The sequence below is a fragment of the Amblyomma maculatum genome, chromosome 3 (assembly GCF_055883805.1).
Source record: "Amblyomma maculatum isolate TAMU_Amacu chromosome 3, ASM5588380v1, whole genome shotgun sequence".
NCBI classification, from domain to species: Eukaryota; Metazoa; Arthropoda; class Arachnida; order Ixodida; family Ixodidae; genus Amblyomma; species Amblyomma maculatum.
In genome coordinates, this window is record NC_139346.1 from 110,989,081 (window position 1) to 111,061,169 (window position 72,089).

Here is a 72,089-nt window from a genome sequence, read left to right on the forward strand (position 1 = left end):
GGTAGGCCGCAGTTGTGCGATGAGTGATATTACATTGCTGCAAGAGAAATGAAACCACTTCAAATTAAAATACACGCCCATGGTCGCGTAGGAGTACCCGCGGTGTTCCATCACGAATTTTGAAGTGGTGTAGGATGAAGGCGGCAACATCGTGTGCCGTAGCAGCAGGCAGGGCGACGGTTTCCTTGTACCGGGTCATCATCATCAGCCTGATTATACCCATTGCAGGGCGAAGGCCTCTCCCATATTTCTCCGGTTCTGTGCTAGCTGCATCCACTTGACCCCTGCGAACTTCTTAATCTCATCCGAACACCTAACTTTCTGCCGCCCCCTGCTACGCTTTTCTTCCCTTGGAATCAAGTTTGTTACCCTCAGCGACCATCGGTTATCCTCTCTTCGCACTACATGTCCTGCCCATGTCCATTTCTTCTTCTTAATTTTTACTAGAATGTCGGTAACTTGAGTTATTTCTCTGACCCACTCTGCACGCTTTCTATCTCTTAATGTTACCCCTACCATTTTTCGTTCCATAGCCCTCTGGGTTGTCCTCAACTTAAGTAGAACTCTCTTGGTTAGCCTCCACGTTTCAGCCCCATAGGTGAGTACAGGCAAGATGCAACTGTTGTATACTTTCCTCTTGAGCGATACCGGTAAGCTGCTAGTCATAATCTGCGAGTGCTTGCCAAATGCGCTCCATCCCAATCGTATTCTCCTTGTTATTTCCTTTTCGTGGTCCGGATCTGCGGTTACTACCTGTTCTAAGTAGACATATTCGCCTACTACTTCCAGTATTTCGCTACCTAATGTAAACTGCTGTTCCTTCCCGAGGCTGTTGAACATTACCTTAGTCTTCTGCATATTGATTTTGAAGCCTACCTTTTTACTTTTCCTGTCTAGGTCATCAATCATTATTTGCAGTTCATCCCCCGAGTTGCTTAGCAAGGCAATGTCATCAGCAAATCGAAGATTACTGAGGTGTTCTCCATCTACCCTTATCCCTAACTGCTCCCATTCCAAATCTCTGAATACTTCCTCTAAACAAGCTGTGAATAGTACTGGGGAGATTGTGTCTCCTTGCCTAACACCTTTCTTTATGGGAATTTTGTTACTTTCTTTATGCAGAACTATGGTTGCTATGCAGCCACTATATATATCTTCCAGCACTTTCACGTACGGCTGGTCTACCCCCTGATTTCGCAATGCCTGCATGACCGCCGAGGTTTCAACTGAGTCGAATGCTTTTTCGTAATCAATGAATGCTATGTATAAGGACTGGTTATATTCCGAGCATTTTTCTATCACCTGATTGATGGTATGGATATGATCGATAGTAGAGTACCGTTTCCGAAACCCTGCTTGATCCTTTGCTTGATTGCAGTCTAAGGTTGTCCTGATTCTATTAGCGATTACCTTAGTAAATACCTTATACGTAACAGACAGTAAGCTGATTGGTCTGTAATTTTTAAGGTCCTTAGAGTCCCCTTTCTTGTGAATGAGGATAATGTTTGCATTCTTCCATGGTTCCGGTACCGTCGATGACACCAGGCACTGCGTATACAGGGTTGCCAGTTTTTCTAGCACGATGTACCGGGTAATATTATCCAAAGCTATGATGACCCATTTGTTTCCGATTGCAGTTTAGGGAAGCGGGCTGTAGAGGCCAATGCTTGCCCGATCGAAAGACCTGGATGGTCAAGGGAGAGGCTGCATGGCGACAGCCTAATGGCAATGGCAGGGCTTGAGGCGTTGATAACCGGGGCAGGAGTAGACGAACTTAGCAAAAGTAGGTGTACATTTCGCGCCAGTAGTAAAACAATCGAAGCCATGCATAAGTCTTGCATGCTCCATCGAGAGTAGCTTGCGAGTCAGTTTGAAATGAAGTCCAGATTTTCGATCGTATGCGTCGAAGAATGCCAGCAGCGATTTGCGGCTTGAAAGATAGAAGAAAGATAATTTCGGCGGTATAGGAGCCCAACACGAATTGTGAAGTAAGGAGCCTGGTTTTGGATTGCGCGAGGCGAAATGGCCGAAGGGTGCGAACGAAATCCGAGAAGAGACACGATCTAAGTATCTTTGGGCTGCTTGACTGCCATATTGGGAGGACAAGGAACTGCAGTTGGTTGGGGAATCGCAACCACTTTCATGGGGTAGACCGGAGCGAGATAGTACGCCGGCGTCGTTATGCTTTATTTCAGAGCGATACACCGCACAAATATCGTATTATTGAAGCCGTAGGGCCCTGCGGTCGAAGCGGCTAGTGAGATCTTTAAGAGAAGACAGCCAAGAAAGAGAATGGTGGTACGTAACAACTTCGAATATTCAGCCGTAGAAGTAAGGTCGAAATTTCCCTATCTCCCAAACTATGGCTAAGCACTCCTTCTCAGTAAATGATTTGTTCAGCTCCAGTTTCTTGAAGGTGCGGCTCGCGTATGCTGCAACGAAGTCAACACACCTGCGCTTACGTGGCGTTAGAACAGCACCGATACCTGTGCCGCTGGCATCAGTGTGAATCTCAGTGAGAGCATCGGGGTCAAAATGCCGTAATATGGGCGGAAAGTTACGCAGTCAGAGCAGTGCTCTAAATGTTTCGTCTTATGCAGCACACCAATCGGAAAGGTAGTTGTTTCAACGAAGGAGGGTTGTTAAAGGTGAGATGATGGAAGCAAAATTGCGCTTGAAGCGTAGGAAGTAAGAGCAGAGGCCGATGAAACTCCGAAATTGTGTCATTGTGGATGGATTTGGGAATGCAGTGACAGCATGAAGCTTAGCTGTCTCGGAAGGTCCACCGTCCTTAGAGACAAAATGGACTAAAACTGTGAATTGGTGGCAGGCGAAGGGAAATCTCTTTAAGTTCATGGTGACGTGGACAAGGCGGTACAAGCGCCAACTTTCAACACAGCGTTTATTGCTGAACAAGAACGCGCGCACACACACACACACACACACACACACACACACACACACACACACACACACACACACACACACACACACACACACACACACACACACACACACACACACACACACACACACACACACACACACACACACACACACACACACACACACACACACACACACACACACACACACACAATATATATATATATATATATATATATATATATATTGTTACGGTGAAATAAGCAAGGAGTGTCAATTCAGTGTTGACGGAAGCGGGACAAGGTGAGGTCTAATAGCCCCAGCCACCAAAGTCTTTTTCTCCTCTTCTACCACCCAATATGTCGCCGTCGTCGGCCCTACCTTTACATTTCCCCCTAGTCAGCCGAAGCCAAAAGAGTGCGAGGCTGATACTGCTTCAAATTGGCAATGTTTCACAGTTCGGTTTTCGCAGACCGACGTCCCGATGCGGTCAGGCGTGTTATTTGATAAGTTAAATCACTGATTCATTTGGCGCCACATATGAGCCGTCATAGTGGGTCAAGAGTTTTTTATATCAACCGCTGTGCCGAATCAGATGCCACCGTCAGCCTAAGTCACTTGTTAGGCGTCACTTGTCAGAAGACGTGTCACTAAGTGACACCCCGGTGTTTGGCATCATATCGCGCTTTGGAGCGTTTCTGTGAAGCACTAGACCGTAAGTGGGCGATTCTCCGAGATTCTTCGGCGAGGAAGAGCGTCGCGGCTAGGCGGCCACCTTCACAACTTGAGAAGGGCAGGATGGTATCCAGGGAGTAGCTTGGTGGTCTGGCATACAGCAGGAAGAATGGGCTGCACCAAGCCGTCTCGTGCGTGGTGGTATAAATCGTGTATGTAATGAGGGGTATTATGGTGTCCCAGCTCTTATGTGCTGCATCCAGATACATGGCTAGTATGTTGGTTAGCGTCCTGTTAACGCGCTCAGTCAGCCGTTTGTCTGGTGATGATATGGCATCGAGTGTCGGGAAATAAAGCGCACAAACGCGTGAGATCTTCAAAAACATGAGCGGTCAATTGATGGCCTGGATCAGTGATGACAGTTAGTAGCGGCCCGTGTCATAAGTTTACTGAGTTGAGCAGGAAACACGGCACTTTATGCAGATGGAAAAGCGGTTATTTCGCAGTAATGTGTGAGGTCCACAAAGACTACAATCCAGTGATTTCCATCCAAGTGCTTCGGAAATGGTCGTACGAGCTTGCTTGCGTCAATGCTTGCTTGATCGAACGGAGCTGTCGGAGTCCTTTCAAGGTATAGCAAGCCAGGTGGAGCTGCGGTGGGAAGGTTGTGGCATTGACATTGCTTGCAACTGGCAACGTATTGTTGAATCGTCGAGCGCATTCTGAGCTGGTGAAATCTTTCTTGAGCACGGTAGAGTGTTCGAACCGATCCCAGGCCCAGAAGTTGGATTATCGTGCTTGACACGAATAAGTCAGCGCAAATCATCTTGGGAACCAGTGGTAGGTATCGCTCCCCAGCAGGGGAGTAACTCTTTGTCCTTAGGAGGCCATCACCTACACAGAAATGGCTTGTAGCTTCGGTAACTTGGACGGCGGCAAACAGAGGGTCCAGACTCTTGTCCCTTTGCTGTTCCGTTTCGAAAACTTTCAGGTCGGGGAATACTGGGTCAAGGGCCAATATATAATTTTTCAAATCGTCGCTGTCAGATCCGATCGTGGCCACTGCATCCTAGAGTGACTATCTGCGTCTGCTTGACGTCTCCCTCTTTTATAAACCACAACGAAGTCATATTTCTGTAACCAGAAGGCCCAGCGTCACTTTATCTTTCTAGGTCCTGCGTTGGTCCGCTCTCTCCAACTCTAGTCTATGGCATGTTTACCGAGGCTTCCAAGCTAACTTTAGCCAAGGATTAAAAATTAAAACCATTGAGATTGGCACGAGAACCACTTGCATACAACTGCCAGCCATTTGGCCCACCACAGACAATTTTTTACCTTGTAAGTTATTGATTAGTATTTAAGACAATTTTTCTAATTTAGTAAGTATTGCCTTTGACAGTAAATGTGATTTGCAAAGTTGGAGGGCACCTGCTGAACCCCCCTTCCATTCATTTCCGATAAAGAAAGCGTGTATCGCTTTTTCCAAGGTATAAAGAAAGCCGGCGAAATAAAAAAATCACGTGACTGCCACATTTTGAGCAACGATTGTGGGGCTCTCAATCGTGGTTTGAGTGCACGATATTAACTGCGGCCGTGACTCGACAGTCCAGTCCCTGCGGTAGCCTGGTATGTCGGCGATGGTTGCAGTCAGCGCGGTGATTTCGCTGCGACTTGCATCGTTACGGAATTGAACGGCGGTGCAACACGGAAACGGACACAGACAAGTAGGGGACTCCACATGCGCATGTGGTGCGCATTTGGTGTCCCCTTCTTGTCTGTGTCCGTTTCCGTGCTGCGCGCCGTTCAATGCCATCACGCACCGACTCGCCCCCCAGACCGTTATTCTGTTGCATCGTAACATGCGCCGACTGCCTGCCGCTGCAGCGGGGTTGTGGAGCCAAGGCAGCAGCTTATTTCGTTCACTAAAAGCAAGGTTGAGAGCAGCCCAATCATGGCGTACGAATGCTTCAGTCACGTGATATTTTTTGTATTCGCGGGATTTCTTTAGAGCTTGGAAAAACGATACATGTGAGCCTTTCTCAAAAATAAATGAATCGGGGTTTTAGAATGCGCTCTGTAACTCTACAAATATATTTATTGTCTAAAGGCCATAGTTAGTAACTTAGAAAAGTTATCCTATTGCTATTTAGTTAGTTGCAAAAAAAATTTCCTGTGGCGCGCCAAATTGCTGGCAGCTATATACAAGTGGTTTCTGTGGCGTTCCTCAAATATTTCATTTTTTAACTTTTAGCTAAAGTTAGCCTGGACACCCTGTATTTAAATTTATTGTGCATGCGTGTGATTATCTTTTTACTTGCCGATGGTTGAAAAGTGGAACATACGAAACCTGTTTTTTATTTTCTTCCCCATCTATCGCAGATTTTTCTTTTTCTTTTCGCATACTCACTGATACTTGTAGAAAACATAGCAATTTTAGTTTTTATTATCAAGGTATTCAGAACTATTGTATAAATGCTGACAAAAAGGCATATTTTGTGTTTTTTCAGCGCCATACGTTTGTTGAAATATTTCGCAGGAAAAAATGTAACGTTATAATGAGCAAGGCAGGACTAAAATATCGACATATGATTAGTTATTACTTGCCAAAAAAAGTAATAAAGGCAATCTAGTATTCAGTTTTGGAGTTTTATGCGAGTGTTCCATTTTTAGAAACTTCGTGTTTTATGGTGTCAAAAGTAGCGTAGACTGGCGCATGCATTTCTTGCAAGGGTGGAAGAACGGGCTAGTTGGTAAATCATCTTGGAAAGCAAACTAGCGCACTTCAAAACACAGACACAGGAAGGGAACGACAACACAGCGCTGACTTCAACTTGTTTTTTATTAGAGAGTAACACAATATATATGTACGAAAAGTGGGCGTGAAAGAATTGATAACAACTGCTGGGTTTGCACGTGGCGTAAAACACCGAACGCAAAGTTAAAAGGCGCACGATAACAATATAGGTCAAAGCAAGGCAGAACGGCAGGGCTATGAAAAATAAAAAAGCGAAAAAGGGGGAGGCCTATAGGTAAAAACAGTTAAAGATGGCACGATCCGAATATGCATAAACTAAAATCGAAAAAAGGCCAAAAGGGGCATTAAGAGCGATAAAAGCCAAAGGGGGCATAAGAGCGATAAAAAACACAAAAGGGGCATTAAGAGCGATAAAAGAATCAAAAGGACAATTAAGAGCATTACAAGACCAAAAGGGCAATAAAAACAGAGTACCTAAAACAACCAAGGTCAGGCCGCTAGAGGCTGGGGAGTGTACCCGCGGGGAGTGTACCCGCGAGGTATTTTCATAGAGTCCAGGCTATTCTTTGTTACGGCTAGCCCGAGTCTGTGAGAACCGAGGAACAGAGCTAGATCGTTTGAATGCGGCAGCAGTTTTGCCACTGCAAGACCTATATTGGGCTTAACGCTGTAAATGCCAATAAACGAGGGGATGCTATGCGAATTATGCCTTTGGGTGCGAAAGAGGATGTCGCTGTCGTACTATGACTAGTCGGCGCTTGCTTTTCCCGGCTCATTTATGTGTAACGAGGGCATTCAACTATTTCTAGCGCAGAGGGAGCGAAACGTTGGAATAATGGATGGGGCTGAAATGATGGGCTTTTCCCTGTGGTTACCGCCTCGGTTTCCTCGATCAGATTGTTTTGGACGTTTACTCAAGCAAGGAAATCAGCGTGTGCGGGAGGACCGCATGCCTTGACCGCATAAGCAAAGACTGTATAATACCAACCATAGGCATAGCCAGTCAGAATAAGCTTTATAAGATACGCAAGTAAAAATTAAAATTTTGGACGGGTTAGTTTTCCGTGGTTACAAAACAAAGCGAGTCACTATATGCGCAGAGACTGAGCGGACACACAAGGCGCTGACTTCGATCGGTAATTTTTCGCGGGAATGAATACATTAATGTGAAATACCTTAATATTGTCACATTCGCATATAACTATTCGCGCCATGAGACTGCTGGGTACTCTCCATTCTATCTCCTCTTTGGAAGAGACCCCTTACTGCCCTTCGACACTTTGCTTCCCACCGCTGGCCCCGTCACAACTTATGCCCGCGATACCATCGCCCGAGCCGATGCCGCCCGTCAAATTGCTCGTCACAAGCTCTCTGCCTCCCAAGAAGCACGAAAACGTTGCTACAACACTCAACACCGGGATGTTCATTATCCTCCCGGGCCTATAGTATTGCTCTGGCTCCCGTGCCGCCGTGTGAGGTTTGCGAAAAACGTCTGCCCTACGCCGGTCCTTATGTATTATGCCCAATGACTGACGTAACATATGAAATTACGCCACTTTGCACAAAAGTCATCGTCCTCTACACATACTTCCGAAATACTGCATCTGGCCCGCCTCAAGCCATATTATTCCCCCTCTACATCGCGGGCCTATGACGCACCGGGACGTTGCCTTTTGCCGAGGGGGAAAGTGTTACCGGGAAACGCGTTACTGAGAAGTGGTTTGCTCGCAGACGACGACGACGACCGAGGAACGCGTGGACGACGAAGTTTGCTAGAAGACGGCGACGCTGACAGAGTGTATGCTGCACGGCCCCTGAAGACTTTGCGCCGAGTTCCGCCCATTGTAGCGCAAGTTACACTAAATATATCCCCGTAACATTTTGGTTGGAGGTGCAGGTCATCCCCAACCTTGCATTGGAGCATAGATGTTATCTGTAGGCCGGGACCGTCGGCCGAAAACCCGTGGAGATCGCAGCACAGCTCCGCCCCAGGCCTTTCTGCTCAGACCCGACCAGCCGCTCTTCCTAGCCCCGTCCCCAGCCCTGACCACAACACACGATGACACGGAAGAGCCCAAAGCTGACCCGACCGAACCCACAACGAAGCGACTTCATGACCACTCGAGCGAAGATAGCACCCCTGCCCAAGCTGTTCGGCGTGTCCAGGGGCCTTGGCCTTCGGCAAACGGTGAACATTGGACCAGATTTTCCGAGGCAAGCATTCATCCCATCTCGCATTTATTGCGGTGGCAAGCATTTCATCTCCAAGTCCTCCACCTGGGCTAATTTGTCACACCATGCATGCATTGGAGTACAAGTAATCAATCGGGACGATCGATCGGTGGACCCGGGTCATGCTACGAAGGCGACGAAGCAGGCAGTGACGCGGGGTGGAGTGCTCGTGCTAGGCCCGCTGGTCATTGACGCATATTTCATTGCCATGTTATCACGTCATCCTGTTTCTGTTGTGTCGCCATGTTCCATCGCTTGTCATGCCAGCACGTAACAATATTATCCTTATTGATGCTTTCGTAGACCTTGCAGTTTTGTCTTTTGTGTAGGGTTTTTTTTAGCGCCAACAAAGACAAGGACAAGGTGAGACATACACACACAAACGATAACGATCAACTGACTTTATTCGTGGAAGTCCAGCTACCGTGTATACATTGTCTTTCTTTGTCCTCGTCCCTTGGCTGGTTATTATTCTTTAAGACAATGTACCAACTGACCCAGATTTCAACCCTCCTATTTTACGTTCTTATTGTGATCCCTTTTCGAGTGAATGTGACACATTTCCGAATGTCTGCAGGGATTTCAACTTGTCCCAGCTTGTAATGCAGGCAACTCGAATTTCGCTTACTACTTAGTACTCACCACATCTCCTGATCTTTTCCAGCCCATATCATATTTGCCAGGGTTAAGTGATCAACTACTGCTTCATTTTTCTTTGACCAGCACTGTTCAACATCAACGTAACCACAAAAGCAGGTCCGTAATTACAATAAGGTTGACTTTGATGCCATTAACGGTGAACTCTGTTTTTCTAGATGATTACTAACAAAGTTTTTATGATCGCTGCCTGAATACAAACTGGAGCCTGTGTAAAGAACAGGTTGCTGCGTTCACTGACAAATATGTTCCATGAGTCATTACCTCTAATCGACAATCACAATGGTTCACTTAATCGTTAAAACGCCTTAAAAGCTAACCGGTTCCTATGAACGTCGAACTGCTTATCAGGCCGAGGCCCTTGAATATAAAACTGAAAAGAAGTACACCAAAGATGTATTTTTTATTGAAACATTACGTTCCCTCTTAATAAATAACGCTAGACAATTTTGGAGCTTAGTTAACGAAAACGGCACTTCATCCATCACCCTTAAAGACTCTAGTGACGAGCTAATCCAACCAAATGAGTGTGCAAATGTCCTTACCAGTGTATTCGTTTCAACGTTTTCTAAATATGCGTGCTCTGAAACCCCTGCATATACCAGTGCTGGCGTTTTACGATCAATTCTATGGTCTTTGATTTTGCTGGCATGGAAAAAACAATGGAAAAACAAAAGATTTCTTTATCATGTGCTGTTGATAATATTAATTCCAAGTCCTTGATTAAAACCAAAGCGTACAGCACAATAATACTATTTACCTATTTCAGCAATCGCTTAAAACAGCCTGCATACCGAATGAATGGAAGGTCGGTAAGGTGATTCCGTTGAATAAGTCCGGAGATAAACATTCCTTACATAGTTATCGACCAATTTCACTAACAAGAATTCCATGTAAAATCATGGAGCATGTTATTTACTCTCACCTTGCATTATTTCTTGATTCTAATGCTCCTTTTACTGACAGTCAACATGGGTTTCGGAAGTTGTTATCTTGTAAAATGCAGAGTTTAACTTTCTCACATAATCTAAATTCATTCCTTGACAGGGGTTTCGTTGTCGATTGCATACTCCTCGATTTTTCGAAGGCTTTTGAAGAGGTTTCTCATCAACTGCTTTTTCCGAAGCTAAGTAAACTTCACCTTGCCCTAACGTTCTTAGGTGGCTGCATTCTTTTTTTACAGATCATTCACAGTTCGTCACTGCTAATACCACTTCATCCTTCACTTCTCCAGATGGATATGGCGTGCCACAAGGCTCTATGCTAGGGTCACTGCTTTTTCTTATATATTGTTACATATATGCCGTCGCAGAAGGAAGAAGAGAAAGATCACCAACAGAGACAGAAGACGAAGTGATAGCAACGGTTGTTGCTAGGAGAAGTCTGGCGCTGCTATGTTTCTCTGTTGTGTGTTGTGTCATCAGCTGCTGTACGTCTCGGAGAAAACTTGCCACATATCATCTTGGTGGAGGTGACTAAAGATCCCCGTGTGCAGCCAGAAGCTGGATTTGCACAGTGGCCGCCACCTACCTGGGATCACAACATCAACTGCGGCAACTATGACTTCAGAGGCAGCCCCTGCCACCGCAGCAACATCGGTGCAGCCACTTGCCCTGACGCAAACCCGCCACAATCTCATCTTTAATGGCGAAGACAAGACAGATGTTGACGATTGGTTGGATGGATACGAGCGCTGCAGCAAGAACAATAACTGGGACGCGACCATCATAATAGCTAATCCCATTTTCTATTTGGCGGGAACCGCTCGCACATGGTTCTAAAACCACGAACAAGAACTTGTCACCTGGAAAATCTGCAAGAAAAAACTTCAGGACTTGTTCGCCAGGCCCACTGGACGGGCTCTCACAGCCAAACCGAACTTTCGTCTCACGCACGATCCCCCACATTGTCCTACCTATCCTACATTCAAAACGTGCTCGCACTGTGTCGCAAGGCGAACAGCTCCATGCTGGAAAGGGAAAACGTAGGGCCCATCCTCAAGGGCATCGCAGATGACGCGTTCAACATCCTCTTCTGCATGGATGGCGCTACCGTCGACTCGGTGCTACAAGTCTGCCGAAAATTCGAGCAAGCTAAGCAACGACGTCTCGTACATCGCTTTGAGCGCCTTCCAAACACGGCGGCTGCATCATCTTGCGATGACCTAGCATCTTTGCAACAGCCTTCTCATCCGACAAATCTGTCTAGGATCGTCAGGCGAGAACTCGAGGCTTACTCCCGCACCACTCAGGTCTCCACTGCCCGACACCGTGGCCATGATACAGGCTATTGTCCGCCAGGAACTTGCTAACGTTGGCCTCTCCTCCAGCCCCGTGCCGCCCCCGTCGCCATCGCATCCTGTTCCTCTAGTGGCTGCTGCAAATACCCCCCAAGCCCCCGAAGTCGCTATCTTTGTTGCAATCCTGCAGAGTGGCACACCTCAGAAGACAGGCCAATTTGTTTTATTTGCTGTCGAGCCGGCCACACGTCATGTTATTGCCTTAGCCGTACGTTCCCCAACCATCGCACCTATTCAACGCGGACCGTCGATAATACTATGGACATCGATGCTTGCGTGCCCAACCTGAGAGGCTCCGCCCGGCATATGATGGACCTCATCTAGATGAGCCTCATGCCGAAGCCGGACAAATTGTTCGTCGCACCAGCCGATCTCCATCTACACGGCCTAGCCGCTCCAGTTCACCGATACCTCGTCGCAACTCTTCCCTATAATACGCCGGCACCTACTAGGAAAACTAGCGAGTGCAGCGCCCGGGAGTGACGCTGCATTATCGATCCGGACTGCCAACTCAGTACTGACCCACGCACTCAGACGTAATCTAATTGATATGCATTTTGACGGCCTCTCAATTTCTGCACTTATTGACACTGGCGCCCACATTTCTGTTCTCAGTTTCACGCTCCGTCGACGCCTCAAGGAAGTTCTCATAAGAGCTACCTCATTTACCGTTCACGTTGCTGATGGCAACACAGCTGCTGGAATGGTATGTGTACTGCGAGAATCATCGTAGCCGATTACATCCCTGTATTATTTACAGTCCTCACCAGTTGGCCTCAAGACGTTATATTAGGCCTTGACGTTTTAACTTCCCACTTCGCTCTAAATGGCTGTTCTTCTGGACTGCTTCATCTAGATCTGCCGCTTTGTCCCGACGAACAAGCTCCTCCGCTACATTTACTCGCCTCCCGCCAGAAGCCGCTGTGTACATAGCCATGTCGTCTTTTCCCTCCGTTCCTGATAGCGACTACGTTGCTTGCCCCATAACCGAAGTTACTCTGCAGCATAAATTCGCTCTCTCTTACAATATCGTCCACGTAGCGAACAACCACACTTATATTCCTGTCTTGAACTTTAGCTTTTTTCTGCAAGTGCTTCCTGAGGGCATTTTTCTCGCTAAGTGGACCCCATTGTCTAACTTTAATGTATCTGCTCTTTTACGTGACCCTAATGCTGAAGAGCCGCCACGACTTGCACTGTCCTCACCTCTAGAGGCCTGCATATTAGGAATGGTTGCTTCTGACTTGAGTCATGATTGGGCTAAAGCACTTACTAGCCTTCTTACTTCGTACAGTGATATTTTAGATTTTGGTGACCACCCCTTGGGTCAAGCACCCCCTAATTACTCATTGCATTGACACTGGAGACGCCAGCTCAAATCAAAAGAAACTTTACCGAGTCGCCATTTCTAAGCGCCGCGTCATACAAGCTGAAGAACACAGGATGTTGGCAAGAGACATTTAGAGCCTTAGAGAAGCCCCTGGGCTTCCCCTGTCGTGCTTGTTAAAAAGGACAGTACCTGGAGGTTCCGCGTTGATTACCGACACCTTGATAAGGTTACAAAGAAGGACGTTTACCCACTGCGCAGGATAGATGATGCCCTCGACTGCTTGCACGGTGCCAGCTATTTCTCTTCGATTGATCTTCGTTCCGGTTCTTGGCAGATCGCAGTCGATGAACGGGACTGAGAGAAGACCGCCTTCGTAACTCTCGATGGCCTCTACCAATTCAAGGTTATGCCTTTTGGCCTGTGTAATGCGCCCGCAAGATTTGAGCGCATGATGGGCTCTCATTTACGCGGCTTCAAATGAACGACATGCTTATGTGACCTTCATGACGTCATTGTATTTTCTTCGACCTTTGAGAGCCATCTTCATCGCCTTTATGCCATTCTTGGAGTCTTCCGAAAAGCTGGCGTTCAGCTGATTCGAAGAAGTGTAGCTTCGGCCGACGTGAGCTCAAGGTGCTCGGACACTTGGTCAATGCCCGTGGCATTCAACCCGACGCCGACAAAATTCGTGCTGTGAGTGTTTTTCTTACACCCCGTTGTACCAAGGACGTGCGTAGTTTTCTTGGCCTCTGTCCCTATTTTCGGAGGTTTGTCCCCAACTTGGCAGATACGGCTCGTCCACTCACTATTCATCTGAAGAACGACGTTTCATTTTGCCGGGGCCCAGACCAAGCTCAAGCCTTTTCTGCGCTCATTGCAGCCCTCACCAACCCGCCCGTCTTGGCACACTTCAACCCCTCAGCCCCAACGGAGGTACGCACTGATGCCAGTGGTCATGGTATTGGTGCCATTTTCGCCCAACAGCATACGGGTCGCACTCGCGTCATTGCTTATGCCAGTCGCCTCCTTTCTACTGCTGAGCGGAATTATTCTACCACAGAGCGTGAGTGTTTAGCCCTCGTGTGGGCCATTACCAATTTTCTCCCTTATTTGTTCGGCCGCCCGTTCTCTGTCATTACCGACCACCACGCCTTATATTGGCTTTCTACGCTGAAGGACCCTATACTGGTCATCTGGGGCGTTGGGCCTTGCGCCTTCAGGAATACACTTTTTCTGTTGTCCACGAGTCCGGCCGGTTGCACACTGATGCCGATTGCCTGTCCCGCAACCCAGTAGATCCGCCGCCTTAAAGCGAGTGTGACGATAACACCTGTGTGTTGTCCATCTCTGGCCTTTTAAACATTTGACATGAGCAGCGCTTAGATCCTAAGCTTTACACTATGATCAACCGCCTTAGCACTGACCACACTGACGCTTCCCCTGCTTTGTTTGTGCTCCACAACGGCATCTTATATCGGCGCAATATGCGGCCAGATGGCGCCGAGCTTCTGCTCGTAGTCCCTGAACACCTGCGTGCCACCGTTCTTCAGCAGCTGCACGACGCGCCCACTGCGGGCCACCTTAGTGTATCTCGTACTTACGACAGCGTCAGCCGGCGCTTCTTTTGGCCAGGGCTGTACAGCTCTGTTTGTCGTTACGTGGCTTCTTGTGACCGGTGTCAGCGACGGAAGAAACCCTCGGTTGTGCCTGCTGGATCCCTGCAGCCCATCGACATCCCGATATATTCGTTTTCCCAAGTTGGCCTTAATCTCCTCGGGCATTTCCTTATGTCTGGTTCAGGAAATAGATGGATTGCGGTGACCACAGACTATACTACGCGCTACGCTGTCACACACTGCTCCATTAAGTACTATTTCACCACCGTTTACCGTCCACAAACGAACGGCCTCACCGAACGCCTCAAAAGCACGCTCACGGACATGCTGTCAATGTATGTATCGGATGACCACCTTGATTGGTATATTACTTTGCCATTTGTAACGTTCGCGTATAATTCGTCCCGTCACGATACAATGGGCTACTCACTCTTCTATCTTCTATTCGGCCGCGACCCTTCACTTCCGTTTGACAGCGTACTGCCACCCACCGCTAAGGCCGGTTCCTACGTTCGTGACGCCATCTCCCGAGCTGATGCCGCTCATGTTATTGCTCGCCGCCGACTGGATTCCTCTCAAAACGCACACAAACGACGCCGTGATACTCGTCATCGTGATTTCCACTACTCCCCGGGCTCTCTCGTCTTGCTTTTGACCCCCGCTCGTCGCGTTGGGCTGTGTGAGAAGCTCTTGCCGCGCTACACAGGCCCCTACCGTGTTTTACGACCAGTGACTTCCGTGACATACGAGATCGCCCCTGTGCATCCGTCACAACAGTACGCTTTGCCGCGTACCGATATCGTTCATGTCGCCCGCATGAAGCGTTACTACTCCAAGTGCAGTTCTGCGACATAGTGCGCACCGGGACTGTGATTTTCGCGGCGGGGGATGTGTTACTTATATGCCGTAGCAGAAAGAAGAAGAGGAAGATCAGCAAAAGAGACAGAAGACGAAGTGATAGCAACGGTTGGTGCTAGGAGAAGGTTAGCGCTGCTGTGTCTCTGTGCGTTGTGTGTTGTGTCATCCGCTGCTGTACTTCTCGGCCAAAACTTGCCACGTATCGATGTGTCAATTACTTACCTAATAACTTATGTTCAACAATAAATCTTTTCGCAGATGACTGCATCATATACCGTGAAATTAACAGTGATTCTGATGTAGCTCGCCTTCAATCCGATATCAATCATGCCCTTGAAAGGACTAACAAGTGGAACATGGAAATAAACATTAATATATGCAAGTACATGAGTGTTTCTCAGCGTAAGACGGCATTACCCTGATACCTTCTTAATAATAGTAGCCTTGAGTCTGTGCTCTGTTATAAACATTTAGGTGTATTTATTTTCTGTAATTTAATTGGGATGCTTATATAGATCACGTAACCAACGACGGTAATCGCATGCTGGGCTACATACGCCGTAACATTAGTCTTTTCTCCTGCATCGCAAAATTAATCCTTTACAGATTGTTGGTTTGTACTAAACTGCAATATGCTTCATTCATATTGGACCCCTACCAAGAGACACAAGTCTATCACCTGTTAAAATAGTACATTGAATTCTTCCACACTGCCATTTGTTTATTGTTTTCAGTACACCTGCTGTTTTTAATAAACTTTTTTTTCTTCCCTTCCCCTTCCCCCAAATTGTGCTACTGATTAGGTGTAAGATGGTATATTTCAGCAACTGTTTTCTTTTTGCCTGCTCAAAAAATTGTTTTTCTTTTGTTTACATGGTATATTTGTGATTAAATATTTTTATCATTATCTGTGCTAGTAGCTAATAATTTGCATTATTATATTGTCGTAACTTGCTTATTTGTGTCAGCCATACTATTGCTCACATTTGTATTAATACTGACTACTGTTCTTCTTTTTTATTGTACCCCACTCCCCTCTATAATGCCCTCGGGCACTGAGGGTACTGAAATAAATAAATAAATAACAAGGCTGTAGTCAAGTGATTTGTGACCTTCCGAATATCTTTTGGAAAACAACTATAATAATGCTCCTAAATGGCATTGGTTTATACCAGAGTTTTGTAGCCAAATTGCTATGACGGTCAACGTGGTGTTGTTGACACCCTCTTTTGTCGCGAGAATTTCAAGCGTAAGTGCACCGCTCGAGTGGCAACACAATCAACGGGCTCTCTAAGAACGAAAAAGCAAATTTATGAAATGCCTTTTCTGTTCTAGAATGCATCGATGTATCTAGGTGCCTGAAATCGCCGCAGACCAAGGATTTTACTCCAGTGCGCAGTGAGCGCGTCAGGTGAGGATCGTAGGCAATGTTCTTGTAATGCATGCGGTGTAGGTGGCTATGTGGTACTGAGAAATAATTGTAGTGAATTACGCGAAGGCATGTAGAACTCGTTCGGTTGAAAAGCAAGCGTCGGCGAACTCCGATTCGGGCTCGGGTTTTGTCGGAACTTTTCGAAAGTGCTTGGGACGCGGTAGAAAACATGTTGGTAAGGTTCTGTGTCTCCCCTTACTATGTGGGTGGTTCAGGTGTCCTCCGAAAACTGTGAAATAAACTGCATCTTCAGTTTCCTATAAACAATTTACAAATAAATGACATGTCCACCGAAAAGCTGACACAGATAACGCACCAACCCTCTCCTGTAAACCAATGCACAAAGGAAATGTAGGTGTCCACGGAAACGCCAGAAAGATACAACGCCATCCCCTTTGAAAAACCCAATTTAAATGAAGAATACAAAATTTTCGCGGAATGAAATGACGACGGTAAATGTGCTAGCGCGCCTATTCTTGAGGCAAACATTGAGCGTCCGGATGATTTTTAATTGTATTTCAATGACAATATTTAGATATTATGTTTTCTTCGGAATTGCACATTTTAGACAGATGTGAAATTTTAACTAGGGTCAGTTGCTAGTATTGAGTGTAAATTAACAGCCTACGTCATAAAGCGCATGCTCACCACATGCTGTACTGCAGCCTTGATGCTATTTAACTAATTGATGCTGTTATACTAATTAAGATCATAACATACAAGAAATCAACACATTACCTCTAATAAAGTTAGTTACACTGGAGGGCCGCAAATCAATGTTTTTTTTTCTTGCACTGAACCACTGTCGCCCAGCTTGAGATCCGGTTGAGAAGGAAGGAAGTTGACCTAATTACCTGCCACCAATACAAGAGCGCTGCATTTCTGTTGTGAGAAATGCGCCCAATTTAAAGATGTCATATTTAGGAGCACACATGGCAAAGGCTACATTTTAGGCGATATCTCATATAGCTCGTCGCGGCAAAAAGCCGTAGGCGTCGGTGTCTTTGTTGAATAGCAGTAGTTAAAGTCGGCATAGCGTTTTGGAAATAAGGGGGCTCCGTAAAAAGTGATATCATAGTCATTTGTGGTTCTAGCGATTGATGATTGATTGATGTGTGATAAGCGATGGCGAAATAAGAAATCATTTTTATATAATAGAATAATTTATAAAGTAAAGATATAAAGAAAGTGAAAAATGGCTTCCAAGGTGTCAGAATGCGCAGAATGAAAAGCGAATACTTCATGTACGCTAATAAAAATATTTTGCATAAATGATGAGGTATTTTCCATAAAATTATTTTGCAAGATGTCAAACAACTCGGAATAGAACGCCAGCTTTTGATGCTAAGTGTTGGTGTACAAAAAATAAAGAATAAAAAAATAAAATATAAAAACATAAAAAAAAAAAATATAACGTCCGTGTGTGCGACAACACTATAGTGTCATACGCTTAAAGAGGTGATGATATGGTAGTTAGATGTATTACAGCTTTATACTTCTGTGAAAATATACAAGTCTATGATTCTATTCACAAAGTTCGCAATAAAACGCGATATAAATCAGAATCGGAAAGATCCTCCCACCAAGAGCGACCGCCATATTGAAATGCTTGTGTTACGTCACGAGAGCATACGCGGTGGAGTAAAGGACGTGGCTCTTTCTTTCGTGGACGATTGATACAGTGGGCGTTCCTCAGGCAGAAGTGCTTGATGAACATGTTACTACACGGAAACGACATAAAGTAAGCTATGTTTTTTTCGGCGTAGTTAAGGCACTGTCACAATCAGTGGGCTGCTTGATTAGGTTCCTTAGCTTATCGACGCACAGATCGGTCGCATATTACACGGGCGACGACGCCAGCACGAGCAACGGTCGCCTATCATCGTGGTGGGAGGTTTTCGACCCCGCGACGCCGACGGAACTGGGTCCGTATTCTGGGTTTGCGTCACTATCTCACGTGACCTCGAGTCATATGATTGGTGAAAGCGCCGAAACTGGAAGAGGTAGCAATCACACTGACATCCGATTCCGGCGTTTTCACGAATCAGATGACTCAAAGTCGGAGACATAGCGACACTTTCGATAACGACGCAAACTCGGAATACGGGCCCTGATCAGCGGACGGTCGCCCAATCTTTTTTGGTCAAATCGGAGGCCGAGCGAGAACTTGACGCCCGATGATAGCCTAACAACTGCGCTTGTATGTAGCTTAACCCCGTTAGAAAAAGGTTAACAAGCAGCAACACTTTATATGTTCCCGCTTCTTATCAGCAATGACCTTGGGCAGAAATGTCAGCTGGGGCCGAAGTGCCGGCGCGTTCTATGACGAGTAGGCCTAGCGCGAGTACGCGGGTTTCAGGTTTGCCATTTCAGTGATTACGGAGTCCGCATTCACAAGCCTTAGCGGTTGCATGGGCCATCGAGGGAACTTCTGGCAGTAGTGACCCCGCTTTACGATGCAAGCAGGCTTTGACGCCTGCTTGCATCGTAAAGCGCGTGCACTTAGAGCGAGAAGCGTCAATCTGACCCTGTCTGGCTAGCAGTACGGAGCACATCCGGCAGCTGTCGGCGGCGCTTGTGCGTACCGGCGCAGACAGGGGACGTAGCATCCTCGAAGCCTTTTACAGCGCTGTTATAGTTTGCAAACAAATAAAGGTGGAAGTGATGTGAAAAGAGAAAATTTTTGATATTGCTTGCTCAGCTTTCATTTTATGCCGGGCTAACGAACAGTATATACAAAAGCTATGGAAAGAATACGAGGGGGGCGCAGTCGTAATACCCGAACTGGCGCATTCCTACCGGAGTTTAGGGCTCGCCCACTAAATACTAAATGGTGTATGTTTACGTTGAAGCACTTACAATGTTTGCTGCACAAGCACCAGAAATATGCAAGGCTATAGGCTCGGGAACCGATCGCAGTCACGTGGGAGGCTACGGGTAAGGCGAGACCGCAGAGACGGTGGCCGCTGGGAGGCTCTTGTTCGGTGCGGGGAGTGGAAGCGCATTCAGAGCGCATTGGGTTTCGCGATGATTGAACTGAAGCGACGGCGGCGGTGCATGCTTTCGTGGGCTGGCTGTGGCCATACTGAATACTGAACAGAGTTTTGGAAAAATGCTTCACCAGCTGAAATTAACTAACTTTGACTAACACGCTCTATAACAGCATCTCGAGAGGTGCCGCTTCGTTCAAAAGTTTTCTCTGCTCCTAATGTCACAAGATATACGTTCGCTTTAATTTATGCTTATTTGCATTCTCCTTTTAATTTTTGGACTGGAAGAGCAGCAGGAGATAGCTCAGCTATGAGCAACAAAACGATTACCCCTCCCCCCTTTAGCGGTAGACAACGGGGAAGAAAACTTTGGAAGTCTCTGTTTTCATAAGCGGGAGCGCTTGGTTGTTAAGAGAAGGTAACTATTATAACATACGAATAATATGCTTCTGATTGTATACTCAAATAACACCACTTGAAGCCATCGATTTCGGCCTGCTCGACAATCTCTAGACGGAAGCCCGAAATAACTCCAGTTCTCCTAGGATCACTAAGGTCGCGCGTCTCACAGAAAAAAAAAGAGAACACGCCATTAAAATGTTTTCGCGGAAGAAAGAGAAACTCAGAGACACCACAGTCCACGGCGTGCATGCAAACACCTGAACAGAGCAGACACCGTGAACAGCACGTGACATGCGGAGGATATTCCGTTGTGGCATCAGAGAAGAATGGTTGCTAGACTAGTGAACTGCGTTCAAAATAATAACAAAAGTGACTTTAAAAATATTTACTGCATCAAGCGAGCTCAAATTTTGAGGGCTTATAATTTTGCGTGCGTGGAGTGGAATGTGATAACCACTTTATATTGAATTGTTACCATCATCACCCCTTGATCGGCGGGGCTTAAGTGTCCCAGTGTCCCTCTTATTTTTGCTTTCTTGATTCGCGAAAGGTAATAGCGCTTTATAGCATCGGAAACTGCGTAATGAAGCCCCAGAGTTTGGCAGCTAACGCATGCGCCCGAAGGACGAAAAAGATAGTCAATAAATGAAGGGTGTTCTTTCCCTTTATGAATATTAAAGTTTCTATAGAAAACAAAAAACAAAAAACGATTGCGGCACTTTTTACATTCCAAAAGCCTCAGGGCATATGAGGCTATAACCTCTTCCCTCTGTTCCAGTTGGCATTCCCTGAATTGTCCCCACCCAGATGTCCATAAAACCAATCCTTCAAGTCGACCATGTTCACGTTACTAAATGAAGTTTACGGCAGTCGTCCAGGTACTATTTGTTATTCCGTTACTGTAGAGCCCAATCTGTTGATGATCGCATGAAAGCATGCATTTCGCAGCCATGTTGACAGCGGAATTCTAGCGTCATCGCAGAATTATTCCCCAGTCACGTTGTGCGTGTGCTGTGTAACTGCCCGCTAAAACAATGCATACTTCGCACGCAGAATAGCGACAACGCATCATCAAGTTTGAAAGTGAAAACGGCTACATATACGTCCTCATTATGCACGTGGTTTTGGTTGCCCCCCACATCTGTTCGTTCTCTCTAGGTGGCTTTCTTCGTAGCGTAGCAGCAGTGTAAAGAATGAAGAAAGTCTCAAGCAACACGAGTCAAACAGCAACCGAAGTGCAACCAGAGATGGCAGCATTCCTTCCGTCATATACCGATATCAATCAGAGACAACGTGATACATTTTCTACTTTACATAGCCAGAAACAGATTGAAACGCGTTTTCGCGAGAAAAATTGGACGTTTGCGTTGTTGGCATCGGTTTTGTGAGAAATCTTCGACATGCCTTTGGCGAGTGATAGTGGGCAGGTTACAAGGGTGGGCAGTCGTCGGTGTGTGCTGTCACGAGGCATGACCTTGTCAAGTTGTTTGAAGCTGCTAACCTTGGTAGTTCCTTTTAGACAAGAGGTTGAGATTTAAGAACGCTACTCTAGTACCCTTGCATCTCAAATGAGGAATACTGCCCTTAGGCTACTGAGGTATGGCCGTACACTTTGGTTAAATCAGGGATGTATGTCAATGTCACGATTTTTTCACTAATTATTTTACTTAGTATGCATTACATTTCACTGCAGCTTATGAGGTGCTTTCAACCCAAAATGTTTTTTTGAAGTACTTCAAGACGAGCCGAGAGATGCGTCCACATGATGAGGTATTCAGCTGTTCAGAAGAACAAACTAGCTACTGCACTTATTTGCGTCTGGGCAGATAATTCTTAAGAACACGAGGTACAAAAATCTTTCGCTGGATGAAACTGGGATATTTGCAAACTTAATAAATAATATACGAATAATACAAATAATTGGAATGCTGAGGATGCCATCGCAAAGGGGCACCAGTAGGCAACAACGCTCTATCATTTATCTGCCTGTAGACAATAGACACAGTTGAAAGGAAAAACCGGACTTGGCAATCCCACGGGTCATAGAAAATCGTCCTAGTCCTAAAGCTAGCGGCTGCACGCCGGCTGTAGTCGTCGCGTGAAATTCCGCGAGACGCCGGCACGAGGCTTTAAACTCAAGCTTTAAGTCTAACTGCGACATCGCAGCTGTTCGCGTAATGTATTTATCGCGACATACGCAGCGCTAGAAGCCTGGCGCCCAAGCCTCCCTTCTTGATCATCGTCGATCTTCCTCGAATCTATTGCTGTGGACATCTGACCGCCGTCTGCATTCACCAGAGCCGGTGCTCACATCGCGATCATGCGCGACATCATAAGAGGCTTGCCACAGCTATTTTATATCTGCATCAGCAGGCGTTTGAAGGCTTTTTTTAAAGGTAGGCTGCGAAAGGTTTGTGTAGGCTGCTGAGACCCACGCGGTGACCCCACAAGACTGCATCAGGAACGCATTGCTAGAAGTATATCGGACTAGATTGCGGCTGCCTGTGATAACCTTCCAAAGTGCTTGATGACACACTCTATCCGAAATTGTTTCTTTCAAATGCACTTCATGTAACAAAAGACCATGCCTTGTTTGAAAAAAAATAGCGAAAAAGAGACTAGCTACGACGGCGAGTTTGTGGGGGAAATTTATGGCAAAGGTATGCTGAAAAGTTTTGTTGTCGTTCTCAATTTTCCTAATGTAGCGCCGGCTTCCACGAAGGAAATTTTATTTTTATAGAACTTCAACTTTACAATGTTCGTTTAGCATTGAGGCCGGTCTAGATTCGAGTAGACACGGTATTCAATTAACGAAAACCTTCATTTCCGTTATGGTTATATAGAACAGATTCGATGCTTTGGTGGGTTAGACAGAATACTGAGAAAGCAGATCGCAGTTGCACGATCATGGACAAGAGAGACAAGTGCCTCTAGGTGATGAAAAATAAGTGGGCGGAAATTGGAGAGTGTGGCCCAGTACTCTTAGGTACATTGGCACCTTTCTTATTGGCATACGGCGGACTCTTACATCAGTATGTCCTTCACAAAGATATCGCCGCAGTAAACCAGACTGCAGGCACTACTTCTGAATTTAAGGCACTTGCAGGGCGCCAAGCTGAGCTGTACGCCAACAACTTCCTGACACTATGAAGTGGAGCGCACTGTTAGACCGTTGAGCCAGACTGCGAAAGGGGTAGAAAAAGTAATGGCCAGTCGCTGAGTGTGTGGGGGCTGTGAGTTACTAGACCGCTGAGCCTCAGCAGAAAGCGTCAATAAGCTGAGCCTAGTCTTGTCTTTTTTAATGAATAAATGTAATTCAAATGGAAATGGCATGAATATGTAACCTTAAAATCGTCATTGCGCAATATTTCTGAAGCACGTACCTTTTCCAAATTCTAATTCTAAAGTTTTCAGAGAGGCGATTGCAGCGGGGCGTCATTAAACTCTTTGTATACGTCGTATAGACCTTATTTGTTAAGGCTTGTTTCAGTGTTTCATTTTTCTCTACTGAAAAAAAAAACTCGGTTAAATGATCTCTAACATTGAAAGCCAGGACACCTTCTTTAACTTCACGCCAAAGGAAGTATTGTATAAACAATCACATTCGGTGCCCACAGTTTTATTGCACGAGTGTCATTCTGATGTCACACCACATCAGAATTAAACCACCGCGTATTTCTTTATTGAGGTCCTTGCTTGCCTAACTTAGAACAACATGAACCTGAGTAAAAATGGAGCGAAAGGGTCCATCAGAACGGTGATACGCAACGGCTCTTTAATATTTGAAATGAAGGAGTAAATGCTCATTACCATGTCAATGAGTAAGCACTCCTGTATCGGAAATCTGCTTCACCCTGGGGGATTCCACGAAAATATTCGATCTCTAATTTTTCTGGTTTGTCGAATCTGAATATTTTCCACAATTTGTAATATTAGAAAATTAATGATGCAGATCGCAATCTCTATTTTTTGTGAGATGCAACAAGAGGCTAGTCTATATCGGTTTTACGTTCACATTACATATTTTTAACGAATAATTTATAAGGATTTTATCGCTTTAAAGCGAGAATCGGATTTTTACATATGACAGCTAACTGCTGTTATATGGAAAGTGTGCAATTTTGCCACCGAGCGGCACTCTGAAAGCCATCAAGAAGTGGTCGCGTCGGTCTCCGAGCGTACACTTCTCGCTGACTTGACCACCGTGAGCTGCGTCCAAGCTTCGCCAGGTGGCGTTAGTTAAACCGAACGCCGCAGCCAGATGCTTTGTAACGTCGTGGCGAGGTTTTCGAATAGTAGCAGCCGGTGTTTTAAGAGATAGCAAGGCCTAGACGAACTCTGCAAACAGGTGCGGTGCACAGCGTTAAGCGGAGACTATGCCGCAGTAAACGAATTGCTGGAGAGTTTATGTAAAGCATGCCGAGCACTGGATGCAGGGCGTGTAAAGTGCGTGGCTTGGAGTTAGCTGTGGCAAAGGATGCCGGTGCCCATTGGTTCGTCCCCGACTGGCAGCGATTCTCGGCGGCCCGCCATCGCCACGGATCGCTGCTGGACGTTGCCCTTCGTTGCGGCTTGCAGCAACTTCTTGTTCACCATGCCAGAGACAAACAGCGGCCTCTTCTACGTTCTCTTCATGGAAAAGTTCGAAGTCAACTGGGAAGCGGTGTCGTGGCCCAGGACAATAGGCATTGTGATGAGCAACCTCATAGGTGATGTTCCTTGATTTCACTCCATCATATCTTCGTTGTCTCTCTTGTTTTCTGTCATTACACTAGGGCAAAAAGAGATACATTGTTACAGCCAATGAATATCATGTTGCCGTATAGTTTCGTAACGTACAGCACAGAATATACTTTGACGTCGCTATGACAGCGGCAGTATTAGAGTGCAGCAGATCAATTTCTACCACCTGGATTTATTCAATGGGTGCAGTCGCTGCGCTGAACATGGGGACGTTTGAAATGGGCTACCTGAGTATTTGAAAGTGATTAGCAGGAGAAGCTATTTTAATGTGTGCAACGCGGCATTCAGAATGTATGGGGTAAAATCAAATTGCAGCCAATTACTTGAACAAGCAAATATGAGCTCTGCAGCAAAAAAAAAGAAGAAAAGCAAAAACACTAGTGTAGAACTTATTTTGTTAGCGAACAAAACAGGTACTGGAGATAGACGACCACTCGTGCCGCTTTGCTGTCGTCTCTGCTAGCGCCAGCAGTACTGGTAGTGTACAACTTTGAAGGCCTTTGACGCGACAGCGGGAGCGGTAAGGGGCCCTTCAGAAGTCTCACGCTGCCGTTCACTAAACCATTGGAGGAATAATTGCTCCACATGACAGCCGAATAACAATGCAACTGGATCACTCAGATTTCATTTTTTTCTTCTGGGATTACGCATAAGATGCGATTAGATAGGTCGTGCAGATATGGGCTTTCTACTTGCCCTTCTGCTAATCCCGCTCTGGTTTATGGACTGGTTGGGAGAATAAACATTTGGAAACTTTTCCGCGATGTCAACTTTAATTCAGTGTGCCCAGAATATTTTATGCTTGTTAATAATGGCTATTCAACGTCGCCAGTGAGACTGCGAGGCTCATTTCAACTGTCTTATGCAATGTAAACGTGAACAGTAACAATAAGGTACACGAAAGCGCTGCTCAGGGAATATTTCACTGCTCGTTTTATTCAACATTTGTTTTGTCTATTCTGCATATTTTCACAGGGTTCGTAATCGGGGCCTTTCAACACAGGATCTCCATCTACAGTATGATCTTGGCTGGAGCGTTGCTGTTTCCTGCTGCTCTCATAGCGTCCGCGTTTGTTCCGAGCATTCATTGGATGATGTTAACATTTGGAGTTTTCTACGTTTAGTATTTGTGAGCCCCATAAGAACTCACGAATAAGAATTGTTAAGTTTAGGTGATTCAAGGACTTCAGCGACGTACTAACGAAACGTGTAGGCTGAAAGAAAGGTGTAATTTCAGTTTCTGATTTACGGGGTTTAACATCCCAAACCGACTCAGACTCTGACAGGCGCCGTAGTGGAGTGCTCCGGAAATTTTGAGCACCCGGAGCCCCCGGTGCCAGTCGGCGTTAAACCTGTACTGGCATCGCACAGAAGACTGTCGCCTTGCTTTCGCCTCCATCACAAAATTAGCTGACGGTTTAACTTATGTTGACTTCATGTACATGGCTGCTCATTGCCAAGCTTGGATTAAACACATTGTGCGTGCCTCTAAACGTCAAGCCCGTTCTTCATCGCTCTTCGGCACGCCGCCTTTGCAGGGCCTAATTCCGACGTGCATTCTTTGCGTTGCGGCGCGCTTCTGTAGCAAAGTGTTCGCCTTCCTCTTTCTCGCGCAATCTTGTAACCTAGGCAGGAGCTCCTATTTATATACGTATCGCCCCTATAGGCTTCCAAAGCACCGTCGAGTGGCGCTGCTGCTTCTGACAGGGCTCGCAATCTCTGACAGAAAAATAGAAACTGGGGATACACGCGGCGGCACCACCTAGGCTCCCGTGCAAGTTTTCCCCTTTCGCTCTCTCGTTTCCGCGCACGTGTAGACGTCTCGCGCTGCTTTGTCGCGCGCCGCAATGATCCGGCTGCCATCTGTGACAGCGCCGGCTCAGCTGGCTGTCTTTACGGCGTGTACGTGGCGTGCGCTTTTATATCCACTCATCCCCTTCCCCCAGTGCAGGGTAGGAAACCGGTTGCTTTTACTGGTTAACCTCCCTGCCTTTCCTCGTCATCTTCCTCCTCCTCCTCCGTGCGCTTTCTCTCGCACGCGCCCTGACGCGCCCCCGCAGGCGCACCGCGACATGCCATCTGCATTCCGTCTTGATAGTGCAACCTGACGCGTATTTCCATGAAGGATAATTAATTATAGGCGGGAAACTTTTTATTCACGTCTGCACTGTAAAGTAGAGGACAGACGGCGATGAGCAAATATTAATTGCGAATGCGCCCCACGGTAGCGAAAACGTAGGAAGTGCATCTCGAGGTAAGTCCGCTATGTAACTATATTTTCGTGTGTAATATGTTTAAAAACTACTAAAGAATTATCAGTACTGAGAAATAAAGTGGCCCGCTCGTTGACCATCGTTTTGGCCTGTAGCATGCTATCTATATACGATTTTGTTTTTTATTATTACGACGTTACCAAACCAAATCGTGCAGTAGAAGAATAAGTATATAGTCCGAAGGAGGCGTTTCTTCAAAGCAAGAACGCTATAAATTTCATAAGCACATGCGTGCTCCGTGCGCTGCACGCGACATAACCGGCTCGCTGGCTCGGAAGGCAGGTGAAATCCAAGCTTGAACTACATTGTGTTTTATTTCAATTCTTATGAAATGGTTGTGCTTCAATTATGATAATATTTGGTTTGCAATCACGAAACATGTGACGCAAATGGGGTGCTCCGTGCGAGTAGTGTCAGTCCAGCCATAGCTAGGATCGCTTTTGTATTGCACTTCCGACATATCCTTGTTAATAATAATAATAATATTATTATTAAATAATAATAATAATAATAATAATAATAATAATAATAATAATAATTGGTTCACTTAATGGCCAATTTGCAAAAATCTGTAAAATCGTATCTGCAAGGCATGTTTTCCAACGCCACCCCAATCCTCGAAAAAAAAAAGACCTCGTTCCTAGATATTTTCTTAGTCATATTAAAAACGAAAAGTCAGCTGTGGACACTAAGCTCACATTGACACATCAGTGTCGATCACGGACGTCGCATCTGTTGATTTACTCGCTTTCAGAGCCTTCACAAAGCAGGGAGAAAGCACAGAAAATCGGCAAAACAAGACATGCGGGGACCGAAGAGCAGGATAATCTTCCATCCTCTTCACTTCGTATACGTAATGTTAAACCATTGTTCTCTTTTGAAGCCTCTCCAAGACGTTTTTGCCAACTGTCAACATGTCTGTGTTTACGAAGAGAGGCGAAATTGGCTCTTTTCGTTTCCACAAAGAACGCGAGACTTTTCAGGACGCTGTCACGCGGCTGGAAAACATGGCTTGCAGAGACGCTTCTAAAGGAATCTTCAAAGTTTCACACGTGAGCCTAGTCTTTTGGCGCTTCGCCTACTATTAGGGCTGCCCTTGACACAATGCTACTTCATACTTCCGCTTCGCATGAGCGGAAGCGTTTTCGTATTGTCAAATAACCGCCAGGCGCAACTCGATCGCCACCCGTGCAGAGGAAGCTAGCGGAGCGTGTGCTCCGGCGACGCCCCATTGTTTCACATTTCACCACCACGCCAGGAATGCGGCGCTGCCATCACGCGCCGAAACTTGAGCTTGGGTTCCCATAGCGCCCTCTACTTCCACGTCGCACTGACGTTACCTCACGTTGCCTTCACCTTGACCTTGGCAGTGACCATAGGTCACTTAGTGGCCTACGTGACTATGCTCCAGTCACATGGGGACCATGACGTGACCATGATGTCACCTCACACACTCCGTGTGGATCGAAAACAGAACGTTGTGCAAGGAAAGCGATATTGAAATACCAGTAAAACCTTTTGCTGCACTCGGTCGACCTTGTCACAGTTCGATTTGCAAGGGCCATTCCAAGCAACAGACGCGTACTGCAAGAACGGCAATCATATCGACAGGTATAGTTTTAAGTACGGAAGTGAGGCACGGAACTCCCTCGAAAGCGTGCAGGTGGAACCGAGTGTGCGCATAGCCCGCAGAGAAATACATTTTATTGCGAGGAGAAGGTGAGGGAACGGTAAAAACGTTCACCAAAGTAATTTATTTCATTAACCCTGACCAACAGCCAGAATGTACAGAATAAGGGTAGAGAAAGCTACGTGTTTACTGAGTAAATGAGAAAACCCTAGTTTTGGAAGAATTGAGGGAAAGCCCATTCTTCGCTCACCAATTAGACAAACCAGATATGTCCGATTGCAATGACAAGCAATCTTGAATAGATTGTATTACCTTGAATATTTCATGTCATTGTCATAAATGAGAAACGAGGAGTTATTGACTGCGGAGGAAACTGCAATAATAAAAATGGAGATGAAAAGCCCTACAACTCTAGCTGAACTCCACAGGTTGCTGGCTAATAAAACAGGCTGACACTGAAAAAAACAGGAGCGATCAAGGGGATAACTATGTCGGAGGGCTACGATTGAGACTTCGACACCAGAGGGTAGAAGCTTTTTGAGAAGTTATGAATTTGCGACAACATTGAAAGCTTTGCTCATAGCGTCAAGCTGATCTGTCTGAAGGACTGCTGCAGCAACGTGAATAGGTTGGTTGAAGTAGAGTGACACAATATTCAGGGGTTTTTGGGGGTTTTCACTACAAAACCGATTGCAAGATAACAGTAGAAAATTCGGTACACAGGCGACGTCCGGTGATGACGTGCGCAGTGGCTGCGGCGCTCATTTCGACCTCTTATCGTTATAGCACCACACCCAGTTTTTTCTTCTGCCTCGCATCTTTTTGGAAAGGCAATACCAGTCATTGCCACATGAGCGGTTTTATTCTTGACCGCGACGTGGAGAAATCAAGTGAATATCATGTCATATGATATGGTATGACACGTCATATTAGCTCAGGCGTTTCGAATATGGCTTCGTGGTCATTGCACGCCATCACTGGATGTCGCATCGGTTCAGAGCTTCGTTGTCGACCTTCGCGCTTAGTTTTGGTTTCTTGCGGAAAAAAGCGTCGGATTCCTCCCGCTGCAATGCTTTAGAAAATGAGACTTCCTTCGTTTCAAAACCTGACATGGCATCGATTTACTCACTGCTTTTAACTCCCTATTATGGCAGTCTGGAAACCAGAACTAAGCCCGATAGATTTGCGGGAAGTTAGTGTCGCGTAGTAGGGCCCTGTAGAGAGCAAAAAACTCGAACGACTTCATAACTTCATCAAAAATAAACGATGAGAAAGTGTCAAATTTGTTGTATATTTAGAGCATTGATTATTGAGTCGCAACTGTCCAAAGCACAGCGATCTTTGTTTCGTTCAGAGCTCGAGGAGACGTCAACTGTGACACGTATTAGTAATATAGTGTACCTTCTCGAATGCGGCGTGTGCCATGAGCAATATATTGGGCAAATGAACACTCGTTTCCGAATAAGTATAAGTGATCATAGTGCACACATATTGTCACGCAGGGGTGACAAAGCTGTTGACACCAAAAGAAGACACAGGCTCGATGGCACTGAAATGAACTCTTTATTGGGCTGACTTGCGCCCGCAAAAGAACTAAGCAACTCGGCGGCGGCGATAGCAACAAACGTGCTCGTCGATCGTCGAACAAAGAATGCCCGTCGCACTCGTCAACGCTCAATTTAAAGGCTGCTCAGACAATCTAGATAACGTCGCAAACCGCTCGTAGCACAACCTAGAACATTGCAGAAACACACGCGAGTGATCGGAATCTTCGAGACAGATCTCGGGGCATCGTTCGCGACAAAGAAAATGATAACGCGTCGTATCGCTACAACGAGCATGAACAAACACGGGATACAGAATTGATAAGCGCGCCAGAATAACAATGATAAGGCCGCATGCCAGCGGCTGTCGAACAGGAACAAATAAAGATTTAAACAGTTCGCGGCATTACTCACCCCCCTTAAAAAAATATCGCCTCGATGTTTCAAAATAAACAGACATGAATTAACATAGAAATTGCAAAGCAAACATGAATAGCCTTTAGCGCGCATAATACGGATTAAGGCGTACAACATGGACAATTTCTGGATGCACTCGGCGCCGCTGCGATGCGGCCGCGCCGTCGGGAAGGACCTCGTAGTTCAATTGTCCTAGTCGGCGAAGCACGTTGTAGGGGCCGAAGTACCGGCGTAAAAGCTTTTCGCTCAGTCAGCGGCGGTGAATCGGCGTCCAAACCAAGACTTGATCTCCCGGCTTGTACTCAGCATCGCGTCGTCGTAAGTTGTAACGTCGGGCGTCGGTTCATTGCTGATCTTTAATGCGCATTTGGGCGAGTCTTCGTGCTTCCTCTGCACGTTGAAGGTAGGCGGCGACGTCCAGGTTATCCTCATTGGTAACGTGTGGCAGTATTGCGTCAAGCATCGTCGTGGGCTCCCTGCCGTACACAAAGCTGAATGGGGTCGACCTGGTTGTTTCCTGGATGGCGGTATTATAAGCGAAGATGACGTAGGGTAGAATGGCGTCCCATGTTTTGTACTTGGCGTCGACATACATTGCAATCATATCCGCAATAGTTTTATTGAGACGCTCCGTACGGCTTTACCAGAACGCTGCGTTTCTGTCTCCGTTGTTGTTTTTGGAATTTGCAACATAACCGGGAGGTGCCGCTCCCTTTTTCGCACGGCGATGCAAGTGGACCCTCCTGCGCCTCCTGTGGAATCCGGTGCGTCGGCAGTGGTCGCCCAGAGGAAGCGCCTCTACAACTCGAGGGACGCAAGCAGCCAGGCCACCGTGCTGTACTTGCCTGCCAATGATGACTCTTCTGCCGACGACGATTGGTTCGTGCCGGTGCTTAGCAAGAAAACAAAGCGAAGACTACACCATCGACAAGGTTCGTCCTCACCAAGCACGTCCACGGTCATCACTACGCGATGCCCTCCGGCACACACTGTCTTGTTTGTGCCAGAGACGCCAACAGACAATCTGAACCAACTTAACAGGCAAGTCGCGTCCGTGTTCCTTGAAAGCCTTGTCCCTGGAAAGATTAAAGACGTTAGAGTGAATCCTTACAAAAACATAATTGTCATTGATGTCATGGAGCGGAGCGCATTGGAGAGATTGACCGCCATCAACAAACTCGGCGACATCAGTGTGCGCTCCCATATTCTGCAGAACAGTGGCACTATAGCCGGCGTCATCTACAATGTTGACGTGGCCATCGCTGACACCGATCTACCAGTCTTAATCAAACCAGCATCAAATAGCATCTCCATACTGCAAGTGCAGCGCCTCGGGAGATCGAAATGCATCAAGCTCACTTTCAAGGGAGATTGCATACCATCGCATGTGAAGGTTGGACATTTCCGACACCCGGTCCGGCCTTTCGTGCCCAAGCCATTTCAATGCAGAAAGTGTATGAAGATCGGGCCCGTCTGCAAAAATTCCATCGTGTGTCCTAGATGCTTCGAGTCGCATAGCGGCGACATTTGCCGAGCGATTGTTCTGAAGTGCGCCAACTGCCATGGCCCACATGACTCCTCCTCAAAGAACTGCCCCCGCTTAAAGAAAGAACGGGCAGTGCTGAAGCAAATGGTGCGTGATCAATCTACACGCAGAGAGGCCGCTGCTAAGGCGCGACGGCGTCGTTCGCGTCGCCGAAGATCATCTAAGAAAGCAGTTAATTTTGATAGCAAGGCCTCGAGCACTGGCGCCTCTTGTCCGACTCCTCTGCCTGCAGTTTTAAATCAAGGGACCTCGACGGGCGGTGAATCCGGAGGTGGTGCCTCAGACTTTAACTGGCCACCATTACCAAAACCTTCCACGTCCGCTGGGCCAGGAAACTAGCCGCGAACCGAATGTCCTGCACCTATTGCCGAGCTAGATAAAAATCATGATGTGGGACATGGCCATTCTCACGCCCATGATAAATGCAATCCGCGCTGTGCTATCTAGTCTGCACACACCAGCAGCACAGAATGCGCTACAGGTTCTGGACACGCTAACACCAGTTCTAGCGGCTCTACAGTAGCAGACACAATTGCTCCCCCAGCATTAACATTTGGAAAAACACCCAAGGACGCCTCTATTTTTCAATAGAATACCTGTGGGCTTCAGTCCCGAATTGCAGATAATCGACAATATGTTCATGCAAATCGCATCCCCATCCTTGTTATTTGTGAGCCGAATATACCAAAGATCTTATGACTGTCAGGCTACGAGGCATTTGCATCTCCAACACACCAGGAAAACAGCAAGGTCATCATTTATATTCGGCGAGAACTCATATATGTAATCCATCCGGTTACTCCCAGCAACGACAACCAGTTCGTTTGCCTGACAGTGAAGAAGCGCAATCTCACGTTTACATTTGTGGGTGCCTATATGTAGCCATCAAATCGTTTTGACGCCACACGATTGAGCGACTTGATATGCGATTACACCTGGCCCTTGGATCATTATAGGAGACTTTAACGCTCACCACATGATGTGGGGAAGTGTTCGAATACACCTCAAGTTAAGAAAGCTTCTGTCCTTCGCCTCTGATCATGACTTGCATAGTCTTAATGACGGTACACCGACTTTTATTCGAGGGATAACTTACAGCAGCTGTCTTGATTTAACTTTCGTGTCTCGGTGCCTTACCAACAACGTCCAATGGTTTGCAGATATAGAAACACACGGAAGTGACCACATTCCTACATATGTGATCATTATTGGCCTTTCCACATCTATGTCTGTCCCACGAAAATGCCACATCTATTGGTCGGCATTTCAAGCACTTATGAAAGATGCTTGCACAGTGGGTCTCTCTGCAAGTATTGAAGAGAAAATTAAGGAGGCCATGATTAACGCGACGTCTTTCTTCACCCCAGTGCCTACCTACACAGAGTTTGATACGGAAGTACAGCGCCTGCGAGCATTGCGACAGAGGGCAGAGTGTAGATACCGACTCACGAAGTCGTGCCTCGACCTCAGAGATGCGAGGCGTCCGCAAAAGAAAATTCGGCGCCGAATTCAAGACCTCCAGGAAAAACGTTGGCGGTCATTCTGTGAAACGCTTGATCCCCGCAGGCCTTTATCACGCATCTGGAAGGTCGTTCTTGGTCTCCGAACATGCCCTAAACAGCTCTATCCATTCAAATCTCTCGCACTCTATCAAAGACGTAGTGAGGTCGAGGTAGCAGAAGATTTCTGCGCTAGGGTAGCAGACCAATCGACTCCAACGGCAACGCTACATTTCAACGATGTTCCAGCTTCACGGGATTCACGAATGGACCTTCCCTTCTCCGTGGAAGAACTTCACGCTGCGCTGTCTTCTTGCAGACGGTCATCATCGCCGAGTCCCGACGGTGTAACATACACTGCGCGTGGAAATCTTGGACAAGAAACTAGGCACGCTCTTTTGGAATATTACAACAAATCATGGAATGAGGGTACAGTTCCAGACGAGTGGAAGGGCAGTCGTTTAGTTCTGCTCCTGAAACCTGGCAAATCGCTTCTGGACTTGACATCATACCGTCCAATTGCACCAGCTAGTGGCGTTGGTAAAGTACTGGAGAGAATGCTGCTTACACGTATTGAGTGGTACCTTGAGTACTACCGCATATATCCGGATATAATATCAGGGTTTCGACGTGGACGCTCTTCAATTGACAACATGGTGGACCTGGTATCATCTGTACAACGCCAAAAAATTTTAAAGCGCTTACCCGCGGCGTTGTTCTTGGATATAAAGAGCACATATGACGTCACTCACCAGGTCATTTTGGACGCTCTGGAAACTGCCGAGCTCGGCGGTCGAGTGTTTTGCTGGATACGCAGTTATTTATCCAACAGATCTCACTTTATGCAGACTGAGGACGGCCCAACATCTCCTCATTTCTCTTCCCGTGGAGTCCCACAGGGTAGAGTACTTAGCCCAAAACTCTTCAATCTTAATCTTGTCGGGCTTGTTGACTTAATACCACAGTCGGCACAACTTTCAATATATGCGGACGACATCTGTATCTGGGCATCAGGAGTTACGCGCCCACAGGTTAGAGCGAGGCTTCAAAAGGCGGCAAGTATAGTTGCGTCCTACCTCCACCTGCAAGGTCTGCAGATATCAACTGAAAAGTGTTCGCTTATTGCATTTGCACGCAAGAACATGTGACCTTACACAGTACGTATTGATGGTAAAGCAATACCCTACGAAAGCAGCCATCGCTTTCTGGGAGTGATCATCGACAAAAATCTTTCGTGGACTCTCCATATTTTATTCATGAAAAAGAGGCTGACAGCAATTGCTCACATACTTGCCTTTATTGCGGGAAAGTCATTGGGAGTGTCCGTGCGGTCGATGCTTCAGCTGTACTATGCATTATTTCTGGGATTTCTTCGGTATAGCTTAACTGCACTTGGAAATGTCAGGAAAACCCACTTAGGAATTCTACAGAGCGTTCAAGCTCAAGCTGTGCGCGCCGGCCTGGGATTGCCGAATTGTGCCTCTACGGCTGCTACCATTTTGATTGCTCAGGAGCATCCCATATCTACCTACCTAACAGTTGACGCCCTGAGGGCACATTTCCGACACATCACCCGGGTTCCCTGTCCTCATTTGGCCAGTCTTCCTATTACCAGGCCGCGTACATAGTTTACAGAGACCGTTGATGCGCATCGCGCTATTCTGCCGTCCCAATTTATACCCGCATCTAAACCGTCCTCTCCACCATGGAGCCTGCATCAACCACACATGCTTCTTTCTATACCCGGCATCAGGAAAAAGGTCGAGCTATCGCCGACAGAACTAAAACAAATCACTCACTAATACTTCTATGAGTACCATGCAAATCGCATGCACATCTATAAAGACGGTTTAGTGAATGCCGTGAGTTTTTCAGGCTGCATGGTCATATCCGCAATTACTACAGAAATTAAAGTTAGGACAATTCACCGCACTTCTTCAACAGCCGCCGAACTAACCATTCTACGTGTCACTATAGGCATATCAGTCAGTAAAGCCCTCAACGATGGTCTATATTCACAGATTCAAAAGCAGCTCTGCAAGCCTTAAAAGCGGCTCTTCACCGTGGAGCCCATGAGCAACTCGTCGCGGAAATACGAAAACTTCATCCCTATGCCATAAATGCAGGACATGACATCATCTACCAATGGCTTCCAGGACACAGCGGCATAGCGGGCAATCTCCGGGCGGACGAGGTCGCACGAACAGCCCACCAAGACAGCGATTGTGTGTTGATTCCATTTTCCAAGGCAGATGCAGCGGGAAGGCTTCGCGCGCTTGCGCGGGGAACACGCGCTCTCCTTGTGGAATTCTGACCAGTTTGCGAACTGCTGCTTAAAATCCTTGGACCCTGGACCCTGACCTGAAGCTCCGGCTTCCACCTGGCCTACCCCGATGTGAAGAAACTTTGCTGTGCCGCCTGTGGGTTGGTGTAGCATTTACAAACTCTTATTCTTTTGTAATCGGTATGGCAAATAGCCTTGCATGTACAACCTGCGGGCGCGACGAGACTGTAGGGAACCAAAGCTGGAGTTTGCTCCGCGACGCCAGCGCTCGGTTTCCAGCGGAGCGGAGAGGAACTACAAAACCTACGCCATGGCCTCCGAGATCACCCTCGCGCGCATGTTTCTCTCCGGCCGTTCTATAATTCTAGGCACTATAGCCGTTCCAATCGGCGCGCGCCCCAGCCAAATGTTGTTTGTCAGTTCCTCCAGGCGCCACCAGGCGGCAGTGCGCGCCTATGCGTCGATGCATCGTCCAGCCCGCTCGCGGCGTATCTCCGCTGGTGGTTCTCTAGTTTTTTGCGCGTGTACATTGACGAAAAATTTGTTACGAGCGTGTCACGCAGCCTTCCATTTTTAGCTGGCTTTCCAGCAAAGCAAGGTGGGTCCGATATGTTTCACAATTTAAGTGTTGTGTTTACTACCGACGCGGAGTGTTGATGTTCTTGCTGCGTTCACATAATGCGTTCCGTTTTACTTAGGCATTGCGCATTGTGCTCGTGAAGATAGTTTTCTTTGCTTGTGAAACAGTTACTCGTCAAGACTACCTTGTGTAGGTGGTAGTCTTTGAGTGCCTAACGGTCACTCGTGAAGCCGGCAGTCAATCAAGGTTACGAGCGTATGCTCGAGTGGTCGAATGCATGCATGTTTCTCAGCTGCAAGGTCTTGTTGCAGTTTGGCGAACTGATGAGACATTCGTTTTCCTCCCCATTTTTAATCCTAAGGCTTCTGCGCTTGCTTGAAAATATAACAAATTCTAGTGAAGCGTACATCGCTACATTCCATGTGTAGCGTAGATGTCGCTAGCTTATGTTGCTTACTTCGAGAGGTGCTATTTTCTATCTTTGTGCAGCAAGAAAGGACCACGCCACTGAAACGACGAAGATAATCATATAAAAGTTGCTTAGGCCACAGCTTATCAACGCCGGAAAAATAGTAATTGATCAAGCAGCAGCTTACCGGGGAAAAAAAAGAAAACTGCTGAGCAAGATAGGAGCTGCGTGTTTAGTCTGGCGAGTTTTATCTTTGCGAATAGAAAACTACTCAAGTAGTCATCATGTGATGATTGAACTTTGCAAATAACGAAATGTTTGTGTGCACTTCTTGATTGTGCTTGCCCATATTGTTTTTCTCTTTGTCCACATCATGAGGTTTAAAGAAACATGTCTTTTTTTAAATTTCTCACAGTGTTTGCCTCGTAATTTTTTTTCAGAAGGTGGCTAGTATCATTACAACCGGCGGATGTTTAGTGCCAAAAATGTTCTTATAAGTTTCGCATATCATTGAAAGTTAATGAAAAATTGCTAGCTAGTGTGGCAGGCGTGTATAATAGTGCCATTCTATAGTCTAATTATAATTCGTTCGAAATAACCTATTTGCTCGGCTTGACCCTCTGCGTGTATAGGCATAGCAGTAAAATTAAAAATAAAAGCACTGCACCCAGTCTGTAGCATGTGCAGACAAGTGAAAACAAGAAATAAGCTGAAACTTGCGTGATAATAGCGCACATTTATGCTATGGCGGGCCGCGTAGTTTAAAAACGAGGTAATAGCTTCTCCTCACTTCCGATCATATAAGCTGATCCGTTTTTAACGGGATCACTTCCGAAAACCTCGCATATACTCATATCACGGCAGAGGTGCCAGAACGTGCCCCGATTACCCTTCACCTTTATCGAAATCTTTTTTTATTACGCAACCTTGCCATAAGGCATATTATAAAAACCCAAGTAAATTGTTGTCCCTAAGGACTCTATCCGACTTGCGTGCTTACGATCTTCCAAGGCTGCTTTAAAACTGTGCGAGAAAAAAAGTAGCTATCGTGAGATGCATAAGTAAGCAATATTCATGTGGCTGTGGCGGAACCATTTAGAGAATTGCATTCGTGCGATGGATGTTTATGTACGTCGCCGCACTCGTAAATACTGTATTTAGCGAGTTAACTCGCAAATGTACGGCGGCAAAAAAAAAAAAAAAAGCAAGACGCGGAACCGCAGCAGAGAGGTCCTGAGCATGCATCTATGATTCGGGCAGGCATGCAGCTTCGGGTAGTCGCTGCCTAACTTTGCGCATGTGGGCCTTATATTATTAGTACTTTAACAATAGCGAAATTGTTGGCTGCCGTCTTGCCCGTGGCATTTTGAAGCTGGCAGCTCGACTGTGGTACGAGCGCAAGCTGAGGAAACTCGTGTTTTATAGGATAGGATAGGAAATACGTTAATTTCTCTAGGAAGGTCTTGTTTTATAGTTTGCGCCAAGCTGCGGCGGAACACTTGATGCATAGGTGGCGGGCGCCGCGGTGCGGCGAAAGACGCTGCCACGCCCTTTTTCCAACTTACGCTCTCTCCGGTCGTTCCAATCGGCCGGAGAGAAATGTGCGCACGGAGGTGATCTCGGAGGCCATGCCTACGCGCATCCGCGCCCACGCTGCGCGCGGCTGTCTGCGGAGTCTGCGCAGCCCGCTCGCTCGGGAGCGCGTGCTACAGGCGGAGCGGGAAAAGGAGAGTGAGGACGAAGCACGTGCACGCGGAGCGGGAAAAGGAGAGTGAGGACGAGGGGGGATGGACGCGTGTCTGCGCGCGCAAAGCCGGTGCTCTTTGCCAGTGGGGTTTCTTCTTTTTGCTTTCTTCTATGCCCCGGCTGACATAGAGGCTGGCTGGAAGCATGTTTTTATCGGCGCCTTCGAAAGCGAGATATTACGATTATTTGATCGTCGCGGACATTGTTTTCAAAGAGCGCTTGTTGGCAGGATCAGACATTCAAAAAAAAAAAACAAACATGAACGCGAATTCGCTGCTCGAAGGCAGAGGCAAGCGAGAGGTATTTTGAAGGACTGGAGGCGGCACCTCTTGATGTCTCTCTCCATGTTGTTCACAGAATGAAGGGTCCAGCCATCTCATTGAGAATTGATACGCGTGTACACAGTGACGAGTGCTCCGGGCGCTGGTTGCTGAGCTTCCTTTCCATTTGTGACTGCTCATTTGAAAGGGGCCTATTCAACTCTTTGGGGACACGTTTTAGGCGATGCTACTGGCGCCGTGGTGCCTGCTTTCGGCGCGTTTAGGACACATTTCCTACAAAAACACGAAGCATGCCGCCTTACCCTTTGGTTCCTGCTGACAGCGGTCAGGGGGAGTTCGCTGCTGCGGCACTGAAATCCGAAATCAATGACCTATCTACCTTTAACGATGGGGAGTTTCTTAACGACCTAGGTCACTGACGAGAAGCCGAGGCTTTCCATATTTGCAGCAGTTTCCTCTCTCCACGAGACGAAGAGCGAGGAAATGCCTGACGACTTTCCATGCAGGCCGCGTTGCGCGGAGGTTTTGACGGGGTCTGCATGGAGGGCGCTGACGCACAGAGCGGCGCAGCGCCCCCTGGCCCAGGTTTTCTCCCCTATAGGCCACATTGTTAGTGAGTACCCCAAATACAGCGAGGAAAGACAGTGTCTATGCCGTGCGCTGGATCGTCTAGATGGACGCCCACTGAGTGAAATTAAGATCCTAGGTCCCTGGTTACGGCGATCGTCTGCGGTGAAGGCCTCCAGGCACTGCTCCGCTTTATGAAAAGCACAGGACTGATCGAAAGGCTATGATATTTTATGTTGCGGAATATGACTGTGACGTGATGTGATGTGACATGTCTGTGATGTGACGTACTGCCTTCACCCATCCCTCTCTCACCTACAACTTTTATACCCACCTAACCCTCTAACCCAGTGCAGGGCAGCAAACCAGTTCCTTTACCGGTTAACCTTCCTGCCTTTCTTCCTCATCTTCCTCCTCCTCCCTCCGTAAGTCCATTTATCTGGGGATGGTACGCAGTAGTTCGTCGATGACTTGTTTGACTGTATTCTAGGACGGCTTGCGTCAGCTCTGACGTAAATGCCATTCCCCTATCAGTGATGAGGACTTCTGGGGCGCCGTGTCGCAAGAGAATTTGTTCGACAAAAAACTTTGCGACTTCTGGCGCAGTACCATTGGGCAGTGCTTTTGCTTCGGTGTATCGGGTAAGGTAGTCAGTGGCCACGATGATCCACTTGTTACCCGCTGATGAAGATGGAAAGGGGCCGAGAAGATCCATCTCAATTTGTTGAAAGGGCAGGGTTGGAGGCGGTATCGGGTTCAGTAGCCCAGCTGGCCTGATCGGCGGCGTCTTGCGTCGCTGGCACTCACGGCACGTTTTTACGTAAAGGGCAACATCGGCAGGTAGTCGCGGCCAGTAGTACATCTCCTGGATTCGATGCAACTTGCGCGCAACACCGAGGTGCCCTGCTGTGGCTCGTCGTGCAACGCATGAAGAATTTCCTGTCTGAGGTTTTGAGGCACGACAAGAAGCTGCACTGTCTTGTTGGGAATGAAGTTCTTTACGATGACGTCATTGCTCAAGGCGAACGACGATAACTGACGCCTAAACACAGCAGGAGGAGAAGCGCACTTGCCTTCCAAGTAATCTGCTAGGTCTTTCAGTTGAGAATCTGATCGCTGTTGTTGTGCAAAGCTGCTGGCACTTACTGGTCCCAGAAAAGCATCGTCGTCATCGTCCTTCGGAAGAAAGTCGACGGGAACGCGGGATAAACAGCCTGCGTCTAAATGTTTGCGGCCCGACTTATAGACTACTGTAACGTCAAATTCTTGATGTCTTAGGCTCCATCGGGCAAGGCGGCCGAAGGGGTCTTTCAAATTAGCCGGTCAGCAGAGCGCGTGGTGGTCGCTTACCACCTTGAATGGGCGACCGTATAGGTATGGACGGAACTTAGAAATGGCCCAGATGATCGTGAGGCACTCCTTCTCGGTCGTCGAGTAATTGGCTTCGGCTTTAGTGAGGGACCTGTTAGTGTAGGCGATTACCTTCTTCAGTCCGGCAATCTTCTGGACGACAACAGCTCCTAGGCGCACACTGCTTGCGTCGGTGTGAATTTCGGTCTCGACGTTTTCGTGGCGATACACGGTAGGGGCATTGACGTAGCGGTCTAGTGTTTTCGTCCGTGATGATGCGATGCTTTGCCAACGGTGTTTGCCGCACCTTCAACGCTGAAGAAAAGCACTCGCTGTAGTTTTCAAGAAGAGTACGAATCTGTTCTTGTCTGTTTCGGGGGAGCGCTGGGTTAATGTCGAAATTGGGCTGCTTGACTCAGTTGGGTGCACCGTCTTCAAGTTGACTGGAGAGGGCGAAGACTTCTCGGATTTCCGCTAGCTCGTCAAAGAAAGCAATCGTCATGCCCTTGTTCAGGTGCCGGTATTCGTCGGTGAAGTTCGTGACGAGCACGTCAGCTTGTACATGACGAAAACGGAGGATGCCTCTAGCGATGCCTAGTCCTCTATCCAGTAACAACTTAGTGTTTCCTTCGACAACCCCTTCCGTGATTTCGACTTCTGTTGTAACCACAGGGACGATGATGCTTGATCGGGACGGTACGGTCCATTCTCCGTCAAGGACGTTGAGAGCGACGTGATGCGCCGAAGTTCTCGTAGCAGGTATGGCTTTGTTGGTCGAGAGCTTGATTTGTTTGGATCGGAGGTCGATGATCGCTCAATGTTCGTTCAGAAAATCTATGCCCAGAATCACATCGCGGGAACAGTGCTGTAGGACGACGAAGCTGGTAGGGTAGGTACGTCCATTTACTGTAACTCTTGCGGTGCATCGCCCCGACGGCATAATAAGGTTTCCACCAGCGGTGCAAATTCGCGGGCCATCCAAAGTGGTCATCCTTTTCTTGAGCCGGGTGGCGAAAGCTCCACTGATGACAGAGTAGTCGGCACCGGTGTCCACTAGGGCGGTAACCGTGCGTCTGTCGACAGCAATCTCAAGGTCGCTTGTTCGCGTCCTAGTATTGCACGTTGGCTTCAGTGTTCGATCTCTGCTTCGTCTTGTGCTGAGGTCGCGGACTGGGCACACCGTCGTAGCGTCGCTGGGCGGCGATGTCAACTTGAGGTCTGGTCGTGATCTTGTCGACATTGTCGTCTTGTGGATCGGCGATTTAATGGCTGCGTCGTCGTCACTCATCGTCGGCGATGGAGGATCTTCGTGTTTTCGCCGTGAAGCAACCTCACCTCCAAAGGTTGCTCTATTTAGTTTCCCCTGCGCGGGCTTGGTGACCTTCCGCGTACACTCTCATCGTAGTTACGGCCTGGCGACGCAAAGCGGTCCCTGTACGGCGATGGGGACCTGAACCGAGGGCTTGGTGGCGCAATCTCACCGCTACGCAGATAGTTGTCGATTTCTTGCGTTCGTTCACCTGGGCGTGGTCGGGGAGCGTCGACTGCATATTCACGGAGACCGATTCGTCGGTACGGGCAGTGGCGCAGAATATGGCTGGCCTCACCACAGTGGAAGCATAATGGCCGGTTGTTTGCTGTCGTCCATGCGTCGCACTTCCTGGGCTTGGGGATCGTTGGAAGGCTTGACGGGCGGGGGCCAAGGGGCGGCTTTCAGGAACAGGACGGTAGGGGCCAGGGCATGGAAAGTCCGCAATGCAGCAGCGTAGTTCATCGCTGTTGCCTCTTGTGCTGGAACAGTCGCAGCCGTCACTTGAGGAACGCACAGCGCCTGCTGGACTTCGTCGCGGACGACGTCCGCGAGCGTCGCCACCTGGCGTTGCGAAGATCGCAGCAATGGGCGGAGCTCCTCTCGCATGATCTCCCGGATGAGGTCCCGAAGATTCTTTCCGCTTGCAGATGCGCTGGGGTAGTGGCTTGAGTAGTCCAGTTGAAGTGGTCGCTTGTAATGGCGCATCCGGTTGTCCAACGTCTTCTCGATGGTAGACGCTTCCGTTTCCAACTCCGCCACAGTTCTTGGCGTATTTCGCACAAGACCCGCAAAAAGCGACTCTTTAACGCCTCGCATTAAGAACTTTACTCTCTCACCTTCGTTCATGTTAGAGTCGGCGCGGCGAAAGAGGCGCTTCATCTCCTCAACGTACGCCAGGACCGGCTCGTAAGGTATAGTTGGAGTCTTGATTGGAGGAGGGCCTGAGCTCTTTCTTTTCGGACAGAACTTGCAAAAGCCATCAAAATCTCTGCTTTGAATGTCTCCCAATCCTTTAAAGAAGTCTCGGGTTTTTAGAACCAAACTCGGGCATGTCATTGAAGAAGAAAATAGACTTGCTGAGTTTTGCAGCGTCGTTCCAGCCGTTGAATTCTGCCACACAGTCGAAAAGGTCCATGCAGTCTTCCGCATCTTCAGTGGGCAGTCCTTGGAAGATGGGGGGCTCCCGGGGCTGCACGACGACGACTGGTGCTGTTGGCTGGGTCATTTTCAAAGTTGATGCCTTCCTGAGTCGAACGGGCTCAGGCAGCAGCCCGTGTTCCGGTTGTAGGCATCGGAGTCGGCGGCTGGCTCGGTGACCCGTAGGCTGGTCCCCAGGATGACAGGAACGAGGCTGAGGTCTTCGCTTGAAGGATCAAGGGCAGCTTCTCCACCAGATGTCACGTAGTGGTGACAAGGCCGTTGACACCAAAAGAAGACACAAGCTTGATGGTACTGAAATTAAGTCTTTATTGGGCTTACTTGCGCCTGCAAAAGAACTAAGCAACTCGGTGGCGGCGATAGCAACAAACGTTCTCGTCGTTCGTCGAACAAAGAATGCCCGTCGTACTCGTCAACGCTCAATTTAAAGGCTGCTCAGAACAATCTAGATAACGTCGCAAACCGCTAGTAGTACAACCTGGAAGACTGCAGAAACACACGCGAGTGCTCGGAACCTTCGAGATAGATCTCGGCGCATCGTTCGCGACAAATAAAATGATAATGCGTTGTATCGCGACAAAGAGCATGAACAAACACGGGATACATAATTCATAAGCGCGCCAGAATAACAATGATAAGACCGCATGCCAGCGGCTGTCGAACAGGAAAAAATAAAGATTTAAACAGTTCGCGGTATTATGATTACGGCCATGTCTGTCACTCTCAAGGCAAGTAAACCAAAATACTATTCGTTCGAGGTCTTCAGGGTTAGGATACTGGATCCAACCTTCCAAACACATTGCGACAGCGAAGCTTGAGAGTCATACCTAGTATACAAATTCACGTTTCATTGCGGTACTAATCAGAGCGTTGTATCATTATGATTAAATTTCACTGGATATAATGAGGTGTGATGATTCCTGCATGAAACTATTTTCTGTGCTTACCGCTTTCACTTTTACTGCACATATTTGTCTTTTATTGCACACATTGTCGTTAAGCAGCGTCTCATTCTGTCATTTCGTTGTGATCTGACGCTGCCCTATCATGCAGCGATACATTTTATGTTGTGAAAACTTGTGTTGCTTTTGAACATGCGCCTGTCATGTTGCTGCACGTCTTGTTTCATGCACATCATGCTACTTTTTACATGGCGTGCATGCCCGAACTTGGCATGCAAAATCACGTAGGACCTCAGACGATACAGTCTGTTCTGCTTTGTGCGTTAGAGTTGGAATTTTCGTAGGTGTCCGGTCTGGAAATAGAAGATGGAATGTTTTTCACGAAGCCTATAGAAAGGCTTTCGCCTTAATAATTGGTTCCTGGAACAGAAAGGCGCAGTATCTGTCACCTTAAGTTCATGCTTTTTTTGCACGGTCTTAAATTTGCATATAAATTATGATTCTTGTTGCTCGCCCTCACGAGTGTTTGTCAAGTCATTATGTAATATGTTACAACATGTTAATTAAACTCATGGCCCTTCTCGCGTAGGTGTTTTGAAAGAGGTACCTTGTAGAGGGGATTGAGCATATAAGCGGTGGTTAATAAATCTCAGTCAATTAAGTTGTCTGTTTGTTCTATGTATAGCATTAGACAGACCACACACGAGCATGTAAACAACGGGGTTGAAATTTCAATTTGAATATTCACGGATAAGACTATTAGAAATTTGAATGTTCGCTTTTGGCAAGTGATGTGGTTTGCATGTGTTTGCTACGAATAGTTTTCACCGTGCTGAACACCACAACGTTTGTTTTTTCTTACAGGGATATCTCAAGGCACTCTTATGATCGCTACATCTGTTTACACGGTGTCCTATTTCCACCAGTACAGGAGTGCTGCCATCGGCCTCAAATATACAGGAGTCTATTTCTGGGATTGTTGGCCCTTCGTTGCTTTCCGCTTTACAGAAGAAATATGGATTTGCGGGAACATTCATTGTTCTCGGTGCGCTCAATCTGAATTTAATACCGTTGACTCTCATTATGAAAAGCCGAAGACCCATCAAACTGCCGCTTCCTTGTTTCCAGAAACGTGCACCAAGTGATGCAGGATCAATAAAACCTTGTTTGAAACTCGCAAAGAGCGAAAATAACCATCGGCCAGATGAAACTGGAACAGAGCAAAGGCTACCCACACATCATCAAACTGGCTCACAGCAGAGGACAGCGCCATTAAGCGATGGTTCACGCAGCCACCATCCCGCTTCCCGATCACCAGGACCTGCTCCACGGGCATTAAATGCTCCAGATGACAATGAGAATGCCGATAGTGTCTTTCTGCAAGCTGCAAGCATTTTGAGGGCTCCGGTATTCTACGCTTTCCTGGTGCCTATTGTTGCCGCCGATTTCACGCTTCCGTTGTTTGCGGCAACAATAGTGGACTACGCAAGGGACAAAAAGTAGATACGGACGCTGCTGCAATGCTTGCCACGTGCCTCTCCACAGGTGGACTACTTGGCCGACTAGTGCTTCCCGTCTTATCGGACAAGGTGCCGCACGGTCGATGCGGCGTCGCGTCCGTCAGTTTTGTGCTGGTGTCGCTATGCTTCCTCATGATGCCACACCTGCGAACTTATCCGGCTATCGCTGTAGTGACTGTGATCACCGGTCTCCAGCAAGGCTACTTGTCGACAATCAAGGCCGGCCTCAGTGCCGACTACTTGGGAGCGCACAGCATACCGGTGTTCTGGGGTCTCGTGGCTTTGGTGTCTCTGCCTCTCACCTTCTGTGAGCCTTTTATTGTGGGTAAGGCCCAAATTAATTACGCAAACATTGCTGTGTCGTGGCGTTCCGCTAAATAACTTTCAAGTTGGATGTATATTCGTGAACATGCGGTACGCAATTGATTCTTATTGCAAGCACGTATAGAAAACATGCGTGATAGCGGTTATAGAAGATTGCATTGCAGTAAAGTGCGAATCAAAAAACCTCATTTGTCTGATAAAGCAGCCTATTGGAGATTGCTAGAGCGTTTCTAATCTTGTCGGAACTTGTAAAAACTGCTGGAATATTTCCAATTTCAAAGTCATTTAGACACATGTTTTAACCACTACATAGTTATCTCCTTGTAAACTGCAGGCACCAAGTATGTTATTTAAAGGTTTCACGTAGCTAAAATGCAAGTCAGGGTTTCTGCCCATCTCTTGCGTTGTTATCGATAAGAGCAGGCGCGGAAAGTGGCGACAAAAGAGTGTTATAATCTAAAAAGTATCTTTCAAATTGTTGTTGCCCTAGTGTACAACTCGCTGAATGTTGTGTGTCATGGGAAAACGAAACAACTCTGCGGGAACACGGGGAGCATAGCTTAGTGCAGTACTATTCATGTCGTTTTAGTCAAAATAGTATGAATGGGGGCCTATGGGACTGAAACGTGGAGGTTAATAAAAAGCTGAGGACAACGCAGAGAGCAAAGGAACGGTAATAGTAGGCGTAACGTTAAGAGATAGGAAATGTGCGGAGTGGGTCGGAGAAGTAACGCGAGGTACTGAAACTTTAGTAGAAATCAAGAGAAAGAAATGGGCATGGGCAGCACATGCAGTGCGAAGAGAGCATAACCGATAGTTTCTAAGGGCAAGCTGTATTCCAAGGAAAGGAAAACGTAGCTGGTGACGGCAGACAGAAAGAGAGCGAGAGAAAGAAAGAGAAAATAGAACATAAAGTCAGGGAGGTGAACCAGGCGATGTCCAAGGGGATAGCAGAAAGCTGAGAGGGCGGATGAGGTTGTTGGCAGGGTCAAGAGGATGCAATTAGCATAGGCCTGGGTTAAATGGAGTAATATGGAAAGGCCTTCGTCCTGCAATGGGTATAATCCGGCGGAGGATTTCGAATGAGGGTGGCGAACTTAGTCGAACTATAGCGGATTAAAACGGAAGCCCTGAATGAAATATGTGCGTTCGATGCGTTCGTTAACTCCTTTTTAAAGATCGGTCTGTGTATGCTCCCCATTCTGTGAGTGCGGTAGGATGTCAGCAAGGTCACATAAATTGGTTTCATATATATCAATCCAAAAAATGTTCGACGTATATGCAGATGACATCCGTACGTGCTCTAAAGCGCGCGCATGTACCTAGACTAAAAGGTGTCCAGATTCGTGTGTCAAGTAGGTACCCAAGTTTGTTCTATTCAGTCGTTATGAATAAGATAGCATCGACCTGAAATTTAGCGCAGTGTTCTACGGCTAAGGCTACGAATGGGCATATTGTTTTAAGTGAGCTGCACATTCTTTGAGGATCGCCGCGATTGCCTTTAAAACCTTTGCGCATCACGTCAAATGCGTATTACTGCTGGGCCGAGACATCGTTGCTTGCCTGCTCCAGGCTAATCGATCCAGTGTGTACTACTATTTGCTTCGCTTTACTAGTTCTGTTTTGAGCGACGAGAGAAAGAGTATTCTGGCTCAATATCAAAACTGCTCCTATATTATGCCATGTGTATTGAAATGATCTGAGCTCACAGTTGCACAGAATCATAGCTTCAGTAAGTGTGCGAGAGTCCAAGCGGCGGAGTGTAGCTGATAGGAAGGCATGCTTACGCTCTGAGGGCAGTTACAAAGATGTGTGCAATATTTTCAACACACCCGCACTGCTCCCACGTTGAAGAGTCTGCCATGCCGAGGAGGTGGTAATAGGCATTTCTAAACGCCACTCCTAGCCACAGGCAGGCGACACAACATTGTAGCATCACAGTGGAGAAGGCCTAATGGTACCTGCAGTGGAAGTAACTGGTCAAAGTGGAGTGAGCGGGACGTCCACCCTCCAGGCATAGACTGTGATTATCTAGTCACGTTTCGGGCGATCAGTTGAAGGAGCTTTGCTGCGTCGACTTTTGTCAATGGTATCTCGACGATGTTGGTTGTATCATGAGCCGATTGAGTAGCATCTTTAGCCACGTTGTTTCCAGCAATTCCACTATGGCCTGGTATTCACTGGTAGATTATTTAATGACCCTCCTGGTAGTGCAGATATTGAACCTTCGCTACGTGTTGCTCTTGGTCGCCGTGGCTCAAGACCGATTCAAGACGTTGATAACTCCCTCATCACAAAGGAAATCAGTGAAAGAGCTCCTTCAGTTCTTGAAGGACTTGGGGCTGAGTTTAGGACTTCAACTCTATGCTCTTTACCCCCTTTCACTATAGATCTCTGGACATGTTATAGACTTCCTTGGCGCTCTGTATTTACTTTTTCTCTCTTTGTTTGCCTCCCCAAGTGTAGGGCAGCCTACTAGGCATCGATGGTTAACCTCCCTGCCTTTCCATTCCATTCTCTCTCTCTCTCTATCTCTCTCTCCAAGTTGCCCCGCCGGGGTGGCGCATTGGTTACGGCGCTCGACTACTGTTCCCAAGGATGCCGGATCGAATCCTGGCCTCGGCGGCCGCTTTTAAATGGAGGCGAAAAGCAAGGCGCCTGTGTGGTGTACGATGTCAGTGCATGTTAAAGAACTCCAGGTGGTCGAAATTTCTAGAGTCTTCTACTGCGGCGTATTTCACAGCCTGAGTTGCTTTGGGACGTAAAACCCACAAACCAAAACTAAACTCACTGTTTTCGGATGTCATATCCAGGCTCTAATCTTGCGAATAACTGATTTTACTGTCGATCCTTTCTGCGCAGGCCTGTTCCGTGACGCTGGAGGATCGTATGACAACCTGTACCGTCTGTGCGGTACTGTAAACATCGTGGCGGCAATCGTGCTGTTGGGGACGGCTTGCGTCGAAGCTAGTCGGAGCAAGAAGGAACGCATAAACTGACACAACTCTATCGTACTTCATATTGTTTTACTGTATTTTGTTATTCCTCTGTACGATATTAAAGCTATCGGTAGCTCGCAAAATGCATGATATACAATGGAGGCTATCTGATCTGATCTACTTTTTATGGTGACGCCCTTGTAAATTAAAAAGAAAGAGCCTCTGATTGCACCACGTATGTATAGCAGGAGGATAGTCAACTGAAAAAAAAAAGGCATAAATATAAGCCAAATATTAAATTAAATAAAAAAAGCCAGATTAGCTATCCAATGCGAATATTTGTTGTTTATTTTTGTTGTTTCAATTTTTAATGGGATGCTTGCTTGCTAGGAATATAAATTATTGTTCAGTTGATGCCTATCTAGTCTTTTTGAGGTTCTTCCCTCTTGTTGTTTAACGTGATTCTTGATGACTAAAATAACATATTAACTTGGACTGGTTGCTTGCAGACTCTGCTCGAAACGTTGGCTAGTGCTGAAAGATTGTATTTCTTTTTGCTATTGGGAGGGCTGGGGGCTTCAAGGTCCTGATGCTCTATTGATATCAGATGGATGGAGGTAGAGTCTTACGTAACTTAAAATAAAATACTTAGCCCCTCTCTCACAAAAATTATTGTTATTGTTTACCCCTTTTCCCATTCCTTTGTTTTCCTCCTTTTTCTTCCCTCTTACAAGATGGATGCTAGCTATTTTTTGCTGGTATAAGAAAAGATTGCATATTCGTAGAGATGGCCTCTAAAATATCTAACAATTCGTTGTATATTGAGGCAGCCACTAATACAAGAGAATTGACAGCATAACCTCAGTAAGACGATGGTTTACGACACTTGGAGTACAGTGACATATCTGCACAAGATAAATATTGACATCAGATTGTAAAGACCTCATTACAAGCAACAAAGCTTACAACATCTCAATGAACATATCCTTTCAGGGTCTTGAATTGTAACAAATACTGCGGCATCTACTGTCCCTTCCCCAATGTGCCCTCTGAATTATCTTATAAATATACAGGGTAGCAGAATGTAGGTCAATATAAAGAGTGTCACAGCTAACTTTATCCAATGGCTACAAAATTCAAATATTCAAGGTAGACGAGGGAAACAGATTGTATACAGCCACCAGCCATCTTGGGCACTGCATGTAGTTTTGCTTTGAAATAACTAGCAATTGTATTTTTCTAAATAACAACATTTTGGCTTTAACCTATAAGTGAGCTATGCAAAGCTGGAGAGCACTTTCAACGACCGATTCTATTGTACGTAATGAGGAAAACCTCATATGTATCTTTGTTTCTGAGCTCGAAAGAAAGCTACCGGAATAGAAAAAAAATCAATCGAGTGACCAGCTCATTCTCGCGCTATGGCTGTGCAATCGCCTTAGAAAAAGAATACTTGATCGCTGGAACTAACGTCATCGAAGGAAGGAAGGTGCATTTAGTGCATGTTTTTCAAACAACACTTAATACACTGCAAACAAATTACACTAAGAATGAGTAATACAATAAAAGTCATATAGCAGAACACCAGGAGCATAAATAATTTATGTGCAGTCTGTTAGTAATTAGTACAAGAAAGAAAGAAAGAAAGCTTTAGCGCCCCTCTTGAAAAGAATTAAGGGACACATATTTCTGAATAACGTTTGTTGCCTGTGTATGTTTGTTGAGAGGACTGGGAATACGTGTGAAAGAATTTTGGGATCCTATAGCGAGTCCGCACAAGCAGAATTCTGTAATCAGTGTGCCTAAAGCTGTTAGAAGCATCACTGGTAAAGTGGAACTGCAGATGCCCAAAAGGATTAAATTTAAAATCATCAAAGACAGAACAAGGGAGTTCGAACTATTTTAACTAAAAAAAATTTGCGAACGGAGTGCCTTACCCTTGCGTTACCCATGACTCTCTAGATATTTCGTGGGTTTTTTCTACTACAAATAAATGCTCTATACACTATTTCACTTTCACTATCTCAAGAAAGATAACATATGCTAGCAACATTGAGATTTAACTCACTGTAAACACTGCTATGAACATGTCGCAGAGATAAGGCCATGCATGCATGGTCACTACACGGAGAGGAACAAATGCAACTACCTGCGCAAATCGAACTTGATTTCAGCTTTCAGAAAGCAAGATATGTGTAGTGAGCTTTTCAAATGAATCAAATACTTGTAGCTAATTTCAACAATGAAAGCAATCAAGAAGTAAAAATACAAAAAAGATAAATGCATCAATGAGAACATGACATCTGCAGTAAATCATGGGTGTATGTTATTGCCATTATGATAAGCACTTTGTTTGCTGTTCATAAGGCAAAGAGGGAAATTTATGTCACACGACAATATTTGCAGCCAAATGTTTTGCTGCTGGTCGGCTGCTCACAGGATTTTACGCGACGCCTGAATTGCTTACATGTACAAACCGCCAGTCTTCAGAGTCCAAAAGCTACGAGATGCTATTTTCTGCACATACCTTTAGTTTTCATTCTAATTCACTTCAAAGAGCCATGCTGGAATTAGGTGCAAGGATATTGTGGAATTGAGTGAAATGTAGGAGCCCCTTTCTTAGCAAACTGAGGTCACCTGCTCCATCTTATACCTCTGTGTACGCGAACACTTGTGATCCTCATTGAACACTACTTACACTGAGGTTTTCAAGAAGGATAGAAGCACCCGGTACTGATGGCCATTTTGAATGAACAGTGAGAAGTGTCCTTCGTGCGTGTTTGGTGACATCGAGGCTGGCGACGTCCGCTCTCGAATGTGCTTGAAAACTCGACAGCGCTTTAGGGACAGCTTCGATCCAAGCAGGCTCGGGCTCAATTTCACGAGTTGAATGCAGATTGAGTTCAATGAGGATAGAAAGTGTTCGTGTGACAGAAGTATTACATACTTAATAACCTTCAGCTCACGAATTCCTGCTATGAGTATCAGTAAAATCTTTGCTCCTTGAGTTACACTTGAGAGTACCAGCATTCATGTTTCTCATGAAGTTGTAAACGTTTGTCTTGTGCGATGCAATGCACCTCAATGTTTATTTATGGTGTTCAGAGTTCACACTATGCTTTGTGAGCTACATGATAAAGCAGTATCCATGGAGCAATATACAATTTCATGCAGGTTGTTTGCTACTGAGAGAACTTGTCTGCAGATAACCCTTACTCTATTATTACAGCTCACTGTGCATGTTTTGGTTTTGCTCTCCTTTTTAGTGAAAATATCATGAAGAGTGTCCTGCACACAGTGCAGAAAACTTCCACCCTTCTATCCTCGTACAACTTCAATTGGGAAACGTTGTGAATAACGCATAAGATGGCATTTCATTTATCGTGCCAATATATACATTTTTTTTCTGTACCATATAATCTGTTTCACTGGTCCTAAAAATCTTACAGACCTTCCTAGTCATCTCAGTCATTTCTACGGTGATTGGTTTATTTACCGAAGAACGTGAAGTTATTTTTTTCTCCGCACTACATCTCACTGAAGAGCCCGTCGCGGATATGCAACCACAACTCATGGCTATATATAAAGTGGCCAAGAATGCTAACAACAATACCATCGGCGCACGGTTGTAATGAATGCATTTGTAGCACAGCGATTAATCCCAATAAACGTATCGGACAAGACATCAGACGAAGCAGCGATAACAAGCAACCATCACAAAATATACTTCATAAAGCCGCAGATTGATGTCGACGCCTCGACAGCCCGTACAGCCAAAATCGTTTCGTGCAAGCAAAAAAAAACAGTTTTCAGAAATGTCGCGTCACACCCATGGCAGTTCTGAACCACAGCACACACACGAAACACGATTGATATCAGGGATCGCACGTAACACGAACAACATCGTGCGCTCGCGATCGCTGCACGCAAGCGAATGAAAGCGACTAGCACAGCTCAAAATTCATATCAACATTCGGAAGACAAAGTGTGCGCAGTGAAATTTTCACAGTTATATTTGCAGGCGATTACACCCACTTGGCAAACCAGCAGTCATTATGAACCTATCACTTCCTCTACGCTCCCAGTAATTGTAGCTGCTATGAAACTGTCTACGCGCACAGGGTATTCACTGCGGGGAGCTGCTTCTTGATGCTGTCCGTGAAAATCCCGCAGCAATCACAAACAGCTCCAAATAAGCCCGTCGAGGCACCGTAACTGTGTAGCAGTAGAACCTCTTCTGTAGGTTTGAAGGCCACTCGTCAACTCGGTGCAGGTCGACTCAACTGGGGGAACTGTCACTCTTCGCTTGTGCACAGGCCACGGCAAACTTCCAAGTCGCTTTGAATAATCACAATAAAAGAGCAATAGCAACATGAAGCCACTATTGTATCTGTTTTCAGAGAGGTCACATCGGACCCAATGCTGTTTTCAGGCAAAGTACACGAGCCACAATCAATAGTTATGATGGACACGTTGCTGGGACAAGGCCGTGCATGCATGGTCACTACAGGGGGAGGAACAAACGCGACCACCTGCACAGATCGATCATGATTCTAGCATTCAGAAAGCAAGATATGTGTAGTGAGCTTTTCAAACGAATCAAATACTTGTAGGCAATTTTAAACATGAAAACAATTAAGAAGTAAAAGGAAAAAAAATGCATCAATGAAAGCAGGAATTCTGCAGTAAATAATAGGTGCATGTTATTGCCATCATAAAAAGCAATTTTTTTTGCTGTTCATAAGACAAAGAGGGAAATGCATACTGCAAAACAATATTTGTAGCCAGATTTCTTGCCGCTGGTCAGCTGTTCACAGGATTTCACGTGACGTCTGAAGTGCTTACATGCGCAAACTGCCTGTCTTAAGAGTACAAAAGCTTATGAGATGCTATTTTCTGCATATACCCTTGGTTTTTCATTGTAATGCACTTGAAAGAACTGTGGTAGCTGTCCATTTCTTAGCAAACTCAGTCTGAAATTACCTACTCCATCTTATACCTCTGCGATGCAAACACTTGTGATCTTCATTGAGGTTTTCAGGAAGCATGGCATCCGGTGATGCACGGCCGTTTTGAATGACCAATGAGAAGCTTCCTTCGTGTGCGTTAGGTGACATCGCGGGTGACGCCGCCCGTTCTCGGATGTGCTTCAAAACTCAAGAGCGCTCAGAAACAGCCGAGATCCAAGCAGGCTCGGGCGCGATTGCACGAGTTGAATGCAGATCGAGTTCAGTGATCATCGAAAGTGTTCGTTTGACAGAGCTGTTACATACCTTCTACTCATTATTTCTGCTATGAATACCCCTAAAATCGTTGCTCCTTTAGTCATACTTGAGAGTACTAGCATTCATCACTCTCATGAAGTGTTAGTGCATGCAGCGTAAGGCATGCCAGATGCAAACATTTGTCGTGTGCCATGTATTTGCACTCCAAGGTGCACACTATCCTCTGTGAGCCGCATGATAAAGCTGAATCCATGTAGTCACCCGCACTGTCGTGCAGGTGGTTTGCTACTGAGATCTTGCCTGCAGATACTCTTTATTATTATGGCTCACAGTCCGAATTTTTTTTTAAGAATATCATGAGGACTGTTTTGCACAAAGTGCAGAAAACTTCCATCCGTCTACCCTTATACTGCTCCAATGAGGAAACTGAAACGCATAAGAGGGCATTTCATTTCAGATTGCGTCTGTACATTTTTTTGTGTACCATATAACACTGACCAATCTATTAAATTTGTCCTAAAAGATCTTACAGACCTTCTTAGCTTTCTCAGCCAATTCTACGGTATTGGTTTCATTCTTAGAACAAGAATGATTTTTTTTCTCGCCACTAACACGGTTACGAGTCCGCTGTGGTTGTGTGCCCAAAATTCATACCTATATAAAAAGATGGCCAAGAACACTAACAACAGTGCCGTCCGCGTACAGTTGTAATGAGAGCATTCGGAGTACAACGATTAATCCCAATAAATGCATCAGTCAAGACATCACACAAAGCAACGATAACAAGCAACCATCGCAAACATACTTCACGAAGCATCAAGCAGCGGATTGGTGCCGACCTCCCGAAGCTTCTCCGTACAGCCAAAATCGTTTTACGTATGTAAAACACAGTTTTCAGGAAGGTAACTTCACACCCACGGCAGTTCTGAAGCACAGCACCCACACGAAACACGATTGATATCAGTGGTCGGCACGTAACACAAACTCGCGATCGCTGCACGCAGACGAATGAATGCGACTAGCACAGGTCAAAATTCATATCAACCATCGGAAAACAAAGCGTGCGTAATAAGCTTTTCATTCGTAACAAATATACTTGCAGGCGCTTTCACCAACTTGGCAAAACAGCAGTCGTTCCGAACGTATCACTTTCATTACACTCCCACTAATTGTCGCTGCTATGAAACTGTCTACGCGCACAGGGAATTCACTGCGGGGAGCTGCTTCTTGATGCTGTCCGTGAAAATCCTGCAGCAATCACAAACAGCTCCAAATAAACCCGTCGAGGCACCGCAACTGTGTAGCAGTAGTACCTCTTCCGTAGGTTTGCCGGCCACTCGTCAACTCGGTGCAGGTCGACTCAACTGGGGGAACTGTCACTCTTCGCTTGTGCACAGGCCACGGCAAACTTCCAAGTCGGTTTGAATAATCGTAATAAACGAACAATAGCGACATGAAGCCACTATTGTGATTGCGATTCGCCTCCGAGAGCGCATGCGACCGATGCGTCCAAAAGGTGAAGTTGACCATATCTATGCGGCAGCCTGGCGGAGGACGAATTCCTCCGTCCGCCCTGTTAGGACCTGGCGGATGCGCCCTCGAGCGGATGGGCGCAGCGCCCAAATAGTGACTGTACAGCAGCTTTTCGTGGCCTATAGGGGTAACGTGAATTCCAGGGTCCTAGCAGGCTCATTCTGACATAACCGTCCCATGTGAAACGAGAGACCCAAGTTGGCAGCTCCTGCCAGCCCGTGCGTCACGTGGGGTGTGACGTCACAGCGCCACGTGGGTAAGACATGGCTACCGCCGCGCTACGCTGAAGGCTCTAAACATTGAGTAGTATTGCTTTCGGAAAATTTAATAAATAAATAAATAAATAAAAACAGAAAGTTAGGTGGGCGGATGAGGTTAAGAAGTTCGCGGGGGTGAAGTGGATGCAGCCAGCACAGAACCGGGTTAAGTGGAGAAGTATGGGAGAGGCCTTCGCCCTGCAGTGGGTATAGTCAGGCGGATGATGATGATGATGATGAAATACAGGAATGCCGCACTGCCAAACATGTACGAGAATTAAAGCGGTTAATAGACATTTTCGTGAGGTTTTTGTTAGTGTATTGATATAAGATTACTTCATTTTGTAATAATTCCAGATGTAAAGGAGTAATTATGTTCTTAATTCATGCATGTAGTTATTTTACTATAAATTATGCCGTTGTCTTGTGTTATACAAAAATGACAACAATATAATGTTGAATATGCCAGTATTTTTCTCATGTTTATATTATTGAAAATAAAAATTTACATTCCGCATCCTGCGGTTGAGAGACTGAATGAGACCACGTAGATTATGCAGAGCAGTGATAGGTGTGCGTCTATGACTTGTAGATTAGTTTTTTGTTTTATTTATCACATACCGCGGACCAAACATGGTCTAAGCAGGAGAGGCACAGGATAAAACAAAGTACAAAAAACGGACCCTGTAGAGGACTGGTATTGACAAAACACACACCAAGAAAAAATAATAATAAAACGAACAATGAATACTTATACAAAACTAAATGGGGTGAAATCACGCATCAAAAGACTACTCTAGTTGAACGAAACGCTGCACAAAGTCAACAACATACCGCATTACATACAGTGTCAATTAATGATGCAGTCACTCGTCGGAAACAAGCAGTCGGGAATAATGCGGCAGTGCATTCCAATCCGAGATCGTGTGAGAAAAAAAGGAGAATTCATAGACATCTGTGCGAGCAAAAATAGGTTCAATATAGTGATTGTGCTTATGACAAGACTTCCTTGAGGAGTGTTTAGTTATGTTTCTTCTGTATCAATACCTAGTTTTGAAAAGTATAAGCGATTAAGGAATTTAATTCGCAAATTGTTTCTTCGTTCATTCAAGTACTCCAGGTTTGCGTCATTTAACATAGCAGATGGAGAGTCTCGGCGTTTATAGCGGTTACAAATAAAACGAACGGCCAACCTTTGAAGTTTTTCTAATTTTTCTATTTCTACCTTTGTGTGAGGGTCCCACACAATGCTCGCGTACTCCAGAGAGGGTCTCACCATGGCTTTGTACGCCTTGTTTCTCAGTGCAGCTGTTGATCTGCCTAATTTGTGTTTTAATAAACATAGTTTTTTACGAGCTAAAGAGCACACATTATCAATGTGCGCTGTCCATTTAATCCTGGACGTAACTGTAACCCTTAAATAGCAGAGGCGTATCTGATCGCCACATCGCGCACCCCGTGCGTTGCGAAACCTTCGGTGGGGTTACACCAGGTAGAACTGGACTATCTTGACAGTGCTGCTGCAGTGCAATGAGGCTACTGTGCACGTGTCGTTTAGTTTGCTGTTTTGTTGTTTTTGTGTTTTGATGTGTTTCATGCTTTGTGCGCCTGCACGTGCTAGGTTTGAAGCCTTTATAAGCACGCGTATTTCCTAATAAAGTTACAGTTAATATTCAGCACTAGTTTGTTTGTGTTTTTTTCCCCATGTCTTCGTTTTTCGCGCTGTACATAATGTTGAACGTTCACCAACTCGCCCAGCTTTCGGTTCTGCTGAAATAAAGAATCAAAATTGAAATCGACAATGGAAGTTGTGTAACCAATAGTATATATTGAACCACGGCCCGCACCAATGATTGCTAAAATGCTCCGAATGAAAACAACGTGGGGCATACAGAACCTTGGCCACTTATGGGTGAGAAAGAGGGCCGGGTTGGGCGAAAAAATAGGTATAGTCACACCGTGAGTATATACAAGACCGCAAGAATGAGCTAACAGTTACAAGGTGAACATGGAGTTAAGGTCCGAAATATGAGAATCCAAATACAGAATAGCAGTGGAGACTGTCCTAGGGAGGCCAAGGCAGAGGCGTAGCTCACTTCGCTCTAAAAGCAGCAAAAGATACATTTTATACTTCGCTCTAAAAGCAGCAAAATATACACTTTATATTTTGGAGAACAACAAAAAAGAATGGAGCCAAATTCAAGAATCGGTCTCATATAGGCTTTTTACAGAAGCAGAAGAGTGTCTAGGTGCCTACCAAATTTCCTGTTACTGATGCGTATGAGTTTATTAAGTGCGCGTTCACCTTTCTCAAAATTATCTTTGATGTGAGGCCTCCAGTCTATACAAGCATCATACGTAATCCCTAAATAGCGCACAAATTCTACTTGAGGTATGATCTTTGAACGGCGTGAGTTTGTTCAAGGCAGAGCATATGAGCGGACGTTCCCGAGCGTCACTGGGTGGCTCTTCATCGTTTAGGGCCTGGCGTCTAAAGGCCGGCTCACCAGCGCCCGCCGGAATACTCGTTCGGTGTCTGGTGCCACGGAGTGCTTAGCCCCCCCTGGGGACTTCTCCCGAAGTCAGCTCGCCTGATCCTCCACACCTGACCCGCTGCAGTACCTGGCACTAGGACACCTCAGCGTGGCCGGTCGCAGTACCCGACATTGTGTCACCTCGGCCTGACCCGCCGCAGTTTCTTATACTGAGACGCCTGGGTGTGAACCGGACCAGCGTCATACCCTGGCCTCTGGAATCTGGGAACCAGGATCTGGTTCCTGCACAACGCTGCGTAACACTAACTGATGTCGTTGGCTGATCATCGCCTCAACCAGATTGCCGGGCACCGCTTGGCTCGTCTACGCCGGTGTCTATCCAACGACCTGACCAAGCAATTGTAGGAACGTTTGGGCATGCACTACTATACAATAGATGTTTGTCTGTATGCTTGTAGTTGTTATTGTTTCAGCTGTCAAGAAATGAGAAGCATGCATTAAGGCTGACTTGTTACCTGCCCAGAGCTCCTGAACGGATATGGGCCCACTAACATCACTGTTACATCACGTTTTTAGCTTCGTAAAAAGGTATTTAACAGTATTTCATCCTTAATAATAGTAGTTTTATGGAACAAACAATTGTCCACGTACAATCTAGTAGAAATTTAGATGATGACCACAATAGCATCATTGAAATTAAGGAAGAACATGACCTAAGAACAGCCTCTGTAGAGCAGGAATCAACATGAACTGGAGGGGAACAATAATTATTTACTGCTGCAAACTAACGTCGGTTTAAGTCAGCTCTAATCCGCGCAACTAATATGCGATGTTATATTTCATTACTTAGTTTCTCAAGAAGCTTCACATGCAAAAATTTTGCAAATACTTTTTTAAGCCCAGAAATATAGCGTCTGTCACCCGTTAATAATTATGAGTTATTAACGATGCGCCACTAATGGTGCACACACTCCCTAACACCTTTAGAGTGATTGAGGGTAGCTGTCCCGACCTCCAAGGAGATGCCGTCGAATTTCGTGGCAAGCTCAGCCGGAAGTCAACTACCTTGTAGTGACAGAAGGGGGTGGCCGTTTGGTGCCAAGGATTCGCCGGTTCAAGCCAGAGTGTCAGAGTCAGAAGTAACAAACAAAAACAAACTTTATGCACAGTAAGAGACGATACAGAGAAATTTACACGAACTCTTAAAATGCACAGACGAGAGGTTCACAGAAAGCCACGCTAAGCATCCAACTAAAGAGGCCTTCATTACACAGAAGCTTACATAACAGAACAATACACGAGAGAGTCAACATATTGTTCGCCGGGCACTGTTGCAGACCGACGCCTGGAAAGTCACGATGTGGCGGCCATGTTCCCAGGCAGCACACCAACATCGCACCAACCCCGGCCCAACGTCGACAAAAATTGGTACCAACATTGGCATAACACTGGTTTTTTGAGAAATTACTACATTTTTATATATTGGTTGGCCTTATATGCCAACATTGCACCTGTCCAGGCACTGCCAACATAGGCTATCAGCTGGCGGTGCCCCTTCTGTCACATATTGGCATGCCCCTAGAATTCACTGGCACATGTGACGTTGGCAATAAACCGGGCATGCCGCTAGTATCACATATTGGTATTTATTGGCATGCAACAAGTATTCATAGGCACACGTGGCACTGGCACTGCCACTGTTAAGCCACCTGTAGCCATGCAGTTATTTCACCCTTGCCCTTACTGCCGCCATTTGCTTAACTGTCAGTCTGACAATTGTGGTTTTCTTATGCAGTCATTTCCCAATGCCACTTTGCATGCCATGTCCGTAAGAAGCCATAAAAACCATGCAATTAAATGAGGCAAGCAAAATATTTTCCGAAAATATTTATTGAGAGCTCATATACATGTACATGCCACAAGGACATCAGAGGGCCAAAATGCAGTGCAGGAGACATTGGGTACACGGTTAATATGGGAGGGGCTAGTAGGTGTAATTGGAAACAGGGCACTAAGCAGCACATGACCAGGTAGTGCAGGGAGAAGTGATGGGGTGCAGTGTGCATTGGTCATCATGGAAGGGACTGGACATGTTGAGCAGGGTTGATGCACTATACCCTTGTAGTGCGAGAGGTGTTGCAGGAATAGGAGGCTGAGCATTGGTGCATTCCAGGGCAGTGTCCATCATCGAGATTCGAAGTTATTGTGCAAGTTTCTTACTCGTATTAGGTCCCATTACCTTTTGCTATCGAGAGCTTCAATTATTTTTTATCGTTGATTAGCGCTAAAAAGCATTCAATTTGAATGATGCTCGTCGCCGCTCCAGAGGCTTTTTCATATCCCAGAGTTCCCCATAACTAGACTCCCTGACTGAACAGCGTCTACATGCCTTTATATAAGCGGGTCAAACGAATTAACCTACCCCCTGAAAGCTATTTAACGCGACCCGCTCCGCCGCCTATTTTACTCGACCCGACTGTGTATACATGAACCCCACAACTGATTTTTTATTCGATCGACGTACTCGACCCAATTCTGCCGAATTCATGTATACAGGGGTAGAACGCATGTGTAACACGTAACAATGCTGCTAAGAATCCAATCTAATTTCTTCTGGCTCATACAGTTTTCTAAATAAATATCTTGTGTGACAAAGGAGAATATTTGGAGTTACGCAGCTAAGCAACACAAGATCATATGCTTGCTCCAACGCATGACTCCTCAATGCACTTACAGTTGCAATTTGCTTGGTCATGTGGCAGTCCACTAAACCGTCTGACTAGACATGACAATAAAAAAAATCGGGGGATCATTTCTACTTTTATTAAGACATGCAAATGCTTTTTTGTTGTTGGCATAGCTTTCAAAGACTGCGGGAGTTTGGCAGTTGTATACGTCTTATTTCATTTGGCAGTTGCAAGGGGATGTAGAAAAAGAAATACGAGTAGGGAATATAAATGGGGTGGCAACATCCCGAAATGAAACTAATGGACCAGTGATGCACACTGCGTATCTTAAATGGCATCACTGGTAACATCAAACACAAAAAATCGTCCTTGAGTATGACAAATTTGAAGCCCAGGAGGTGAGTTGGTTGTGGGCAGGTAGTTGGAAAAGAGCAGTCCCCCTGAGAGGTAGGCGGCAAGATCACTGCTACCCATTATGGGGAAAGCCCTGGCAAGCATGCAGGCAAAGCTGCACAGATATAAGAGCAATAAAAGCACGAGCAATGCACCCCTGAATGAGCAGCTGCGCTAATAATTTGTTTTTGTCTTGCAGCCCACCCCTCCTGCACTGTAAGCAAGGCTGCTATGTTTTCCGAACTCAGAAGCATATGCAAAAACAAACAGAATGTTTTTTAAAATTTACAAAATTTGAACGAGTACTTTATATTGATCTCCTTTCTGTAAATGTCTTGCTCTAGGGTTACAGAATAAATTCATTGCAGCTTCAAATAAAGCGAGTTGGGAGATAATGGCGAATCTCAATGGCTTGAGGAGAGAATAATTTATAATGGCCACTTTGAGCAAAGTAAATTTCCTGGTTTAGGTCAAAGTAATATTACATCTACATGGCTGAAGCCAGTGTAGGCAACCAGAAATGCACAAGCAGTCAGTAACTGCATATCTGTATGAAAAAATACATACAGTGCAGGCAGCAGTAATAAAGGGAGAATGGAAGGCAAATAACCTGAGCAATACTGAATGGCTTTCTTCTCTGCAACCTCAATACAAGCTTCCTGCGAATTCTTGTAATGCAAACATAACCAAGTATGCTAAATATTCCATCACTTAAAGCAACTGCACTTCCGTGTTAAGCAAATGACAACTACTTCGTCATTTCAACAAGCTATGTCTGTTATTGTGTTATTATACCACAGGTTCACTCAATCATGCCTAAACTTGAAATAGCCACATACTGTTAAAAAAAAGCAGCGAAATATAGCACCAGCTATTAAAGCACTGCCAGGGATATGAAGGATATTATTTTTTGCATACTGTGGGCAAGAGTTCTGAACAAGTAAGTCTTGAGCTAAAAAGCCAAAAAAAGCCATATAGCACGCAATCATATAGTAGAAAGCCAGCAGAGCATTTAAAGCCTTTATAAAATGCAAAACAAAGGCAATGTGTCATACCTACCGAGGCAATGTTTCCTTACACACAGCATGTTTCATGGCAAGCCTCCCACAGTTGTTGACAGGTTATGCAGCACCAAAATGTTGATGATGTTGTCTGCCTCACATTCAAGCAGCACCCCTTTTATGGCAGATGATTGCTTGTGCAAAAGCAGTGCGATGATACAAGTGAAGCAGCTGGACTGGGGCCGTTATAGAGCAAAAAGCCCTAAAAGCAAGGAAAGAAAGTCTCCATTAAATCGATGCCTCTGAAACATGATAACAGCATACCACGGCTCTTCTCTGTTTAGTTAACCTATATTTTACATTGAAAGCTTTCTCAAAAAATGGACTAATTGCAACTCTATCTTGCACATGGTATAACATAGCTGTGCCAGGGCGGTGGGGCGATCCGTTAGCATAACGACCGGAAAATGCATACTGATGTTTCATGAAGTCTTGATGCCGGAGCAACGTGTCACGGTGCGAAGAGCAAAATTAAAAGCAGGCACGGGCGCCAAACGTGCGCCCCACAACCGACGCGACTAGAGGTGTGCACGGGCATAAATTCTGAGCCCGACCAGGGCCTCATTCTACAATCCCGAGCCTGGCCTGGGACTGAAATTACTTGAGCCCACCCAGCGCTCACACTTAAGGCTCCGGCCCTGCTGGACATGCTATAACAGACCAGTTGCAAAACCTACAAATCGGCTTCGCTGTGAGGCAGCAATTTGTGCACAGTGGCAACAGAACCTGATTCAGGGATAACAATTAGGTGCAGTACATGCATCTACTACAGTTCACGCTGTTTCGGATGCAGTTCCCCACGCACAGGCCATTGTCAGAGAAAGGTTTTCGGCCATTCTTAACGCTGGAATAAAGGGAGGAGCACTGTCACCCTAGGGGTGAAGAAAATTTAGAAAAGGGATACTAACCGGAGAGGGTAATAGTGGGGCGACAATGCGCACGCGAAGAATACTGTGACGAATGGGCAAGAGGTGCGGGAATTAACCTATCCGTCAGGCGATGTGCTAGCACTGTACCCAACTATTACCCCAAAGTCTATGCCGCCATTGTGCAGGAATTTCTGCCGCACAAGGAAGCTGACTTGTAGGTTTTGCAACTGATCTATTGCAGCTGAAGCAACGATACAGAAAGAAAAAAATAGGCGGCAATCCCTGGCGATGCATCGCGCGACGACGACGCCAACACCTGTCGCTGCCGCTGGTGCACATCGCACAGAGCGAAGGACCTCAGCGACACAGACGCGTTTTCAGCCTTGCTTTGTTAGCGCCGCCTCTTCGTTTGGTAAGTGAGTACAGTTATGCTATATCCAGCTTCTTGCACTAAACAGCAACACTGATGAAATTTCTTGAAAAAAAGTCACGGACAAAAAAAAAATGGTCCCAGCGCCGCGGAGTGCTACTATACTGCGATGCAGACATGATTGAAAGCAGTGGCGTTTTTCTGCAACTTTCGAAACTTAGCAATGTCTAGCCACACTAGCCTTTTTTTTTGCTTTACTACCCTACCAAGCTTTCACTAAACCGTCTCGATGCGCTCATATATGCCCGGATCAGACGAAATGAGCGTCTGCAGGTTTTTCGCCCATACCGGGCTAGGGAAACAAGCTTTGCATGCAAAAAAACACTAAAAAACAGTGAGGGTGAGTACCCCAAAGCCTTTTGCGATTGGCTGCCTGGCGAGCTGGTTCCGGCCACATGAGCGATTTTCTAAAAGCCCTGAACCTGGGCAACAGCACCGAGGTGCAGTGCTTTGGCGGTCCTCAGCCCACCGCGCATCGTGCTGCCGCGCGACTCATGCGGTTAGCGCTTTATCGCACCAGACATGAGAAAATATTCTTTTGCCCGGACTCCGCCGACTCCACCCGAGGTCACCCGAGGGAACCCGAGCGGCCGATCCACGCGACGGCTCTACTCCGTGAATATCCGAAGTTGGCTTTTAGGGCTACGATGCCACGCAGTTGTTTACTTTAGGAAATTAGTACTCTGCAAAACAGTAACGGTTTAACTTGAAATAAGCTGAAAAATGATCGGGATCAAGTCGCGCACACTTGAGAACCACTTTTGAATAGTTAACAACGCAATAAAGATGCTAAAAGAAGACAAATCTCCCTAGCACATGGCTTACGCAGCCTGCAGCAACAATGAAATGTAAGACAACGCTTGTAATTTAAAAAATGCTCAGTCTAAGAGGCTAATATTTTGCTCCAATATACACAAAGGCTTTATGAAATCGGAATGAAAAAATTTGAAAACTTACATGGAATATTTCTTGAAGAAAGAAGCATTTTCCGTGCGCGGTACCACCGAACGTCGAGCCGAGCGTACGAGTGGCTGTTGGATGGACGAAAGAACGGTGCGCCCTCTTTGAAACAAAATACAACTGTCGCCATTATGCCGGCTAAGCGATTGTCGTGTCATCCGTCGGGCTTTGTAGCAATCGCTTTTTCAGCAGCTCGATGGCCTCGGTTTTGTACCCTCCATTTAGCAAGTGTTTCCTAGATGGCAGGACTTGAAAAAGCCTTGAACGATGCGCTGCTACTGCTGCTCATCTATGTAGGGCTCTGTGCCAGCAGCGAAGCGCATCGTCGCCCTGGAGAGGCGCCTAGCTGTTTTGTTTACAACACCCAAACCTGTTCAAGTTGTATTTTGTGAATGCTGTGTTCTACTACGAATAGTTTGCTCACTTTTAGCATACCAACAAAAATGTTTTTATACAGTAGTGCTCAATCGAGTGGAATGTTTCAATCACCCTGAAATGAGGGTTTGAAGCAAGTTTGTTGAAAATTATTGAGCTAAGCATCTCAGTACTACGACTTGCCACCTCCTTATAAGCTAGTTGCATACGATGCTTACAATTTTTCTCATATAGCCGCACCATCAGCATCATTCTAACTGTTAGATTAGTCGTCTGTTGGCCCGATTCATTAGGTGCTTGTTTCTTTCTCACAGTTTAGTTTATTGAGTATATTTTATTGGCTAAGAAAATGCGGTAAAAGCACATTTCTCTATGCAACCTGTTATGAGAGCCCGCAAACGTTTGAAAGAAGTCTCCAGTCTGTTAGCGTTCGTCTTTTTATTACTGCGTAATTCCTTCCCCTGGGCGGCGGCCGTCCGCCCCTTGGACCTTGAGTGGTGCGTCGACCCGTCCACCGCTTTGGCGCACCTGCGTGGATTTCGACGCGCGCATGCAACCTTGGACCTTGCTCGCACCGCATGCGGTGAGAGAGTGCGATCCGCGGAACGCCAAGAGTGCTAAGTGCGCAAGGACGGGATTTAACGGTGCGTCAGCACGGAGAGCGGGCGCTGGAAAACTGTGCGAACGAGCGCGTGCGAAACAAAGATGTGTCATTGTAATCTAGTTGTTATTTGTTAATATACCCATTGTACTTTTTCGTATTTTATTTCTGTTTCCAGTATTTTCTTTCACATAATTTTTCGTTCTAATGCTAACAAGTCAGTTTACATGTGGGTATCTTCTCTCCATGCATAATATTTGTAAAAAAATAAACGACCTTCCCCGTGCACGCCTGTAACTGTTCCACCACAGAGGTAGTTAGAGAATAAATAAGCTTTGATACCGAATTAAGCTTAATTGTAAAACAACGACTGCTTTATTTAGTTTTTGAGCTCTACAGTTATTCCTTCTTGCCACATGTAGCGCAAGGATTGTATTGCAGTGAACGACGACAGAATCGCGAAATTGGGGGTGTGAATAAAAGCGGTGAAACGTTACAGACTTCTTTTTTCGCAGTTTTGCGAAAAAAGAATAAATAAACCAGAAATTCTAAAATTATGCTATCCATGCACTTGGCATGCCGTCGAATCAAATGTTCTGCTGAGCTGCTTTTCTTGTATACTGGCTGCTACACAAGCTATTTTGTGTTCCTATAAAATTCAGTGTGACAAAACTCCACGCGGATATATTTCGCGTTTCAAGTTCTTGTGAAATGTGGAAGCCGGCCCGCCGCCGTGCCACGGGCGACTCTAGCTGGCTCTGCGATCATTATTGCCACAGCAGTGGTTCGAATATTCGCGGCTTGTTTAGCAAATAGCTGGCGTACCCGTTTGCCGAATGAGTGTTTCAAAATAATCATAGAGCGTTTACCAGTACCGTATGTGTGTGATATTGCATCAGTGAATTATGCGCCATGGTCATTGCAGTCGTACTTTTGATTATACACGTATGGAATGATCTACTCTTGCAAAGCCTAATACGTAAGTTACGCTAGCTCTACGTATGTCAAATAGGTATTTGAAAGAAATAAGAGCCTTAAATTATAGCGGCTGACACATTGCGTCGTAAATTCCCGCCCTGGCAGCGGCCGTGTGCACCTTGAACCACACGTAGAGCGTCAGGGCCTGCGTCTTGTATTGCATCGCACAGCATGTAACCCGACAACCCCACCTGCAGAGCGCATCCACTCGGGCAAGTCGGCGCCGCTGTTGCGGGCGCCGTGCCTCCATGTTTGCCTTCCTTTGTTTGTAATGTTTTCAATGGACCTAGCAAGCAGCGAACAGAGCGTCCATATTTCGGCGCGAGTGACTGCCATCAGTGGACTGGAACAGAAGTACGCGGTGTGTCGTCAACAAGAGTGGATGCTTGAGAAACTACAAATGTGCGAAGGAGTGCGATGAAGAAAAGTGAAACTGTAACCCAGTTAATTTTTTTCAGCATAACCTTATTATTATTCATATTGAGAGTGCACGTGAAGTGTTTTCTCTCCATTTTTTTCTATTACTTTTTAGAGCGACAACGAAGCAGGAAGCGTCGATACGATTTGCCATATGTGGGAACGTCCCTGCATGTGCGGACCGACGTTTAATTTACCGCTTAATATCCCAGCTTTAATTTAAGTCACCAATGTTAAATCGTTTAAGCGAGCGTATTGTGCTGCGGTGCTTTGTATTCGTATAGCTTAAACGGCCTAGTGTATTTTAAAGTGTATTTCGATGGAAGCGCGCTCGCCATAGTCGACCTGAGTCACGTACGAGCATTAATAGGCCGACGCTAATCGCTCATTAATTTCATCGCACTGCATGCGTGTCCTGGGGTAATCGTCTGTTTGAAGCCACTGTTGTTAAAACTAATACACTCGGGGGCAAACAAATTTGCTAAAACTTTTGCAATTCTCTTCACCAGAGCAGCAGAAATCGCCACGGGAGCAGCCATAGGAGAGCCTAGACCTCTGCCGAATAGAATACAAAAAATAGCAACCATTGCCTATGCACGATATATAACATGTCTTGATTATTTCTAATCTCCCGGTCGGCTTTGAGCTATTTATTGCTGCCGCCGCCCTGGCGGACCGGCAAACGGTGGTAAACTTACTGATATTTAACGCCGTCGACCGATCATCGGTCTCATCCAAATTCGTCACAGTATACATGTGGATTGATTACAGTGCCAGCTTAAGTCAATGAAGATCTAGTGTAAAAGAACACGGTATAATCCCAAGCAACATCAACAACAGCTAGGTGGGATTAAAGCAAACACGACGGAAACCAGCACCACGGAACTATAATTATTGAGACACAAGATTTCTGAAACATTTAAAATTGCAAGGGTAACTTGAAAACATCGATTATAACAGCACAGTTAACGAATCCAAATAATAAATGAGCCTGCCAACCGCAAAAGCATGCTAATGCGGTTTCCCACAGAATATTTCCAGCCACATGCTAATTTGTATCTAATAGGGACCAGTAGGCGAAATAGACTAGACAATGTTGACTAAAGTGTATGTCAATGCATCTGGCGGGACAGGGTAACAGAACTGACAGTATTGTCCTGCATATGCCATATATTGGCCAACGTCAGTGGAGTAATGGCTAACGCTGTTCGATATAGCCATCCTTATGAAATGGCAATGCCAATACCGTTGATATGTAAGGTATGCCAGTGTTGTGGAAAACCAGTTTCCTCCCCCTTCGCCGCGACCGACCACCACCACCCCAACGAGCTTCATGGCAGCGCCGGCTGGGAGAGGAGGTAAATACCTCCCCTTGGGGGAAGGAGACCAGCGATGGGGGCGCCACCAAGACGTCTACGCGGGTTCCCGCGAGAAGACGAGAGGGAGCTTCTGGATCCAGCCGGCAAATCGAGCGGTCGTCTCTCGCCGCCTCTTCCGGCAAATGCCGGGGGATAGCGGGCACGGAGTGCGCAGCGCATACGGGAGGACCCGTCGTGCCCGACCGCCCATCTTCTGGTTCCCAACGGCGAAGCGACCGGTAAATACCGCACGCTCTCGCCGCCTCCCGTGGCAAACGCCGTGGTACGGCTTCGTCCGAAGAATGCGGCGCGCACGGGAGATCCTGGCTGCCATATTCACGGCGCGTTCAAATGTCCGCCGCCGAAATCGCACCCCCATTCCCCAGCCGGTGAGTCAAAAGTCCTTCTTACGTAGCCTTGCCCTTCCAAGGAAAACCTTGTTGATGTATAGCTATCCGGCATGCTCTGTATTATTTTCAAGTGCAATAAATAGCATTGGAGTATTAACTATGTGTCGTCCCCGTCCTTTGTCCCTTTTGTTCCCCTCCGCGGGTCGCCAGCGAGGACTCAGCACCAGCGGAGTGTCGACGGGGCGGAAGACCGTCCCCCTCATACCCCCACAATGTATACCTGACATTGGCGGGCCATTGTAACAGAGCTCACTTTATTGTCCAGCATATGTCGAATATTGGCCAACATCAGTGGACTGACGGCTAATGCTGTCCGTTGTAGCCATCCCTATCAAATTGCAACGCCAACACCGGTGATACGCTGAATATCCAGGCCCATCATTGCCATCCTCGTATAATGGCAACACCGATATTGTGAGAGCATCGGATATGACGGGCCAATGTTGTTATCATTATAAATAAGTACGACCAATATTGATTACTAATGGAATCCTCAGGGCCAGTGTTGGACGTGTTATAGAATGGCACAACCGATACCAGCCATAAGATGACAGCGCTGGGCCTACATAGGGCTGATCTCTACCAACTCACTGACAATATAGGCCCGGGCTCTCGTGCTGCCTGGGTTAAGCATGATATAGCGTTTTTCAAGGCGATTCGTCAGCGTCGACGGCAGCGGAGCGCTTTGCCGTCGGAGAGGACAATTTTGCCAAATCGTCGGGATCTGGCGCAACAGAAAAAAAAGCGCCGACGACGCGCCGACGCCGGGAGAGGGCAGCGGCAGAGGGCCAATGAGAGCCGGAGCAGCCTTCATGTGATTCTGGTCGGAGCCACGCCGGTCGAGAGAGACTCGAGCGCATGCGACAGCATCAGTTCAGCAGCTTCAGTTCAGGGATACAAGGGGGGGGAGGGCTTGAGCTTGAGAGGCTCACGAAAAAAAATGCACAAAACGGCGTCGCGCTTCGCAGAAAGATGGGGTTCGGCGCTCCGACTGTGCCCAGGCTTGGGTTTCGGGTTTCTCAGCCGAAACGACCTAGCAGCCTGTTGTTTTTCGGAGTCGCTCAGCGCAAGATGCGACGACTGAAAGCTCCGGGCATCGGACATCATGTATTTCCTTTTTTTCGTTACCAAAGCGGTGCGCCCGGGTGGGGGCGTGTGTATCGCACGACTGGACGGAAAAAAAAAACGCCGCTCGGCCACTCATCATGCGGGAGTGAAATCGTCGACGCCGGCGCGGGCGTCTGGCATTGGACGTGTTTTCGCACGCATTTAGTACAGGCATGTTGGGTCGGTAGTGCTAGCCGACTTCCTGGCCAACATGGCACGCGGCCAACCATGGGCCTCCGAATGGCCGAGCAATCGTTGCCAAACAGGTCGGCATTACGTCGGGGTTACAAGCTCGAGCCATGGATGCTGGCCGACGTCTTCCCAACCTAGTGCGTGGCCGACCATGTGCCGCCCAATGGCCGAGCTACTATGGCCGAATTGGTCGGTGTTCAGTCGGGTGCCCGAGCATGGGTCTTGGTTCATGGCCGACTTCCGCCCAACCTGGTGCATGGCCAACATAGGCCGTCATTCGGCCTAGCACCGAACGCCGGCCAGGTCGGCTTCCGACCAGCTGCCGATGATCGGCTATAGGTCGGCAGTCGGCCAATGCTGTCTTGGTGAGGCCATTGAGGAAGTGTGGTTCCCCCTTGCTCAAACCACTATTAGGAGTCCTAAGGAGGCAAACTAAACAGCGTTGTTTCAGTGGGCACTCCAGTATATCTCTAACAAAAAGTGTTCTTTTTTATGGTATATTTATTGAATATTGGTTACAGTTAAATAGTTGCGTTTTAAGAGTACCTGCTAATTCGGATATAAAATGTTATGTAGTGCTAGGCAGTGCTAAGTGACATTCCTTCTAACGCTTAGCACCAGTATTGTTACAAATGTACTAAGACATGCCAGGAGCTGCACTCATTTGATGCCTTAGGCTATGGTATATGCATTAAAGCGAAATAAACCTAATTGAATAGATGTGATGTGGTGCTGCATTCTTTTTTATCTATCTCCATAATACTTTGACAGCTCTTTCTTCGCTCCATAAAGTACATATGAGTTTGCGATGGGGTACTATAGGCAAAGATGTGGCAAATTGAAATGCATCCACACGCATGCAATAAATATTCCATAATGTTCCTTAAAAATACCTAAAGAAATTAATGAAGTGTTTCTTACCATGTTCATTCTGAAAGGCACCCGGTTGTTCATTGCTTGTATAAATTAGTGTTTATTTATTTACAGGCAATACACGAAACATACGAAGTCAAATACTCAGCCTTACATAAAAATCAGTGCATTCGAATATTTCTAGATCAATGTACTTCTAATGCGCATAAATCAATTCTGGTAAAAAAGCTTCAATTGAAAGTCACTGGTTATTCCTTTTATAGAATAATGCGCTGTCAAAATATTTTGTTGAAACGCTACGCCCACTGTCTACACAGTTAGGAAGGCTGCTCACTGCAACGAAAGAAGTAAATGAAAATTTTTCTGAGCAAATTGTTCAAGCAGTTCCTAAAACAATTTAATACAAATGTTCTGTTGACAGATGTTATCCGTACTCCTATAACAATTTGTTGGCCATATAGTTACCGAAACTCAATAAAGAAATTCTTACCAGGAAAAAGCAGAAAACAACACTATGCAATAAGCAAATTAAAAAAATCCAAAGCCTTTAGAAGCAATCGAAATATAAATATGTTTCAGTCAAAGCTGCCCAAGAAATGTCATTACATCAAAAATAGTTTCGCTTTTTGTTTGAAATTTGGTATTCAATACAGGAAACCAATGCGTGTCATCTATGCTGTCGCTGCTATATTAATGCAGAGCATGGCTCATA

The 72,089-nt window shown here is 46.3% G+C and overlaps 1 pseudogene across 1 annotated transcript; it reads left to right on the forward strand.

The window, feature by feature from the left end:
- Positions 1–24,476: 24,476 nt before the first annotated feature.
- LOC146195692 (monocarboxylate transporter 14-like) lies at positions 24,477–49,718 on the forward strand (annotated as a pseudogene). The gene is made up of 5 exons (XR_014706040.1): positions 24,477–24,841; positions 25,851–25,993; position 26,827; positions 45,238–46,218; positions 49,080–49,718. The product of XR_014706040.1 is annotated as a monocarboxylate transporter 14-like (transcript).
- Positions 49,719–72,089: the final 22,371 nt, after the last annotated feature.